At 43.8% G+C, this 72,089-nt stretch overlaps 1 pseudogene; it reads left to right on the top strand.

The window, feature by feature from the left end:
• Window positions 1-21,756: 21,756 nt before the first annotated feature.
• On the top strand, window positions 21,757-57,826 carry LOC115155088 (biotin--protein ligase-like; annotated as a pseudogene).
• The last annotated feature ends 14,263 nt before the right edge of the window (window positions 57,827-72,089 follow it).

The following is a 72,089-nucleotide window of genomic DNA, read 5'->3' as shown; positions in this document are numbered from 1 at the left end:
CTATGGATCAGATGAATGTATTTAGTATTTTAAAATACTAAAATAAAATATAAAATCTTCTCTCAACTGCTAACAGTACATACCTGACAGGGTGCTGGAATCCATGGGCACCTTTGGTCATCTGTCTGGTTCTTGATGACACATTCCCTTGGCCAAACTAAAGAGGACAAGTAGGCATGATCATTTTCAACTCAAATTAACAGACCTATATAATAAAAAAATATAGCATTGCCAAGAACCTGTGACAGTTAAGTATTAGATCATCTTGTTTACTAGGCTACAGGTTTCTTGTGCTGATAGGTTGGATGAAATTGAATTACTTCATAATTTAATTGTAGGCCTTAAGCAGTTACAGAGAAGGGAATGTCCTTACTTTATCTAGAAGTCCAGTTTCTCTGTGACAAGGAATCCATGGTCTCCATATTACCGGATAACTGTAAATGTTGAAAATAATTTATTGAAGAGGTTTTTACTTCCATATTCCAAGTAGGTTAAGTAGGCTAAAGATACATTTCATACCTTTGAAGTGGCTCTTCAGTCTCCACGTATCGTCTCATGCAACTCATTGGTTTGGCTTTCATAGTGAGTGACGGCAGCTGCATATCCAGACCAAGAGGGAGCATCTTCTGTCCTCGACTGACCCACTACCTGCGAACTCCGAGACTGAGAGGCATACGGTCAGGTATGCTGTTTATCAAGGCTTTCTCATCTTGACCATTCACTTGAATAAACAAAAGTGGAGTTGTGTGGGGGAGTCTTTGAGATCTGTCTTCAGCTGTCAAGTTGCAGGTCCCCTTCCTCCACTGGTCCCTAAAGATATGGAAATTGAAGCTTTTCAAATGTTGATCATGAAAAGTTAGTTATTCAGATATAAAAGCAATCATTTTCTGTTGTTCTCTTTTTCATTATGTTGTTTAACTTTTAGGCCCTGGCTGTCTCTGCATTTATTTTATAGGCCTATCCTATAGTTCTTGGTAAGTGTACAGGTAATATGCATTTGTACTGGGCACAATTAGATGGAATGGATTAGAATTAGTTTCATTCTCATTTAAGGAAAGCAATTGTATTATAATTGTATAGCATTTGGTGAGTTGAGGAACAGTTATATGCAAACAGCCTCTCACATTGTGTATTTTCTCCTAATAGATATTTGAATTTTTCTTTCCCTGATAAAGTTGCAAATCATCTCACTCTCGTTTTCAATTTCAATTCAATTTAAGGGGCTTTTTTGGCATGTGAAACATATGTTTACATTTCCAAAGCAAGTGAAATAGATATTAAACAAAAGTGAAATAAACAATAAATAAAAAAATTACAGTAAAAATTACACTCACAAAAGTTCCAGAAGAATAAAGACATTTCAAATGTCATATTATGTGCAAATAGTTAAAGTAAAAAAGAGAAAATTAATAAACTTAAAAATGGGTTGTATTTACAATGGTGTTTGTTCTTCACTGGTTGCCCTTAACTTGTGGCAACAGGTCACAAATCTTGCTGATGTGATGGCACAGTGTGGTATTTCACCGAATAGATATGTGAGTTTATCAAAATTGGGTTTGTTTTCTAATTCTTTGTGGGTCTGTGTAATCTGAGGGAAATATGTGTTTCTAATACGGTCATACATTTGGCAGGAGATTAGGAAGTGCAGCTCACTTTCCACCTCACTTTGTGGGCAGCGTGCACACAGCCTGTCATCTTTTGAGAGCCAGGTCTGCCTACGGCAGCTTTTCTCAATAGCAAGGCTATGCTCACTGAGTCTGTACATAGTCAAAGCTTTCCTTAAGTTTGGGTCAGTCACAGTGGTCAGGTATTCTGCCACTGTGTACTCTTTGTTTAGGGCCAAAAATGTGTCAAGTAATTATCTTTTTGTTTTCTCACGGTTTGGTTGGGTCTAATTGTGTTGCTGTCCTGGGGATCTTTGGGGTCTGTTTGTGTTTGTGAACAGAGCCCCAGGACCAGCTTGCTTAGAGGACTCTTATCCAGGCTCATCAGGCTAGTTTGAGAAACAGACGCCTCACAAGTCTTCAACTGGCAGCTTCATTAAATAGCACCCGCAAAACACCAGTCTCAACGTCAACAGTGAAGAGGAGACTCTGGGATGCTGGCCTTCTAGGCAGGTGTCTGTTTCTCAAACTAGACACTCTAATGTACTTGTCCTCTTGCTCAGTTGTGCACCGGGGCCTCCCACTCCTCTTTCTATTCTGGTTAGAGACAGTTTGCGTTGTTCTGTGAAGGGAGTAGTACACATCGTTGTACGAGATCTTCAGTTTCTTGGCAATTTCTCGCATAGAATAGCCTTCATTTCTCAGAACAAGAATAGACTGACGAGTTTCAGAAGAAAGGTCTTGTAACGTCTACTTCCAGCTCATACTCTCAAACACGTAGATCCCCTGAACGCAGCTCACTTTTCAGCCCACTTTCCCGCTCACACTCTCAAACACATAGATCCCCTGAACGCAGCTGATTCTCCAGATCTCTGAATTCTGATCACCTGTTCACACACCTGTATGTCATTATCACACACTATTTAGTTCAGTTCTTTGCATCCCATCATTGTGAGGTATTGTTTGTTTTGTGACACACCTCTATTCCGAGCTCTGTTTTTCCCGTGATTTAATCCTCTCATGTATGATAGGTTTGGCCTGCCTCACTAACTACGCCTTTTGCCTATTCCCTGCCTGTACTTTAGCCTATCGAATTTCCTGTTATCAACCTATTGCCTGATCTCCCGGATGATGTTACTAGCCTTTTCCCTGCCTGTACTGTTGCCTATTTGGACCCCCTGTGTATGACCTTCTGCCTGTCCCTGGACCCAGCTACCTGCCTCCTCCTGTGGTCCTTTGCAAATAAACACTTGCTGCACCCTGTGCTTGAAACCAGCCCTCTGTCTCCCATCGTGTTCATTACAGGTCTTTGTTTCTGGCCATTTTGAGCCTGTAATCAAACCCACAAATGCTGATGCTCCAGATACTCAACTAGTCTAAAGAAGTCCAGTTTTATTGATTCTTTAATCAGCACTACAGTTTTTAGCTGTGCTAACATAATTGCAAAAAGGTTTTCTAATGATCAATTAGCCTTTTAAAATTATAAACTTGGATTAGCTAACACAACGTGCCATTGGAACACAGGAGTGATGGTTGCTGATAATGGGCCTCTGTACGCCTATGTAGATATTCCATAAAAAAAATCAGCCATTTCCAGCTACAATAGTCATTTACAACATTAACTATGTCTACATTGTATTTCTGATCCATTTGATGTTATTTTAATGGACAAAAAATGTGCTTTTCTTTCAAAAACAAGGACATTTCTAAGTGACCCCAAACTTTTGAACGGTAGTGTATATGCGACCAAACATATCTGTTTGGTAAAGAAGAGTATTATATGACTACCCGCTAGGTAAAAACTGGTTGAATCAATGCGGTTTCCACTTCATTTCTACCCAAATGAGGACGTTGAATCAAAAAACTGTGGAAAACTGATTGGATTTGCGAAAAGTCGTCAACCTAATGGAATTTTGTTATTTTGTCACCTAACTTTTAACCTAAATCCAATGACTAGTAATGGCGTTTATTCAAGTGAATGGTAAGACCGCACTCAACGAGCTGTATAAGGCCATAAGCAAACAAGAAAATACTTATCCAGAAGCATCACTTCTAGTGGCCAGGGACTTTAATGCAGGCAAACTTAAATCCATTTGCCAAATTTCTACCAGCATGTCACATGTGCAAAAAAAGGTTAAAACAAACTTTAGACCACCTTTACTCCACACACAGAGATGCATACAAAGCTTTTCCTCGCCCTCCAAATGGCAAATCTGAGCATAATTCTATCCTCCTGATTCCTGCTTACAAGCAAAAACTAAAGCAGGAAGTACCAATGACTCGCTCAATACGGAAGTGGTCAGATGACGCAGATGCTACGCTACAGGACTGTTTTGCTAGCACAGACTGGAATATGTTCCGGGATTCATCTAATGGCATTGAGAAGTAAACCACCTCAGTCACCGGCTTCATCAATAAGCGCATTGAAGACGTCGTCCCCACCGTGACCGTACGTACATATCCCAACCAGAAGACATGGATTACAGGGAACATCTGCACCTCTTTCAAGGAGCGGGACACTAATCCGGATGCTTATAAGAAATCCTGCTGTGCCCTCATAAGAACCCACGACTGCGTGGCCAAACACGTCTCCAACACCATCATTAAGTTTGCTGACGACACAGCAGTGGCAGGCCTGATCACAGACAGCGATGAGACAGCCTATAGGGAGGACGTCAGAGACCTGGCAGTGTGGTGCCAGGACAACATCCTCTCCCTCAATGTGAGCAAGACAAAGGAGCTGATCGTGGACTTCAGGAAAAAGTGGGAAGAACAGGCCCCCATTAACATTGACGGGGCTGTAGTGGGGCGGGTCGAGAGTTTCAAGTTCCTTGGTGTCCACATCACCAACAAACTATCATGGTCCAAACACACCAAGACAGTCGTGAAGAGGGCACGACAACACCTTTTCCCCCTCAGGAGACTGAAAAGATTTGGCATGGGTCCCCAGATCCTCAAGAAGTTCTACAGCTGTACCATCGAGAGCATCCTGACCGGTTGCATCACCGCCTGGTTTGGCAACTGCTCGGCATCTGCCTGTAAGGTGCCACAGAGGGTAGTGCGTATGGCCCAGAACATCACTGGGGCCAAGCTTCCTACCATCCAGGACCTATATACTAGGCGGTGTCAGAGGAAGGCCCCAAAAAATTGTTAAAGACTCCAGTCACCCAAGTCATAGACTGTCCTCTCTGCTACCGCACGGCAAGCAGTACCGGAGCGCCAAGTCTAGGACCAAAAGGCTCCTTAACAGCTTCTACCCCCAAGCCATAAGACTGCTGAACAATTAATCAAATGGCCACCCGGACTATTTACATTGACACGCCCTCCCTCTCTTTGTTTTTACACTGCCTCTACTTGCTGTTTATTAACTATGCATAGTCACTTTACCCCTACCTACATGTACAAAATAACTAACCTGGTACCCCCGCACATTGACTCGGTACCGGCACCCCCTGTATATAGCCTCGTTATTTTTATTGTGTTACGTTTGATTTTGATTTTACTATTTTTACATTGTTGGTTAAGGGCTTGTAAGTAAGCATTTCATGGTCAGGTCTACACAAGTTGTATTCACAGCATAAAAATAAAATACAATTTGAATAGATTTTCTGTTGATTTCACATTAATTGAAAACTCAACCAAATGTCACTCAAAACAACACGTTTAACTGGGGCTCCCGAGTGGCGCAGCGGTCTAAAGCACTGCATCTCAGTGCTAGATGCGTCACTACAGATCCTGGGTTGATCCTGGGCTGTATCACATCTGGCCGTGATTGGGAGTCCCATAGGGCGGTGCACAATTGGCCCAGCGTTGTTAGGGTTTGGCCGGGGTAGGCCGTCATTGTAAGCAAGAATTTGTTCTTAACTGACTTGCCTAGTTAAATAAAGGTTAAATAGAAAATAAAAACTTTTGTCTGTGCAGTGGGTAAGAAAAAACATCAATACACTAGTTTTATATTGCAGTGAATAGGTCCCAACTGTGTGGCACAGTTAGGCTATATCACCCCTAGACACTGAAGTCTACAATACAGCCATTAACTGTATTGAAGGTGGATGTGTGCGTGTGCGTGACTGAGAGGATGCATGCTGATATGTCTGTGCCTTCGAGAGTTCGGGAGGGGGCTCTCTTGTGCTGAGTTGACAGAGGTTTGGAACCTGAGAGGAGCCACTTTGTCTCTCCTTCCGAGTGTTTCCCTCCGCTCCATTGTTCCTCATGTCTGGGTGGGACTGCACCGGACAGTGAAACCCCACTCTGTGTTCAATGGGGCTTTTCTCCTTAAAATGCTCCAAGAAAGAGAAAGCCTCTGGCCTCTTTGAAGTCATGCTTTAAAAAGGAAGTATTGAATATTGGTTGTTTCACTTTAAAAAGCACAAGAAAGACGATTTCGACACCCACCATCTCAGATTGTTCTGAAATTGTTTATGTAGTTAGAAACAGATAAGATAAGCATTTCTGCAACATTATTTTGTTGAAATATTTGATCTCTGAGAAATTAAGCTACACTGAATAAAAATAAACACAACATACAACAATTTCAAAGATTTCACTGAGTTACAGTTTAAATAAATTCATTAGGCCCTAATCTATGGATTTCACATGACTGGTAATACAGATACCTTCTAAAAAAGGTAGGGGTATGGATCAGAACCAATCAGTATCTGGTGTGACCACCATTTGCCTCATGCAGCACGATACATCTCCTTTGCATAGACTTGATCAGGCTGTTGATTTTGGCCTGTGGAATGTTGTCCCAGTCCTCTTCAATAACTGTGCAAAGTTGCTGAATATTGGCGGGAGCTGGAACACGCTGTCGTACATATCGATCCAGAGCATCCCAAACATGCTCAATGGGTGACATATATGGTGAGTATGTAGGCCTCTAAAACGGCTTATGGTAGAGAAATTAACATTAAATTATCTGGAAGCAGCTCAGGTGGACATTCCTGCAGTCAGCATGCCAATTGCACGCTCCCTCAACTTGAGACATCTGAGGCATTGTATTGAGTGATAAAACTGCACATTTTAGAGTGGCCTTTTATTGTCCCCTGCATAAGGGGCACCTGTGTAATGATCATGCTGTTTAATCAGCTTCTTGATATGCCACACCTGTCAGGTGGATGGATTATCTTGGCAATGGAGAAAAGCTTACTAACAGGGATGTAAACAAATTTGTGCACAACATTTGTGAGAAATTAAATTTTTGTGCGTATGGAACATTTCTGGGATCTTTTATTTCCGCTCATGAAACATGGGACCAACTCTTTACATGTTGCGTTTATATTTTCGTTCAATATAATTGATTGCACCCAAATTGTCCATTTCAATTTATAGGAATGATATAATAAAACCTCTTAACATTTTTTTACATTTACATTTCAGTCATTTAGCAGAAACTCTTATCATTTCATTTTTATTTATTTTTTTCGTACTGGCCCCCCGTGGGAATCGAACCCACAACCCTGGCGTTGCAAACACCATGCTCTACCAACTGAGCCACAGGGAAGCCAACAATGATGAAGATGCGAGGAATCCAAATAAATGATCAAACGCCACCCATACTGTGTTCAACCGTGTTGGATCTTGCCCAGCCATCTTGTTTCAAGAGGACTAGAATGGAAGTAAGTCCCAGACCTTATTGTGTGTTGTCCTCAATGATTTTACTAATGTGCATGTATGGCTTTTCCAAGTTTTATGTGTGCTTGTTTTTTTTAGAATGGTTGAATTAATAAACTAAATCCAAACCCCACACCAAGCCCACCCCCAATGGCCAGTATACAGTATAAGTTCCCTGTGTTTGACAAGATGTATGAAGTTGCAACTATTGTTTATTCATTTTGGTGATATTTTCCCCATCCCATCCTGTTCAAAGAAATTAGCCATTGAAGTTGCTTGCATTTTCTTCATTAATTAAGTGAAAGTACCAGGTTCTACCCCCTTGATGTTGCTGTTCTTGATACTGCCCTTTTATCCATTTTGCTGGTCTGTTGTGTTTTAACTTTTGTTAGAAAACCAATACATTTGGCTCACGATGAAAATAAATGGTGTGGTCATCCTCACAATTCAAGCCAGTCCTCCATGAAAGCAATTCCGTTTGTCCTTCTCTTAGGCTTAATCTGTGTCCAGGAAACCAGCCATAGGTGTGTTTGGTGAACAAGCAAACTATTAGGCTCCAGAAGTTCTGTATTTTTTTGTTGTTGTGGGGGGTAGATCAGCTTAATATTGCCGATAGATTGAAGCTTCCATCAATGTAATTGTCTCCATAATTTCCTTAACCCATATTTTTTTGGTAAAAATATACAGTTGAAGTCAGAGGTTTACATGCACCTTAGCCAAATACATTTAAATTCAGTTTTTCACAATTCCTGACATTTAATCCTAGTAAAAATGCCCTGCCTTAGGTCAGTTAGGATCACCACTATTTGAATGTGAAATGTCAGAATAATAGCAGAGAATGATTTATTTCAGCTTTTATTTCTTTCAACACATTCCCAGTGGGTCAGAAGTTTACATACACTCAATTAGTATTTGGTAGCATTGCCTTTAAATTGTTTAACTTGGGTCAAACGTTTCGGGTAGCCTTCCACAAGCTTCCCACAATAAGTTGGGTGAATTTTGGCCCATTCCTCCTGACAGAGCTGGTGTAACTGAGTCGGGTTTGTAGGCCTCCTTGCTCGCACATGCTTTTTCAGTTCTGCCCACACATTTTCTATAGGATTGAGGTCAGGGCTTTGTGATGGCCACTCCAATACCTTGACTTTGTTGTCTTCAAGCCATTTTGCCACAACTCTGGAAGTGTGTTTGGGGTCATTGTCCATGTGGAAGACCCATTTGCGACCAAGCTTTAACTTCCTGACTGATGTCTTGAGATGTTGCTTCCATATATAAACATAATTTTCCTGCCTCATGATGCCATCTATTTTGTGAAGTTCACCAGTCCCTCCTGCAGCAAAGCACCCCCACAACATGATGCTGCCACCACTGTGCTTCACGGTTGTGATGGTGTTCTTCGGCTTGCAAGCTTCCCCCTTTCTCCTCCAAACATAACAATGGTCATTATGGCCAAACAGTTATATTTTGGTTTCATCAGACCAGAGGACATTTCTCCAAAAAGCATGATTGTTGTGTGCAGTTGCAAACCATAGTCAAACCAGTTTTGGAGCAGTGTCTTCTTTCTTGCTGAGCAGCCTTTCAGGTTATGTCGATATAGGACTCATTTTACTGTGGATATAGATACTTTTGTACCGTTTTCCTCCAGCATCTTCACAAGGTCCTTTGCTGTTGTTCTGGGATTGATTGTTTATAGTTGCGTACTATTGTTTGTACCAATGAACGTGGTACCTTCAGGCGTTTGAAATTGCTCCCAAGGATGAACCAGACATGTGGAGGTCTACAATTTGTTTTCTGAGGTCTTGGCTGATTTCTTTTGATTTTCCCATGATGTCAAGCAAAGAGACACTGAGTATGAAGGTAGGCCTTGAAATACATCCACAGGTACACCTCCAATTGACTCAAATGATGTCAATTAGCCTATCAGAAGCTTCTAAAGCCATGACATTTTCCAAGCTGTTTAAAGGCACAGTCAACTTAGTGTATGTAAACTTCTGACCCACTGGTATTGCGATACGGTGAATTATAAGTCCTAACCGACTTGCCAAAACTATAGTTTGTTAACAAGAAATTTGTGGAGTGGTTGAAAAACGAGTTTTAATGACAACAACCTAAGTGTATGTGAACTTCCGACTTCAACTGTATACAGTACCAGTCAAAACTTTGGACACACCTTCTCATTCCAGGGTTTTTATTTAGTTTTACTATTCTATATATTGTAGAATAATAGTGAAGACATCAGAACAATGAAATAACACATTTGGAATCATGTAGTAACCAAAAAAAGTGTTAAACAAATACAAAATATTTGATATTTGATATTCTTCAAAGTAGCCACCTTTTGCCTTGATGACAGTTTTGCACACTCTTGGCATTCTCTCAACCAGCTTCATGAGGTAGTCACCTGGAATACAATTCAATAAACAGGTTTGCCTTGTTAAAAGTTAATTTGTGAAATTTCTTTCCTTAATGCGTTTGAGCCAAACAGTTGTGTTGTGACAAGGTAGGGGTAGTATGCAGAAGATAGCCCTATTTGGTAAAATACCAGGTCCATATTATGGCAAGAACATCTCAAATAAGCAGAGAAACAACAGTACATCATTACTTTAAGACATGAAGGTCAGTCAATCTGGAAAACTTCAAGAACTTTGAAAGTTTCTTCAAGTGCATTCGAAAAAAACATCAAGCACTATGATGAAACTGGCTCTCATGAGAACAACCACAGGAAAGGAAGACCCAGAGTTACCTCTGCTGCAGAGGATACGTTCATTAGAGTTAACTGCACCTCAGATTGCAGCCCAAATAAATGCTTCACAGAGTTCAAGTAACAGACACATCTCAACATCAACTGTTCAGAGGAGACTGCGTGAATCAGGCCTTCATGGTCGAATTGCTGCAAAGAAACCACTACTAAAGGACACCAATAATAAGAAGAGACTTGATTGGGACAAGAAACACGAGCAATGGACATTAGACCTGTGGAAATCTGTCCTTTGGTCTGATGAGTCCAAATTTGAGATTTTTGGTTCCAACTGCCATGATTTATTTAGAATTCAGGTTACACTTAACCAGCATGGCTACCACAGCATTCTGCAGCGATACGCCATCCCATCTGGTTTGCGCTTGTTGGGACTATCATTTGTTTTTCAACAGGACAATAACCCAACACACCTCCAGGCTGTGTAAGGGCTATTTGAAGGAGAGTGATGGAGTGCTGCATCAGATGACCTGGCCTCCACAATCACCCGACCTCAACCCAATTGAGATGTTTGGAATGAGTTGGACCTTAGAGTGAAGGAAAAACACCCAACAAGTGCTCTGCAAATGTGGGAACTCTTTCAAGAGTGTTGGTAAGCATTCCAGGTGAAGCTGGTTGAGAGAATGCCAAGAGTGTGCAAAGCTGTCATCAAGGCAAAGGGTGGCTAGTTTGAAGAATATAAATATATTTTGATTTGTTTATCATATTTTGGCTTACTACATGATTCCATATGTGTTGTGGAATGTATAAAATAATACAAATAAAGAAAAACCCTTGAATGAGTAGGTGTGTCCAAACATAATTTCCACGATGAACTAATAATTATGCGTAATAATTTAGGCAGTTCATGTGAAGGATTGTTACCTACACCAGAATTGCAATTACAAAAATTACATTTTTTGCAAGCAATTATAATTTTAGCAAAGAATTATTGTTTTTCATCCTATATTGTCCCTAACATCCTTACCCCCCCCCACACACACACACACTCATACACACTCCCCACCCTTCCCCCACAAACAACCACAAGCTCAGATGTTCAACAGTTGTTTCATACCCGAGCCCAACTCAAGAAAGGACTTGATGTGCGAATGCATATACAGTTGTAGCTGTTTGAGAAGGCATGCAAAATTGAGCAAGAATGGGTTGTCCTACTGTAGCTGATGGAGCACAGATACAACCCCTTCCCCTTAAACACACACACACACCCACCCACCCACCCACCCACACATACATACATACATACACACACACACACACACACACACACACACACACACACACTGGTTTCTCATGGTCTGAGAGTCTTTAGGTTCCTTTTTCTGTTGGACCTTATATAGACAGGTGTGTGCCTTTCCAAATCATGTCCAATCAATAGAATTTACCACAGGTGGACTCCAATCAAGTCGTAGAAACATCTCAAGGATGATCAATGGAAACAGGATGCACCTGAGCTCAGTTTCGAGTCTCATAGTAAAGGGTCTGAATACTTATGTAAATAAGGTATTTCTGTTCTTTTTTTTATACATTTGCAAAAATGTAAAAAAAAACATTTGCTTTGTCATTATTGGTTATTGTGTGTAGATTGATGAGGGGAAAAATAAATTTTATCCATTTAGAATGAGGCTGTAACCTAACAAAATATGGAATAAGTCAAGGGGTCTTAATACTTTCCGAAGGCACTGTAAAACAGATAAGGACTTCTTAGTGTATGGGTCGCTCAGGTGGGTGTATAGGGTTGGGGACCGTTCCATCTTGATAGGACAATAAATACAAAAACAATATAATTTATTTAAATCTGCACAAAATTGAAAGCTCTCTCTGTCACAACTCCTGCTCGCAGATACACATGGGCTCTGGCATTTGCAACCATTTTCCTTTTTCACTCACTTAACTCCACACTTTTCCAAACACAAAAACGTACACCCCACCTTCCATCACAATACACTTGCACATACCCACATACTGTGCCTTCTGTGTCCTCTGTTAGCTGTGTTTTATCCCTACCATGTTGATTCCTACCTCATTTCCGGCTTTTGAGTAGTTTTATGTTCCAGTTCCTTATAAATGAAGATGGATTATTTCAATAATGATGCTTTCTTCTAATGCTGGCTTTATCTATTTATAAATACTATAAGTAGAAAGTTCAATACTAATTATTTTGACAACATTTCCTATCTTGAATGGTATACTGTATTTGTAGTTTATTTCTATTGTTAAATATGTTTGTATTATTACAATCCATACCATGGATAGTATTGGGTGTTCCATTATTCAACTCTATGGGAACTTTGTAATATTTAGAATAGCTATGGAGTAGTCTTGGTGTCTCGGAACAATTTGGTTATCAATATACAGTTTATCAACTACGAAACCTCACGTTTCCCTTTTAACCTATTCACCTTGAAGACTGGGTACAGAACTTTGCGCCGTTCTGCAATTTCCTTCGGGAACTGATAATTCATGCCTATTTTCGTGCCAGCGAGTCTTTTACCCAGGCTTTTAACCATTATTTTATATTTAAAAAATGCAAATTTTGCAACAATTTGGCACTCATATCTCTGTCTCAAAACGGTGTACACGTTCAAGTTTGATTTTGTCGACAGTATCGCCTGGGATCTATAGCGCTGTAAGAAATAATTATTTCACCACACTTTCAGGATCTTTACCCTAATTTTTCTTAAATACCAGTAAGTACTAGATTTTCTCTCAAAGATCTAGTCTGTATTTCAAGTAAGGCTTCTCTCAGAAACATCTTCTCCTTTTTAAGTTATTTAACATCCGTTTCAATCGTATTGACTATACCTTTTAGCTTGTTAGTTTCTTTCTCCATTGTCGCAGCTTTTTCTTCACTCATCTCGAGGCTCGCCTTCAACTCCTTTACAGCTTTACTGACTAGTTTATGCCCAGTTTATATCATTTATCAACTTTATTGGTTCTCCATGCTTTTCTCTCTGACATGTTTGGGTGTTGATTGTATTGGTGATATTGGTCGATACATTTCTGTAGCCTTATCATTTGTTTTGTGTTGTTATCCAGATTGAAGGTTATTGCCCACGAGTATGTGGAGTGAAGTGTTAATATTTAGTCAAACTTACAGATATTGAATATTATGTTTTTATCTTGAGGCATTTTGCACCGCTGTGTTCAGTCCACCATGACACCTCTCTCCACACACGGATACTTCTACTGCCAACGTTTGTCTAATGGTTTCAATGTTATGATATCTAAGGACTTTCAATAGTAAAAGTCCCAAACACACATTGTAAGTGTTTTGCAATGGTATTGTGTTGGGTTTAATGGTAAATGTCACTAATCACATAACATATAGAGAGAGATGTTTTCTAATAATTTTATTGAAAAACATGTGCCTTCAGTGCCTTCAGAACGAATTCATACCCCTTGACTTATTCTACATTTTGTTGCGTTACAACCTGAATTCAAAATGGATTAAATAGATGTTTGTCTCACCCATCTACACACAATACCCCATAAAAAATGTTTTTAGAAATGAAAAAGATGTTTATAGAAATGTTTACAAATGTATAAAAAAATGAAATACAGAAATATCTAATTTACATAACTAGTAAATATACTGCTCAAAAAAATAAAGGGAACACTAAAATAACACATCCTAGATCTGAATGAAAGAAATAATCTTATTAAATACTTTTTTCTTTACATAGTTGAATGTGCTGACAACAAAATCACACAAAAATAATCAATGGAAATCCAATTTATCAACCCATGGAGGTCTGGATTTGTAGTCACACTCAAAATTAAAGCGGAAAACCACACTACAGGCTGATCCAACTTTGATGTAATGTCCTTAAAACAAGTCAAAATGAGGCTCAGTAGTGTGTGTGGCCTCCACGTGCCTGTATGACCTCCCTACAACGCCTGGGCATGCTCCTGATGAGGTGACGGATGGTCTCCTGAGGGATCTCCTCCCAGACCTGGACAAAAGCATCCGCCAACTCCTGGACAGTCTGTGGTGCAACGTGGCGTTGGTGGATGGAGCGAGACATGATGTCCCAGATGTGCTCAATTGGACTCAGGTCTGGGGAACGGGCGGGACAGTCCATAGCATCAACGCCTTCCTCTTGCAGGAACTGCTGACACACTCCAGCCACATGAGGTCTAGCATTGTCTTGCATTAGGAGGAACCCAGGGCCAACCGCACCAGCATATGGTCTCACAATGGCAGTCAGACTTCCTCTGGCAAGCACATGGAGGGCTGTGCGGCCCCCCAAAGAAATGCCACCCCACACCATGACTGACCCACCGCCAAACCGGTCATGCTGGAGGATGTTGCAGGCAGCAGAACGTTCTCCACGGCGTCTCCAGACTCTGTCACGTCTGTCACATTTGCTCAGTGTGAACCTGCTTCATCTGTGAAGAGCACAGGGCGCCAGTGGCGAATTTGCCAATCTTGGTGTTCTCTGGCAAATGCCAAACGTCCTGCAAGGTGTTGGGCTGTAAGCACAACCCCCACCTGTGGACGTCGGGCCCTCATGGAGTCTGTTTCTGACCGTTTGAGCAGACACATGCACATTTGTGGCCTACTGGAGGTAATTTTGCAGGGCTCTGGCAGTGCTCCTCCTGCTCCTCCTTGCACAAAGGCGGAGGTAGCGGTCCTGCTGCTGGGTTGTTGCCCTCCTACGGCCTCCTCCACATCTCCTGATGTACTGGCCTGTCTCCTGGTAGCGCCTCCATGCTCTGGACACTACGCTGACAGACACAGCAAACCTTCTTGCCACAGCTCGCATTGATGTGCCATCCTGGATGAGCTGCACTACCTGAGCCACTTGTGTGGGTTGTAGACTCCGTCTCATGCTACCACTAGAGTGAAAGCACCGCCAGCATTCAAAAGTGACCAAAACATCAGCCAGGAAGCATAAGAACTGAGAAGTGGTCTGTGGTCACCACCTGTCAAACCACTCCTTTATTGGGGGTGTCTTGCTAATTGCCTATAATTTCCACCTGTTGTCTATTCCATTTGCACAACAGCATGTGTAATTTATTGTCAATCAGTGTTGCTTCCTAAGTGGACAGTTTGATTTCACAGAAGTGTGATTGACTTGGAGTTACATTGTGTTGTTTAAGTGTTCCCTTTATTTTTTTGAGCTGTGTACTTTGTAGAAGCCCCATTTGGAGCGATTACAGCTGTGAGTCTTTCTGGGTAAGTCTCTAAGAGCTTTGCACTCCTGGGTTGTGCAACTTTTGCCCATTATTCTTAAAAAATAATTTCAAGCACTGTCAAATTGGTTGTTGATCATTGCTAGACAACCATTTGCATGACTTACCATAGATTTTCAAGTCGATTTAAGTCAAAACTGTAACTCGGCCACTCAGGAACATTCACTGTTGTCTTGGTAAGCAACTCCAGTGTATATTTGGCCTTGTGTTTTAGGTTATTGTCCTGCTGAAAGGTGAATTTGTCTCCCAGTGTCTGTTGGAAAACAGACTGAACCAGATTTTCCTCTAGGATCTTTTTACCCCCCCCCCCCCCATAAAAAAAACTCCCTAGCATACCCATAACATGACTACTCAGTGATTTGTTGTGTTGGGTTTGCCCCAAACATAACACTTTATATTCATGACAAATGTCACAAGTTGCGAAGAAAACCTGCTGCCTCCACTATTGGAGCACCATTTCAACTTCAACATGTCAATATCATCAATACAACTATGCTTAGTCTAATACAGTGAAAACTAAAAGATACCAAAAACGAATTAGTCAAATCAACGTAAGCTAAAAAGGATGTGGCTGTCCATGGTTCTGATTTCTGTGTGTATGCGTGCGTTCGTTCGTGCAAGTAGAAAAAACATGTTGACTCACCCTACTTGTAGAGAAACGCCAATGCCATCCTCCTCTTGTTCATGTTGACAAAACAGTCTATGACTCTCATACAGTACAGGCTTTTAGTTTTTGTTGTCCTAGGCTACATGGCTAAAATGCTTGCTCGCTAGCCTAACTTCCATTCATGGGCAATGATAAGCCAGCTAGCTAACATTAGCCTACTACATCTAGCTACATATTGAACTTCCATCCTGTCAGGCCAGGGGCACAATGTATGAATTTATGGTTGGATCGTTATAATCATTGGCCAGTACATAGAATTCATTAAAAAGTCAAAATCCCTATCTCCGTCCATGGCTAATTTAGGAAAGGGACAATTTTAGCTAGCTAGCTAGCCACCATAGGACAACGACACAACGAGATGCAACAATATATAATTTTTCTGTCAATTACATTTTCCTTTTGATGTGATTGGTGTGAAGCCAAATCCAAACTGGCTTCCCTAGACACTTTATTTTGGTGTGCCAGGACCAACACTGATTGGCTATAATTGTTTACTTTTTATTAATCAAGGGAGGCCAAATTCTCGCTGGCTTACCTTGCATTCAATGCTACGGGCAGGCAGCAACAATATCATACTCTTTTTGACCATACAGCATCAGATAGATGGGCAAAGTATATAGAGAAAGAGGGGCGCTGTCTCGCTGGCTCGGATGCTTTCTCCGGTGAGATACATTCAGCCTCTTGTGAGTTGAAGGAACATTATGAAACACAGAGTGATGAAAGATAATTTATTACATTTTATTGGCCATTTTTGGGGGGAAGCCTGGCTTCCCTTGGCCTCCATGAATACACGCCAGTGAGGGACCTTACAGATAATTGTATGTTGTGGTACAGAGATGAGGTAGTCATTAAAAAAATAATGTTAAACAATATTATTGCACACCGAGTGAGTCCATGGGTTGTGCCATGGCGGAGATCTTTGTGGGCTATACTCGGCCTTGTCTCAGGATGTTAAGTTGGTGGTTGAAGGTATGCCTCTAGTGGTGTGGGGACTGTGCTTTGGCAAAGTGGGTGGGGTTATATCCTGACTGTTTGGCCCTGTCTGGGGGTATCATCGGACGGGGCCACAGTGTCCCCGAACCCTCCTGTCTCAGCCTCCAGTATTTATCCTGCAGTAGTTTATGTGTCGGGGGGCTAGGGTCAGTCTGTTATATCTGGAGTATTTCTCCTGTCTTATCCGGTGTCCTGTGTGAATTTAAGTATGCTCTCTCTAATTCTTTCTCTTTGTCTTTCTTTCTTTCTCTCTCTCGAAGGACCTGAGCCCTAGGACCATGCCTCAGGACTACCTGGCCTGATGACTCCTTGCTGCCCCCAGTCCACCTGGCCATGCTGCTGCTCCAGTTTCAACTGTTCTGCCTGCGGCTATGGAACCCTGACCTGGCTATGGAACCCTGACCGGACGTGCTACCTGTCCCAGACCTGCTGTTTTCAACTCGCTAGAAACAGCAGGAGCGGTAGATATACTCTGAATGATCGGCTATGAAAAGCCAACTGACATTTACTCCTGAGGCGCTGACTTGTTGCACCCTCGACAACCACTGTGATTATTATTATTTGACCCTGCTGGTCATCTATGAACATTTGAACATCTTGGCCATGTACTGTTATAATCTCCACCCGGCACAGCCAGAAGAGGACTGGCCACCTCTCATAGCCTGGTTCCTCTCTAGGTTTCTTCCTAGGTTCTGGCCTTTCTAGGGAGTTTTTCCTAGCCACCGTGCTTCTACACCTGCATTGCTTGCTGTTTGGGGTTTTAGGCTGGGTTTCTGTGCAGCACTTTGTGACATCAGCTGATGTAAGAAGGGCTTTATAAATACATTTGATTGATTGAATGATTGATTGATGCAACTTATTATGTAACTTGTTAAGCACATTTTGACTCCTGAATGTTAGGCTTGCCACAAAGGGGTTGAATACTACATTTCAGCTTTTCATTTTTTATTAATTTGTAAAAATGTCTACAAACATAATTCAACTTTGACATTATGGGGATTTGTGTGTAGGCCAGTGACACAAAATCTAAATTTGATCATGTTTTATTCAGGCTGTAACACAACAAAATGTAAAAAAGGTCAAGGGATGTGAATACTTTCTGAAGGCACTGTACAACTGCCATGCAATGGTTTATAATTATATTGTTTTATTAGTGTTAGTCACTAGCTAATTTCTCAATCACATTTTTGGACGTTTCATATGAGAATTGCACCATAGGGATACCCCTCTCAGAGCTGCCTCTTGTTGGACTATTCAAGGAGATTTGGGTTGAAGCATTAGGTTATAAGAGAAGGACAAACTGAATTGCTTTCCTGGAGGACTGTCTTGAATTGTGAGGATGACCACACCATTTATTTTCATCATGAGCAAAAGCTATTGGTTTTCTACCCAAAGTTGCAAAGACAATGTTGTGATACATTTGATTAACACAAGAGACCATCAAAATGGATAAAAGGGCATTAGCAGGAACAGAGGCATCTAGTGGGCAAAACCTGGTACTTTCACTTTTAAAAAACCCCACCAAATTCACTGAGAATACATTAGAGAATATGAATAAACAATACTCCAAGTCGCAGCTTCATACAACTTGTCAAACATAAAGAACTGATGCTGTATACTTCCCGTTGTGGTGGGCTTGATGTGGAATTTGAGGGGGGTGTGGGTGGCATTTGACCATTTATTTGGATTCCTCACACCTTAATCACTGATAAGGTAATAAGATGTTAAGATGTTTTTGTGCAAATCATACGTTGGGTACTATATTTCTTGAATATTATATGAATCCTATACATTATACTGGCCAATATATGTGCAATCAATTAGCTTAATTTAACTAAATATTGTTGCAGGAATGCTGATCTTATCTGTTTCTACCTACAGAAATGATTTCAGAACAATCTGAGATGGTGGGGGTCAGGGCTTGCTGAAATGAGGGCACACAAATTGGCCATGTCAAGTTATGGGATTCATATAATATTCAAGAAATATCCTACCCAATATTAAATTTGGACCAAACCCTTCTTAACAATGATTAATACATGATAAATCCAAATAAATGGTCAAAAGCCACCAACAACCCTTCACACCAAGCCCACCCCAACATCCAGTATACAGTATCAGTTCTCTGTTTGACAAGTAGTATGAAGCTGCGGTTTGGAGCATTGTTTATTCATACTATGTCATGTATTCTCAGTAAATCTGGGGATGGTGTTTTTCCCCTGTTCAGAGAAATTAGCCATTGAAGTAGCTTACATTTCCCCCCATAAATTAGCATGAAAGTACCAGATTTTGACCACCAGATGCTGCTGTTCCTGCTACTGCCATACCCTTTAATCCAATTTGCTCTCTTGTGTTTATTAAATGTATCACATTTTCTTTGCAGCTTTGGGTAGAAAGCCAATAGCTATTTGCTCATGATAAAAATGTATTGTATGGTCATCCTCACAATTCAAGCCAGTCCTCCATGAAAGCAATTCAATTTGTTTTCTCTTAGGCTTAATCTGTGTCCAGGAAACGGCCCCTATATGTGTGTGGATTATTCCCATTAAAAAAGTCTGGATTGTTTAATTCCTGGTAAACAAGCAAGCCATTAGGTTACAGCTGTTGCAATGGTTTCAATGTTGTGGTCTAAAAGTGTCTTCAATGGTAAAAGTCCTGAACACACACTTTATTGTGTTTGGTAATGGTATTGTGTTTGGTTTAATAGTAAATATCACTAATCACACAACATACAGTGCTTTCTGAAAGTATTCAGACTCCTTCACTTTTTCCACATTTTGTTACATTACAGCCTTATTCTAAAGTTGACAAAATAAATCTACACACAATGCCCAATAACGACACAACAAAAACAGGGTTTTAGACATTTTAGAAAATATATAACAAAAAATGTAGAAATGATTTCACATTTACATAAGTATTCAGACCCTTTGCTATGAGAATTGAAATTGAGTTCAGGTGCATCCTGTTTCCATTGATCATCCTTGAGATGTTTCTACAACTTGATTGGAGTCCACTGGTGACAGAGTGCATGTCAGAGCAAAAACCAAGCCATTAGGTTGAAGGAATTGTCCGTAGTGCTCCGAAACAGGATTGTTACAGGGAAAGGTACCAACAACTTTCTGCAGCATTGAAGGTCCCCAAGAACACAGTGGCCACCATCATTCTTAAATGGAAGACGTTTGGAACTACCGATACTCTTCCTAGAGCTGGCCTCCCAACCAAACTGAGCAATCGGGGGAGAAGAACCTTGGTCAGGGAGGTGACCAAGAACCCGATGCTCACTCTGACAGAGCTCCAGGACCTCAGATTAGGGTGAAGGTTCACCTTCCAACAGAACAACGACCCTAAGCACACAGCCAAGAAAATGCAGGAGTTGCTTCAGGAAAAGTCTCTGAATGTCCTTAAGTGGCCCAGCCAGAGCCTGGACTTGACCCCAATCGAACATCTCTGGAGAAACCTGAAAAAAGCTGTGTGGCAACGCTCCCCACCCAACCTTACAGAGCTTGAGAGGATCTGCAGAGAAGAATGGGAGAAACTCCCCATATCAGGTGTCCCAAGCTTGTAGTGTCATACCCAAGAAGACTCAAGGCTGTAATCCCTGCCGAAGGTGCTTCAACAAAGTACAGAGTAAAGGGTCTGAATACTTATGTAAATGTGATGTTTCAGATATTCCTGTTTTTGCTTTGTCGTTATGGAGTATTGTGTGTAGATTGATAAGGAAAATAAACAATTTAAAGTCAAGGGGTCTGAATACTTTATGAATGCACAGTATACATATGTTTTCTAATAATGCAATGGTTTATAATTGTATTATTTTATTAGGGTTGTCACAACAGTCACTAGCCCATTTCTCCATAAAATGTTTGGGCTTATTGGGAAAGTCTTCATATGAGAATTGCACAATAGGGATAGCCCTCTCAGAGAACTGTCATTACTCAAGGAGAGTTGGGTTGAAGCATTAGGTTGCTAAGAGAGGGACAAACTGAATTGCTTTCATGGAGGACTGGCTTGACTTGTAAGGATGACCACAATTTATTTTCACCATGAGCAAAAGCTGTTGGTTTTCTACCCAAAGTTGCAAAGAAAATATTGTGATCCATTTGATAAACACAGGAGGGTCGAGCAGTAGTAGAAAAAGCGGCATCTAGTAGGCGCAACCTGGTGCCTTCACACTAATTTATGGGGGGAAATGCAAGCTACTTCAATGGCTAATTTCTCTGAACAGGGGGAGAACCATCACCAAATTCACTGAGAATACATTACATGGTATGATTAAACAAAACTCCAAGGCTCAACTTCAAACTACTTGTCAAACAGAGAACTGATATTGTTTACTGGCTGTTGGGTTGGGCTTGGTGCGGGGTTTGGGGTTGGGGGGGTCCTTGGGGGGCCTTTGACCATTTTAATGTCTTAATCATTGTTGAGAAGGGGTTTTGGCAAAATCGGTTGTTGGGTACTATATTTATAGAATACTATATGAATCCTATAACTTCAAATAGACAATTTAGGTGCAATCAATTAGCTTAATTTCTATATATCTTTTAACAAAATAATGTTTCAGGAATGCTAGTCTTATCTGTTTCTAACTACAGAAACCAGTTCAGAACAATCTGAGATGGTGGGTGTCTTTCTTGGGCTTTTTGAGGTGGAAGGAGACTAAGGCATTTTTTGAAGACAATTTGTTTTAGGTCCTAAATGCAGTTACAGTTGTTGGCCAATGCTATCTTAGCACTTCACTTAATTATTGTCAATGCTAGGCTATATCCCAAAACATTATCCAAATAATTTTTCCAAATCTATTATGAAATTGTTTCACATTGTTTAAAACGGAGAGCGGGCCACATTTTGCAATTAAAATATTGCCCTTTGTGCCCATTTCCCCAGCAGTCTTGCTCAGAGAATCTGCTTTTAAAGAACTTTTGGAGATGGGAAAGTCAGAGAAGCACATCACTTCCCTCTCCCTGAAAAAACAGACTGAGATCATCCTTTCTGAGCATTCTCCCTGCGAGTGGGAGGTACTCTCAGAGAGAGGCGACACCCAGCTAACACAACGCAGGATCTCCGTTGCATTAGCGTAGCCTCTCCTGTAGCCTATCAACTATGTGTCGGTCTATCCCTGTTCTCTCCTCTCTGCACAGGCCATACAAACGCTTCACATCGCGTGGCCGCTGCCTCTCTAACCTGGTGGTCCCAGCGCGCACGACCCACGTGGAGTTCCAGGTCTCCGGCAGCCTCTGGAACTGCCAGTCTGCGGCCAACAAGCAGAGTTCATATCAGCCTATGCTACCCTCCAGTCCCTCGACTTCTTGGCGCTGACGGAAACATGGATTACCACAGAAAACACTGCTACTCCTACTGCTCTCTCCTCGTCTGACCACGTGTTCTCGCACACCCCGAGAGCATCTGGTCAGCGGGGTGGTGGCACTGGAATCCTCATCTCTCCCAAGTGGACATTCTCTCTTTCTCCCCTGACCCATCTGTCTATCTCCTCCTTTGAATTCCATGCTGTCACAATCACTAGCCCATTCAAGCTTAACATCCTTACCATTTATCGCCCTCCAGGTTCCCTTGGAGAGTTCATCAATGAGCTTGACGCCTTGATAAGTTCCTTTCCTGAGGATGGCTCACCCCTCACAGTTCTGGGGTGAGGGGTTTAACCTCCCTACGTCTACCTTTGACTCATTTCTCTCTGCCTCCTTCTTTCCACTCCTCTCCTCTTTTGACCTCACCCTCTCACCGTCCCCCCTACTCACAAGGCAGGCAATACGCTTGACCTCATCTTCACTAGATGCTGTTCTTCTACTAATCTCACTGCAACTCCCCTCCAAGTCTCCGATCACTACCTTGTATCCTTTTCCCTCTCGCTCTCCTCCAACACTACTCACTCTGCCCCTACTCAGATGGTATTGCGCCGTCGCAACCTTCGCTCTCTCTCTCCTGCTACTCTCTCCTCTTCCATCCTATCATCTCTTCCCTCTGCTCAATCCTTCTCCAACCAATCTCCTGATTCTGCCTCCTCAACCCTCCTCTCCTCCCTTTCTGCATTCTTTGACTCTCTATGTCCCCTATCCTCCCGACCGGCTCGGTCCTCCCCTCCTGCTCCGTGGCTTGACGACTCATTGCGAGCTCACAGAACAGGGCTCCGGGCAGCCGAGCGGAAATGGAGGAAAACTAGCCTCCCTGCGGACCTGGCATCTTTTCACTCCCTCCTCTCTACATTTTCCTCCTCTGTTTCTGCTGCTAAAGCCACTTTCTACCACTCTAACTTCCAAGCATCTGCCTCTAACCCTAGGAAGCTCTTTGCCACCTTCTCCTCCCTCCTGAATCCTCCTCCCCCTCCCCCCCTCCTCCCTCTCTGCGGATGACTTCGTCAACCATTTTGAAAAGAAGGTCGATGACATTCGATCCTCGTTTGTTAAGTCAAACGACACCGCTGGTCCTGCTCACACTGCCCTACCCTATGCTTTGACCTCTTTCTCCCCTCTCTCTCCAGATGAAATCTTGCGTCTTGTGACGGCCGGCCGCCCAACAACCTGCCCGCTTGACCCTATCCCCTCCTCTCTTCTCCAGACCATTTCCGGAGACCTTCTCCCTTACCTCACCTCGCTCATCAACTCATCCTTGACCGCTGGCTACGTCCCTTCCGTCTTCAAGAGAGCGAGAGTTGCACCCCTTCTCAAAAAACCTACACTCGATCCCTCCGATGTCAACAACTACAGACCAGTATCCCTTCTTTCTTTTCTCTCCAAAACTCTTGAACGTGCCGTCCTTGGCCAGCTCTCCTGCTATCTCTCTCAGAATGACCTCGATCCAAATCAGTCAGGTTTCAAGGATGGTCATTCAACTGAGACTGCTCTTCTCTGTGTCACGGAGGCTCTCCGCACTGCTAAAGCTAACTCTCTCTCCTCTGCTCTCATCCTTCTAGACCTATCTGCTGCCTTTGATACTGTGAACCATCAGATCCTCCTCTCCACCCTCTCCGAGTTGGGTATCTCCGGCGCGGCTCACTCTTGGATTGCGTCCTACCTGACAGGTCGCTTCTACCATGTGGCATGGCGAGAATCCGTCTCCGCACCACGTGCTCTCACCACTGGTGTCCCCCAGGGCTCAGTTCTAGGCCCTCTCCTATTCTCGCTATACACCAAGTCACTTGGCTCTGTCATATCCTCACATGGTCTCTCCTATCATTGCTACGCAGACGACACACAATTAATCTTCTCCTTTCCCCCTTCTGATAACCAGGTGGCGAATCGCATCTCTGCATGTCTGGCAGACATATCAGTGTGGATGACGGATCACCACCTCAAGCTGAACCTCGGCAAGACGGAGCTGCTCTTCCTCCCGGGGAAGGACTGCCCTTTCCATGATCTCGCCATCACGGTGGACAACTCCATTGTGTCCTCCTCCCAGAGTGCTAAGAGCCTCGGCGTGACCCTGGACAACACCCTGTCGTTCTCCGCTAGGTGACCCGATCCTGTAGGTTCATGCTATACAACATTCGCAGAGTACGACCCTGCCTTACACAGAAAGCGGCGCAGGTCCTAATCCAGGCACTTGTCATCTCCCGTCTGGATTACTGCAACTCCCTGTTGGCGGGGCTCCCTGCCTGTGCCATTAAACCCCTACAACTCATCCAGAACGCCGCAGCCCGTCCGCTCCTCCGCACACTCCACTGGCTTCCAGTTGAAGCTCGCATCTGCTACAAGACCATGGTGATTGCCTACGGAGCTGTGAGGGGAACGGCACCTCCGTACCTTCAGGCTCTGATCAGGCCATACACCCAAACAAGGGCACTGCGTTCATCCACCTCTGGCCTGCTGGCCCCCATACCTCTGCGGAAGCACAGTTCACGCTCAGCCCAGTCAAAACTGTTCGCTGCTCTGGCACCCCAATGGTGGAACAAGCTCCCTCACGACGCCAGGACAGCGGAGTCAATCACCACCTTCCGTAGACACCTGAAACCCCACCTCTTTAAGGAATAACTGGGATAGGATATAGTAATCCTTCTAACCCCCCCCCAAAAAAAATATATAGATGTACTATTGTAAAGTGGTTGTTCCACTGGATATCTTAAGGTGAATGCGCCAATTTGTAAGTCGCTCTGGATAAGAGCGTCTGCTAAATGACGTAAATGTAAATGTAAATGTAAGGGCAGCCTGCTCCCACCACTGGAGGTTCATAGGGCGTTAGTGGAGAGACGAGGCTCAGAGCCCATACGAGGAGCCAGCCCTGGGGTGGACAGCGGGGACTCCCTGGGTAACAACCACCAGCACATGGAAGGCCAAGGCCACCACTTCTACCTGTCCAGCTGCCACGAGTGCCTGGAGCTGGAGAACAGCACCATACTCTCCATCAAGTACACCTTGGTTGACAATATCTCCGACCTTCCTGACGACTAGGCCATGTGCACGGACAGCGAGGAGGATGAGGCAGAGGGCTTCCTTGGTCAGAGCCGATGGGTCAACGTTTAGCGGGAAGCCCCCCAATGTGCTGGTGTACACGGGCGGCTTCCAGGAGAGGTTTCAGATGGTGCGTTTGCATCCTGTCCCAGCAGGCCCTCAGTGAACCCTGGCTGGAGAGTTCCAACCGGCTAGTACTGGCCTCGGACAAACCCCTCACCCCCCAGCTCCAGGCCCGCTTCCTGGCATACTTGGAGCAGGGTGGCAGGGTCCTGGGGCTCTCCTCCACCCTCTGCCCCACGTGAGCTGAATCAGGCCCCTCCCCCCAGCCCCGTCTGTCTCCTCGCCACCTCTGAGGTACGTACTCTGCCTGACTCCTCCTCTGCTACCTTTCCGTTACAGCTTAGGCATCTCCCAACCAGGGCCGTGTTCTGTAGTCACAAGGTTTTTGGAATGTGCAGATATCTATTCAGAAATCTATTGTGTAGAACAGACATGCCTCTCTGACATATAGAGTAAGGAGTCATGACTGCTCTATTCATGACATTTCTATTTGCATCAGTCAGTGTGTTGCATATGGTGTATGAATCCAACTGAATGTGACTCAGGCTTCCCTACCATATATTTGATCAGTCACAAATTATAGGTATTTTTCATTGGCCTGTGATGTGAAAAAGGCTAGCTAGCTTGCCCCACAAAATCCAGACAACTGGGTCTGGAAGCCATCAACTCTCTTGTCTGTTAGAGGTCTTACATGACTCCCATCCTCAAGTTGGATAAAAAACCCTTCTACTGCTTTACCAATGTTTACTCATCAGTCTCTCAGCTAGAACTGTCATGAGGCTGACTGCTTTCTGCTGATCAAAGGTCTGTTCCAGCTCTACTGTTTGTGTTCTTGTGGAGCCCTGCTCTCACTTGTTTTGACTGGCCCTCTGGACACATAAACCTGCTCTATATTGTACATAGATTTGCATCTATTAAGAATCAAAATGGTTTCTACATGTTCAGACCTGTCTGGAGTAGGGCTGCCACAATAAACATTTAACTAGACAATTATGGTTGTGTGTGTGTGTGCATGCGTGCGTGCAAGTGTGCACGTGTATGTGTGTGCGTCCGCCAACGTGTTTGCGTATATGAGGACGTGTGTGTGGGTGGCTGGATGGATGGACGGATTGTGTGTGTGTGTGGGTGGCTGGATGGATGGACGGATTGTGTGTGTGTGTGTGTGTGGGTGGCTGGATGGATGGATGGACGGATTGTGTGTGTGTGTGTGTGTGTGTGTGTGTGTGTGTGTGTGTGTGTGTGTGTGTGTGTGTGTGTGTGTGTGTGTGTGGCTGGATGGATGGATGGATGGACGGATTGTGTGTGTGTGGGTGTGGGTGGCTGGATGGATGGATGGATGGACGGATTGTGTGTGTGTGTGTGTGTGTGTGGGTGGCTGGCTGGATGGATGGATGGATGGATGGATGGACAGATTGTGTGTGTGTGGGTGGCTGGATGGATGGACAGATTGTTTGTGTGTGCGTGTGTGGGTGGCTGGATAGATGGACGGATTGTGTGTGTGTGTGTGTGTGTGTGTGGGTGTGGGTGGCTGGATGGACAGATTGTGTGTGTGTGTGTGTGTGTGTGTGTGGCTGGGTGGACGGATTGTGTGTGTGTGTGTGTGTGGGTGGCTGGATGGATGGATGGACGGATTGTGTGTGTGTGTGTGTGTGTGTGTGGGTGGGTGGGTGGGTGGCTGGCTGGACGGATTGTGTGTGTGTGTGTGTGTGGGTGGCTGGATGGATGGATGGATGGACAGATTGTGTGTGTGTGTGTGTGTGTGTGTGTGTGTGTGTGTGTGTGTGTGGGTGGGTGGGTGGGTGGGTGGGTGGGTGGGTGGGTGGCTGGCTGGACGGATTGTGTGTGTGTGTGTGTGGGTGGCTGGCTGGATGGATGGATGGACGGATTGTGTGTATGTGGGTGTGTGTGTGTGTGTGGGGGTGGCTGGATGGATGGATGGATGGATGGATGGACGGATTGTGTGTGTGTGCGTGTGTGGGTGGCTGGATGGATGGACGGATTGTGTGTGTGTGTGTGCGTGTGCGCGTGCGCGTATGCGTGTGCGTGTGTGCGCGTGCACGTGTGCGTGTGTGTGTGTGTTTGGGTGGCTGGATGGATGGATGGACGGATTGTGTGTGTGTGTGGGTGGCTGGATGGATGGATGGATTGTGTGTGTGTGGCCAGGAAAAGATCTGACATGGACGGAAGTCATAGCTCACACTCACAACACCTTGGTCAGTGCACAATGCAATTTCTCTATGTGAAATTAGTGAATTGACGGTTTAAAAAGTGATACCAGTCTGATGTGTACAACCAGTCACTGCCTGGCCGGCTGAAGCTTACTCCTTCCAGTCAACTTGCGCCTGGCAGGCTGAGGCTTTATTCCTCTATTGCGTTTGATGATGAGGCCTCTGGCTCTTTCATTGATATTCTAATAGGCCCACTGGCACAGTGCTTTGCTCTGCTGTGGTATGTGGGGAATTTGCACTGGGAATAATCAGTGTTTGAGATGGATTTACTCACCCATCTCAGAGGGATCTCCAAGCGCCCAGCCAGGCTAATGCATCTGATTGGCCTGACGGGCCTATGAGAGCAGGAAGTGAAATACCTCAGGACCACACACAGTGAGGCTGTTTCTGGAGGCTTCAGTCTCAGCAGTTATGGGTAATGTAGTATAAAACCCACAAGGGCTCTAGAGTCTAGAGTAGGTCTGTCAGATAGGCAGATATGCTGAAATGCCGCACTTGAATTGGGAAAGGATTGCGAAAATGTAATTATTTAAGCCAGGGTCTCAAGACTGCAGCCCAGATGTAATGGTATGCTACTCTGTTGTACCCATTACTCTGAAGATTTCTTGGCAGGGGGATACAAATAACAGCAGAAGTTTCCCTATGCACCCTGCAGCCTGTGGTGAAGTAACTATCCACTAGGTGGCAGCAAATCTCTATTTTGCTCTTTATGAATAGTACAGCCCCATAATTTTTGTTGTGGTGATGCATCTTAGCAAAGAGCAAATCATTCAGTCAGTTCGTTTAATGTTGTTGAGTATTCATTGTGTACACTTACTGAAAAATGTATTAAAGAACTTGTACGTCCAAATCAAAATCCCTTTGCCCTTGATTTATGAGCCCCAAAACCAATACATTAGCCCTTGATGTCAAATAAAGACCTCAAAACATACCATGGACAGGAGAGGCGCGTCACACTGTTGCCCTCCACCTGGCAGATCACCACTGATGGGCCCACTTGAACGACTTTGACAAGTTAAGTGACTTATTTATCCGTCCACTTGGCCTTAGTTGGCCTCCTTGTACCCGACAACCTAGAAAAGGCCCAAACTGTAGTATTATTATGACTGTTGGGTGTGTTTGGACTGGGCTGTGACCTCTTCACCCCACTGCCCTGGCCACTTTGTTACAACAAACACCAGGATGATGAAAGCGAGGGCATGTGGGACTGCTTCCAGATTGTTCTTGAAAAATGGAAGGTGCTATGTGGGGGGGGGGGAGCCGGTGAGGCTGTTGGATAGAGTTTTCTCTGTGCACTGTGTCTTGACTAAAGAGAGGGGATGGACTGTGTGCATCTGGCAGTGCAAGCTCTGGAATTTGTAGTGCTGGTACTGGTGGAATCATTATTACCCAGGCTCCCTTGCTCTACCTCATCACATGACATGGGTTTGGTAAGTTCCCCACGCAGACAGGTTTCATCAGGAGAGCATTTTATCCCCCATTTCACTCTGCTGCTCGCTTCATCACCTCTCTCTCTCTTTCTCTCTCCTCGCTCACTCACTTATTCCTCCTTCAGATAGATATTTTCTAGTCCGTATAAGTATAACCTACTTGTTCTGAGGAAGCAGCAGACACTGTCAGTGCTTTCAATTGAGAAACACACTGAGCCCCCTCGTCCTTATCCCTGTAAGCCCAAAGATATCAGACTTGTTAACAGTGGCCCAACAAGTCTCCAGGGACCACTCTCTCCTTTATGATTGGCATAAAGCAGATAATTGAGGCATGCAGATAAGCGACTCTAATTGATTAACCATCACTGTATTCGCTAAATATGGATTTGGGCTAATTAGGCCATCATCCCTGTCCTCTCTCGTTGCCAAGGGGGTGCTAATCATATACGTTTGGGCAGCAGATGGTGCCTTAAAATCACCTAATTTGGGGAGATAAAAGGGGCACAACGTATCCTTTTTACAGAAATGTCGTCTCTCCTCTTTATATAATGGCCCCTGTGGGGTGGCCACCCGCCAAAACTCATGAGTGGTGGTTCTTCTGAATGATCAACTTTGTATTTCTGCTACTCCCCTCCATACACACCACTGCTACCTCCATACCCCTCAACATTCCCACTTCAACTCAAGACAAGAGGCAAGTGAAGTTGCCCCCCCTTCTTCCCTGAACACTTGTTGAAAAGTGTTAGTAGATAAAAGAATCGTGACAGCTCATGCTCTCATCTTCTCTAGCTCAATACCTTTAAATGAAGTGGCCAATTTACTCTCCCCTCACACAACTCGATTCTCGTCGTTAAAATAAGTGTTACTTCTCTATTGGAAGAATGCTAGCTAGGTTTCTCTCTGTTTGGGCTGCAGAGACAGAGGCCATGATGGACTGGACGGTGTGTAATGGTGTTAGTCATTGTTGGGGATCCCTGCGGGCGACGTCTCTCCAGTGTTAGATTAAATAAAGCAGTTACCAACGAGTGGCAGTGGTGCGGTTTGGTTTTGTAGACAGTGAGGCTCTATGGGGTATACCAAGTCAATAGATACAAGGCAATCTGTTTGCCCATGGCTAAAACTAACACTAGAATCAAGGCCTTGGTAGCAGCACAATCTTATGCATTATGACTCAGCATTTATTTATAATTCAACTGTTTCTTTTAATTCACACAATTCACTTTGCTGTTTTTGGCTGGGAAGGAATTATATAGCCTGCAGTGAATGCAAGGGAAATATTCTCTGTCTGCGTAGTGTCCATATACAGTATCATAGTAAATGAGGATCATGTCAAATCTCTCTGTGGAGAAGGGGTTCCCACTGACATCTTGAGCAACATGTTTAGTGTTACACATGGTTTTAAAACACAGGAGAGATGTTTTCTGGCGGGAGTCATAAAGTGTGTGACCCTTCTGATGGATGGGAAGTGACTGGAACAGAATGTTTCACCACTCTGGGGACCAGCGCCTAATTCAGCCATGTAATTGATTATCCACAGCCGTTGATTATCTAATTTAAGACTGGCTTCAGCTCGGCTTTTTAACTCTATTCATAATTCATGTTGATTGTCATTGATAAAGATGGCGTCATAGGTGTCAGTATGTTTGTGGAGACCCCTTCAAATTAGTGGATTCTGCTATTTCAGCCACACCCGTTGCTGACAGGTGTATAACATCGAGCACACAGCCATATCTATAGATAAACATTAGCAGTAGAATAGCCTTATGGAAGAGCTCAGTGACTTTCAACGTGGCACTGTCATAGGTTGCCACCTTTCTAACACGTTAGTTAGTTACATTTCTACCCTGCTAGAGCTGCCTCGGTCAACTGTAAGCAGTGTTGTTGTGAAGTGGAAACGTCTAGGAGCAACAATGGCTCAGCCGCTAACTGGTAGGCCACATAAGCTCACAGAACTGGACTGCAGAGTGCTGAAGCACGTAGCGTGTAAAAATCGCCTGTCCTCGGTTGCAAAGCTCACTACCAAGTTTCAAACTGCCTCTGGATGCAACGTCAGCCCAAGAACTGTTTGTCGGGAGCTTCATGAAATGGGTTTCCATGGTCGAGCAGCCACACACAAGCCTAAGATTACCATGCGCAATGCCAAGCGTCGGCTGGAATGCCAAGCTTGCCGACATTGGACTCTGGAGCAGTGGAAATGTGTTCTCTGGAGTGATGAATCACGCTTCACCATCTGGCAGTCCGATGGACAAATATGAGTTTGGCAGAAGCCAGGAGAACACTACCTGCCCCAATGCATAGTGCTAACTGTAAAGTAGGAATAATTGTCTGGGTCTGTTTTTCATGGTTCGGGCTCAGCTCCTTAGTTCCAGTGAAAGGAAATCTTAACACTACAGCATACAATGACATTGTAGACGATTCTGTGCTTCCAACTTTGTGGCAACAGTTTGGAGAAGGCCCTTTCCTGTTTCAGCATGACGATCCTCCCATGCACAAAGCGAGGTCCATACAGAAATGCTTTGTCGAGGGGCCTCCCGTGTGGCGCAGCGGTCTAAGGCACTGCATTGCAGTGTTGAGGCGTTCGCTTCCGGGTTAAGTCAGTTGAATGGTGTTTCCTCTGACGTATTGGTGCATCTGGCTTCCGGGTTAAGTGGGCGGGTGTTAAGAAGCAGTGCAGCTTGGCAGGTCATGTTTTTAAGAACGCATGACTCGACCTTCGCTTCTCCCGAGGTCGTTGGGGAGTTGCAGCGATGGGACAAGATCGCAATTCTATATCACAAAATTGGGGAGAAATAAAATAAAAAATGGTATTTCGAGATCTGTATGGAAGAAGTTCACTAGCCTGCACAGAGCCCTGACCTCAACCGCATCGTACACCTTTGAGATGAATTGGAACGCCGACTGCGAGCCAGGCCTAATCGCCCAACATCATTGCCCGACTTCACTAATGCTCTTGTGGCTGAATGGAAGCAAGTCCCCGCAGTAATGGTCCAACATTAAGTGGAAAGTCTTCCCAGAAGAGTGGAGGCTGTTATAGCAGCAAAGGGGGGACCAACTCCATATTAATGCCCATGATTTTGGAATGAGATGTTCAACGAGCAGATGTCCACATACTTCTGGTAATGTAGTGAATGTTTTCATGGAAGGATGGGAGCCATATGATATGACGAAATATGACCATATCACTGTAACTCATGAATGAAATTAAAACCTAGGATTCCTTTAGTTACTCATCACACAGGCCTTTTCTTCTCTTCCTCTGTGTCTCCAGGAGCGCAGGACCAGCTTCCTGAATTGGCTGCACACCCAGGTGGATAAGGAGAGGCTGCTCAAGTCCTCCAAGGCCTCCAGCGAAGTGAACCCCAGTGTGGAGCTCCAGGCTGGGCCCCCCCCCCCTGCAGGCCGAGGGGACCCTGGCCCTGGTCACGGACCCCCCCAGAGTTCCAGAACTGCGAGCAATTCAGCCTGCATACCTATAGCCAGCCCCTGGAGACCCTCACGGTGGGGTGCACAACACTCTACACACAGGTCACCCCCACCACCATGGACCTGCTAGAGGAGTAAGTTAATGTTAATTGCACCTTGCTCTGGGATAGGGAGGGAGGGGGGTAGCCGGTCAGTAAGGGCCAAATTCTAACCTAAGACTTACTCCAACTTGAAGTTTCACAGAACTCTCCTTTGACGTCAATGCATGATTTACGCAGAAGTACAAGTTGGCTGCACTCATATCTCCAGTTAGCATCCGGGGCTTAGCAGGTGTGGGTGGTACATTTTCTGTTTACAAGCGTTGTTAAATGAACATTGACACATACAATGACAAACGCACTATGTTACCCTTGTCAGCGTTGCGCCACGAGGTGATTCGGGGTTTAGTATTGGTGTCTAAATGAAAGTGAAGTTGTCAGACACCAGTGTGGCGAGAGCAGCGCCTGCACCATTACAGGGGATCAGGAGAGAGTGATAGAGTGATAAAAAGAGAGAGATAAAGCAAATGCGATGGAGAGAGAGAGAGGGAGAGAGAGAGAGTGGTTGGTCCACCAACCATGCTGTGGGTTGGCGGGCAGTCTGCTGGGCTGGAACTAATTTAATGGCTGAGTGACCTCACTGTAGCAGAGGCAGACTGCACCTAATAGAGGTCTTTGTCTACATCCCTACATCTCACTGGGAACTTGCCAGTCAACAGGCGGGATCCTAGCAACAGGTGGAAGCTATTAGAGCTGTCATAAAGTTTGAAAAATGGATTCTGGACCTGCGCTGAAGTGATTGGAACTGACAGTGTTGTCATTAAGGTTGTAAGGTAACGAAAGAGGGGGAAAGACGAGGGCACGTGAAAAAAAACTGGTCTCCAGTTTTGAGTTTTGATTTCTCTCCCTCTGATTTTTCAGCGTTTTAATTTCCAGATGGTCCCCAGTCTTGATTAAGTGGTATTATTCTAGAGGAAAGCCTCTTGATGGATTGCTTTTCTTTGTTTTAGCCTATCCCTCAAGCGTATGGAGTTCTGTCAAGTGTATGGAGTTCTGTCTATTACTGGAAATTATAGGATGACTGTGAGGGGACTGCCATTGTTTACCTGGACCGCACTTGCTCCTGGATTGTGTTCATTATTAAGCACCAAATGGAAGAAAATACTCCAAACAGAGTGAAACAGGGGGTATTATCTATACTTGTCCAATAATAAACTCTCGTTTTCATCTTCCATTGCAAAACACTTTTTCAACGCTGTGGCCTAATGAACACAGCCCTTGTAATGTCAAACCATATAGGCACCTGGCCGCCTACCCAGTATTGAGTGTATTTTGGCATTATGATATGGACTGGTAGTGATAGTGAAACTACAGTAGGTATCAAGTATGTGTGACTCTCAGTCATACTCAGTAGGTCTTTATTTAGTCTGTGCAACATGCTTTTCTCAATGAATTTGCTGGCCTGTGCTCTTAAATGTGGGGCCTGTTTTTGTGCAGGTGGTAGTGGAATATTGTACGACTGATCCATGACAGTTTAGGAGCTACTCAAGTTTAGCTTGCAGTTTTCTTTGGATGTCCACCAGGACACTGGATTTAATAAGTGTTTCTTTTATTATAAAGTGTTTATTTAATTCAAAAGGGGGACTATTTTCGATGCAGGGAGGGTAAGTGCAGAAGTTATTCGTCCATAGAGCAGATTTCTTTTTTTTCCCTGTTATAAACCAAAGAAAGACAGGAAGTAAAAATAGGCTGAATAATTCATGGATATAATTGAACTGGCATAAAACAGCAATTAGCTGCACATTCCTATGTAAATGCTTTTTTTATGGTGGTGTAGTCGTCAGTGTTGGCAAGGAAATGTAATTTCAAATTACTTACCGCAGGCAAGAAATGTTCTGACCAATGTATTACTCAAGCAACAACAAAACATGTTCGTTTTTTTACCTTATTTTTCTACAGAATGATGCCATTGTTGTATGCATATCTTTTAGTATACAATAAAAATTCTCACAATTTTTTGCACCTCTTCCTCATCAACTGAAGTTTAATTTAATGAACGGCTATATTCTATGTATAATTTCCAGGTAAACTTTACAGGCCATTTGCACATTTTAAAACATTCTTGATCATGTTTTAGGTCACAAATAAATTGCTAAAATATTACATTTTTTATATAAATATACTCCCCAAAACGCAGCTTTTATTATAGATTAATCAGTTCTTCAACTCAATGGTTGAGATTTTCTTTTATTGGGGGGATAAATAGTGGGCCATTGAAGGGGAGATTAATGAAAGGGGAATTTGTGTGGGGGGGGGTAAAGTGCCTGGATCATTGGCTGAGGGAGCTGATGAAGATAGGGGGTTGGTATTGGGTGGTTGGGGTGGACTATATTGACGGCCAGGCCGGGTCTGAGCTCAGGGAGGAGGCGGTATGTTTGTCCAGAGTATTAGCGCTTTGTCTGGCCAGGAGCAGCTAATAATAGGCTGAACCGAAGACAGAGGATAGTGTTCTCACAAGGTCACAACCAAGCTGGAAGCCAGTAGGCAGGTTACACACCTACTAACCCCACCGCTACACACTCACTAACCACACCACAACACACTCACTAATCCCTCCACCACACACTCACTAACACCTCCGCTACACACTCACTAACCCCTCCACTATACACTCACTAACCCCACCGCTACACACTCACTAACCCCACCGCTACACACTGACTAACCCCATCGCTACACACTCACTAACTCCACCGTCATACGCTCACTAACTCCACCGCTACACACTAACTAAACCCTCTATTACACACTCACTAACCCCTCCACTACACACTAACTAACCCCTCCACTACACACTCACTAACCCCACCGCTATACACTCACTAACCCCTCCACTACACACTCACTAACCCCACCGCTATACACTCACTAACCCCATCGCTACACACTAACTAACTCTTCCGCTATACACTTACTAACCCCACCGCTACACACTCACTAACCCCTCCACTACACACTCACTAACCCCACCGCTATACACTCAATATCCCCTCCACTACACACTAACTAACCCCTCCACTACACACTCACTAACCCCACCGCTATACACTCACTAACCCCTCCACTACACACTCACTAACCCCACCGCTATACACTCACTAACCCCTCCACTATACACTCACTAACCCCACCGCAACACACTCACTAACCCCACCGCTACACACTAACAAACCCCTCCACTACACACTTACTAACCCCACCGCTATACACTCACTAACCCCTCTACTACACACTAACAAACCCCTCCACTACACACTCACTAACCCCACCTCTACACACTCACCAATCCCTCCTCTACACCCTCACTAAACCCACCGCTACACACTCACTAACCCCACCTATACACACTCACTAACCCCTCCGCTACACACTCACTAATCCCTCCGCTACACACTCACTAACCCCACCTATACACTCACTAACCCCACCGCAACACACTCACTAACCCCACCGCTACACACTCACTAATCCCTCCGCTACACACTAACTAACCCCACCGCTATACACTCACTAACCCCACCGCTACACACTCACTAACCCCTCCACTACACACTAACTAACCCCTCCACTACACACTCACTGCATTTTTTTAAACATTTTTTACATTTTTAGTCATTTAGCAGACGCTCTTATCCAGAGCGACTTACAGTAGTGAATGCATACATTTCATAAAAAATTTTTCCGTACTGGTCCCCCGTGGGAACCCCACCGCAACACACTCACTAACCCCACTGCAACACACTCACTAACCCCACCACTACACACTCACTAACCCCACCGCTATACACTCACTAACCCCTCCACTACACACTAACAAACCCCTCCACTACACACTCACTAACCCCACCACTACAAACTCATTAATCCCATCTCTACACACTCACTAACTCCACCGCTATACACTCACTTACTCCACCTCTACACACTCACTAAACCCTCTACTACACACTAACTAACCCCTCCACTACACACTAATTATACCACCGCTATACACTCACTAACCCCTCCGCTACACACTCACTAACCCCTCCGCTACACACTTACTAACCCCACTTCTACACACTCACCAACCCCTCCGCTACACACTCACTAACCCCACCTCTACACACTCACTAACCCCACCTCTACACACTCACTAACCCCACCGCTACACACTCACTAACCCCGTCGCTAAACACTCACTAACCCCACCGCTATACACTCACTAACCCCTCCGCTATACACTCACTAACCCCTCCACTACACACTCACTAATCCCACCGCAACACACTCACTAACCCTCCGCTACACTCTCACTAACCGCTCCTCTACACGCTCACTAACCCCACCTCTACACACTCACTAACCCCTCCACTACACACTAACAAACCCCTCCACTATACACTCACTAACCCCACCGCTATACACTCACTAACCCCACCGCAACACACTCACTAACCCCGCCGCTGCACACTCACTAACCCTACTTCTACACACTCACTAACCCCGTCGCTACACACTCACTAACTCCACCGTTATACACTCACTAACCCCACCTCTACACACTCACTAACCCCACCTCTACACACTCACTAACCCCACTGCTACACACTCACTAACCCCACCGCAACACACTCACTAACCGCTCCTCTACACGCTCACTAACCCCACCTCTACACACTCACTAACCCCTCCACTACACACTAACAAACCCCTCCACTATACACTCACTAACCCCACCGCTATACACTCACTAACCCCACCGCAACACACTCACTAACCCCACCGCTACACACTCACTAATCCCTCCGCTACACACTCACTAACCCCACTGCTACACACTCACTAACCCCACCGCTATACACTCACTAACCCCACCGCTACACACTCAATAACCCCTCCACTACACACTAACTAACCCCTCCACTACACACTCACTACACTTTTTTTTAAATTTTTTAAATTTTTAGTCATTTAGCAGACACTCTTATCCAGAGCGACTTACAGTAGTGAATGCATACATTTCATACATTTTTTTTCCCGTATTGGTCCCCCGTGGGAACCCCACCGCAACACACTCACTAACCCCACCGCAACACACTCACTAACCCCACTGCAACACACTCACTAATCCCACCACTACACACTCACTAACCCCACCGCTACACACTCACTAACCCCTCCACTACACACTCACTAACCCCTCCACTATAAACTCACTAACCCCACCTCTACACACTCACTAACCCCACCACTACACACTCACTAACCCCACCGCTATACACTCACTAACCCCACCTCTACACACTCAATAACCCCTCTACTACACACTCAATAACCCCTCCACTACACACTCATTAATCCCATCTCTACACACTCACTAACCCCACCGCTATACACTCACTTACTCCACCTCTACACACTCACTAAACCCTCTACTACACACTAACTAACCCCTCCACTACACACTAATTAACCCCACCGCTATACACTCACTAACCCCTCCGCTACACACTCACTAACCCCACTTCTACACACTCACCAACCCCTCCGCTACACACTCACTAACCCCACCGCTACACACTCACTAACCCTCTGCTACACTCTCACTAACCCCACCTCCACACACTCACTAACCACACCGCTACACACTCACTAACCCCGTCGCTACACACTCACTAACTCCACCGTTATACACTCACTAACCCCACCTCTACACACTCACTAACCCCTCCGCTACACACTCATTAATCCCTCCGCTACACACTCACTAACCCCACCGCTACACACTCATTAATCCCTCCACTACACACTCACTAACCCCACCGCTATACACTCACTCTCCCCACCGCTACACACTCACTAATCCCTCTGCTACACACTCACTATCCCCACTGCTACACACTCACTAACCCCACCGCTATACACTCACTAACCCCACCGCAACACACTCACTAACCCCACCTCTACACACTCACTAACCCCACCTCTACACGCTCACTAACCCCACCACTACACACTCACTAACCCCTCTGCCACACACTCACTAACCCCACCGCTACACACTCACTAATCCCTCCGCTACACACTCACTAACCCCACCTCTACACACTCACTAACCCCTCCGCTACACACTCACTAACCCCACCTATACACACTCACTAACCCCACCTATACACACTCACTAACCCCACCTATACACACTCACTAACCCCACTGCTACACACTCACTAACCCCACCTCTACACACTCACTAACCCCTCCACTACACACTAACTAACCCCTCCACTACACACTCACTACATTATTATTATTTTTTTTACATTTTTAGTCATTTAGCAGACGCTCTTATCCAGAGCGACTTACAGTAGTGAATGCACACATTTCATACATTTTTTTTCCGTACTAGTCCCCCGTGGGAACCCCATCGCTACACACTCACTAAATCTTCCGCTATACACTCACTAACCCCACCGCAACACACTCACTAACCTCTCCACTACACACTAACAAACCCCTCCACTATACACTCACTAACCCCATCGCTACACACTCACTAACCCCTCCACTATACACTCACTAACCCCACTGTTATACACTCACTAACCCCTCCGCTACACACTCACTAACCCCACCGCTACACATTCACTAACCCCTCCGCTACACACTCACTAACCCCACCTCTACACACTCACTAACCCCATCGCTATACACTCACTAACCCCACCTCTACCCGCTCACTAACCCCACCGTTATACACTCACTAACCCCTCCGCTACACACTCACTAACCCCACCGCTACACATTCACTAGCCCCTCCGCTACACACTCACTAACCCCACCTCTACACACTCACTAACCCCATCGCTATACACTCACTAACCCCACCTCTACACGCTCACTAACCCCACCTCTACACACTCACTAACCCCGTCGCTATACACTCACTAACCCCACCTCTACACACTCACTAACCCCTCCGCTACACACTCACTAACCCCACCTCTACACACTCACTAACCCCATCGCTATACACTCACTAACCCCACCGTTATACACTCACTAACCCCACCGTTATACACTCACTAACCCCACCGCTACACACTCACTAACCCCTCCGCTACACACTCACTAACCCCACCTCTACACACTCACTAACCCCATCGCTATACACTCACTAACCCCACCGTTATACACTCACTAACCCCACCGTTATACACTCACTAACCCCACCGCTACACACTCAATTACCCCTCCACTACACACTCACTAACCCCTCCGCTACACACTCACTAACTCCATCACTTCACACTCACTAACCCCACCTCTACACACTCACTAACCCCACTGCTATACACTCACTAACCCCACCTCTACCCGCTCACTAACCCCACCGCTACACCCTCACTAACCTCTCCGCTACACACTCACTAACTCCATCACTTCACACTCACTAACCCTACCGCTACACACCAACTAACCCCTCCGTTACACCCTCACTAACCCCACCTCTACACACTCACTAACTCCATCACTTCACACTCACTAACCCCACCGCTACACACTCACTAACCCCTCCGTTACACACTCACTAACCCTGGCTGCTGCCCACTCACACTTATTTTATCTCATGATTTTAGACATCAGACCAAAAGCCTTTGAAACATTTTATAAGGATGCTGATATCTTGCACATATCTTTGCTTCTTGTCGCATTTTAGTCATCTTTATTATTGCATTGTATGATGTGTGGTATTTTGGCCACATTCAAGCAGACTGTGACAACTAGTTAGTATTGTTTGATAGTCAGAATAATTTCTCGATGGTGGTGTGTGGCATCAAAACAGATTGGTAGCAACCCCTCACCCAGACAGACATCTCCCTCGAGGTGCGCTGGGGAGGCGCATTCTGCATCTGATAGCCGTTTAAAGAGCCTGTTTTGTTAAGGCCAATTGGCTGCCAGGCTGGTTGTTAACGGCGTGGAAGTGTTTATTTGTGAACAAGGTGGGAATAAGACCCAATGGTGTTCCTGAACACTACTCCACTGGGCCCAGAGAGACATAATGATGCTTTTCCTGCTCTGGTGAACCAGATCCTAGCCCCTGGAGCGCCACACTTACTTTTGTCCGGCGGTCTCTCCTTCCATTTCTCTCTCTATCCCAGGCCAGGCAGCAGGCCCGTACAGAAAACCCAAGGGCCCACTTTTCCTCTCCTCTAACTTCTTCTCTTTTTCTAACTAAACAAAGTTTGGCCCTGGTGAGAGGAACAAGTGATGGATGTAAAATACAAACAGAATATTTCCTCTGAAAATGTTCTCAGTCTTGTATAATGTGGTTTATCATTTATCATACTTCTCAGTTAGTTTTGTTTGAGCGAGAAAAAATATTTGATCCTTCATTACCAGCAACAGCATATGCTTGACTTTCTGAATTTGAGATACTTTCTAAAAAGAAAGACTTGAAAGATGTCCACCAGCAGTGTAATTTAGCAGTGAAAACCCACCATGTATTTGGTTTGAGTTGCAGGGACATAAACAGGACCCTGTTTAGCTAATGGGAGCAAAACACCTTCCTCCTCTGGAAGTGGGAATAAGACAAACACGGCGAACAAGGGGCTCTTCTGGTTAAAGCGGCCCAGTTGTTGGGCCAAAGCCCCGGCAATCACTGTTTGTTTTGACAGGGAATCCAAAATCCAAACCGACACTGTATGGAATTAAGGTCCTGTTTCCTGTGAAAAATACGAACCTTGTGCAGTGAAAAACGAGAGAGCGAGAGTGAGAGAGAAAGAGAGAGAAAATTGACGCCCCATAACTGCAGCAGCAGGTTTGTACATAAAAATAAAATTGGTCCAATTGACCTTGCATGCTCTACCTGCAATTATCTAAAATTGTAAGCAGATGCCTAAAGTCCTCATTTCATATTCTGGTGAACATCTGGCACGGCAGGCTGGCGTTAAAGTTTACATCTCTAATGAGTCGGCATTCTAAGGAGATGGAATCTGCAGGTTAGGCTAGAGGAGAGGGCATTGCAGAGCACAGGCTTCAGATAAGAGTTCAAGTGGAGAAGGAGAGAGAGAGAGACACACACACACACACACTTGCACAAGTGGGAAAAACACCCTCCGGAACACATGAACAAGACACGGAGGAGTTAACATTATGAACATATTTTGTTGTCAGAAATGAAATAGGTATCATCATCAGGGAGCAGAAAAATATGGGCTCAACACTTTATGTGATAAAGGTTCTACCTATGTCATGAAAACACAAGCTCAAAGGAAAGACAAACATCCTCTCCGAGACATACAGTGCCTTGAAAAAGTTTTCACAATGCCTTGACATGTTCCATATTTTGTTGTTACAGCCTAAATTTCAAATGGATTCCAATTTTCTTTAGTGGCCTACACACAATACCCCATAACGTCAAAGTGGAATTATGTTTTTAGAAATGTTTACAAATTAATAAAAAATGAAAAGCTAACATGTCTTGAGCCAATAAGTATTCAACCTCTTTGTTATTGGAAGCATAAATAAGTTCAGGAGTAAAAATGTGCTTAACAAGTCATATAATACGTTGCATGGACTCACTCTGTGTGCAATAATAGTGTTTAACATGATTTTTGAATGACAACCTCATCTCTGCACCCCACACATACAATTATCTGTATGGTCCCTTAGTCAACCACAAATACCAGACCTTTTGGTAGATGGGTAAAAATAAAAAAGCAGACATTCAATATCCCTTTGAGCAAGGTGAAGTTATTAATTACACTTTGGATGGTGTACCAGTCTCTACAAAGATACAGACGTCCTTCCTAACTCAGTTGCTGGAGAGGAAGGAAACTGCTCAGGGATTTCACCATGAGGCCAATGGTGACTTTAAAACAGTTACATAGTTTAATGGCTTTGATAGGGATGGGTCAACAACATTGTATTCACTCCACAATACTAACCTAATTGACAGAGTGAAAAGAAGGAATATTCCCTTAACATGCATCCTGTTTGCAACAAGGCACTAAAGTAATACTGCAAAAAATATGGCAAAGCAGTTAACTTTATGCCCTGAATACAAACCGTTATGTTTGGGGCAAGTCCAATATAACACATTACTGAGTACCACTCTCCATATTTTCAAGCATAGTGGTGGCTGCATCATGTTATGGGTATGCTTGTAATCATTAAGGACTGGGGAGTTTTTCAGGATAAAAAATAAATGTAATGGAGCTTAGTACAGGCAAAATCCTAGAGGAAACCCTGGTTCAGTCTGCTTTCCACCAGACATTGTGAGTTGAATTCACCTTTCCGCAGGTAAATAACCTAAAACACAAGGCCAAATATACACTGGAGTTGCTTACAAAGAAGAAAGTCAATGTTCTTGAGTGGCTGAGTTACAGTTTTAACTTAAATAATGGGCAAATGTTGCACAATCCAGGTGTGGAAAGCTCTTAGAGACTTACCCAGAAAGTCTCACAGCTGTTATCGCTGCCAAAGGTGCTTCTACAAAGTACTCAGGGGTGTGAATACGTATATAAATACGATTTTTCTGTATTTAATTTTCAATACATTTGAAAAAATATATATAAACATGTTTTCACTTTGTCATTATGGGGTATGGTGTGTAGATGGGTGAGGAAAAAAACCTATTTAATCAATTTTGAATTCAGGCTGTAACGCAACAAAATGTGGAATAAGTCAAGGGGTATGAATACTTTCTGAAGGCACTGTAGGTCCTAAAACAAAGACATCACAGAAAAGCACTAACTCTAAAGAGAGACATCAAGTAGCGTTCCTCCATATGTTCTAAATAGTGGGGTTTCCGACTGAAGCTCTATTAGGGCCATTAAAGGTTCAGTCTAGCCTGGTCCAGCAAAGTCAGGGAAAAGAGGGCATCCCGCCCATGTCTGCCCTCAGTAATGGACGACGCCTCCCATTGAACCCCTCCAAGGGTGCTATTTGAAAATGATAATTTGCTCCGCTCTTTGACGAAACAGGATTAGCTCAATTAATCACATTTCCAGATTAGTTTTTCCTCTCCTATCGACCATCACTTTTTGCCGGCGGATGATCAATGCAAACTTGCTTATACTAACCATGGCAAATCCAGTTGTGGAAATGAGCATCGACAGCAGAAATAATCTCTTAATTTGAGATAATTTGATCTGGGGGATTGGATGGGAGAGTTATTTGGGGGGGAAATGGCTTTCAGTAAAATATCCTCCAATAAACTACTTATATCACTCTGCCTGATGAGTTATATTTGAATTAAAGTAGTATTATCGGAAAAGAAAATCCAGTCAAATCAAACAATTTTGACATTGTCTGAAAGTTACTGTAATGATTTATGTAACAGGGAGGCAGTCATCCATGTCAGTGTGGTCAAAAATGGGTTGCTCTTTATTTTCCAACACCACAACAGCCATTCCTTGTGAGTCTTCATCTGGTGTTTGAGAAGAACCAAGAGAGCAAAGCTTCAACCCTAGGTCTACTGAGGGCTAAAATCCACTTTCTGTCTGCTGTGTGTGATGTGTTAAGTATAACCCCCCACCCCCCACTGGTGTACCACACAACCCCGCAACCCCCGCAGCTAAATGTGTAGAGTTGCAGGAAAACATCAACATTTTCTCTCAGCCTCATGGCAAAAAGTGTAGAATAGCATGAGATTAGCTATTAAACTGCAAATTCTGCTTTGCCCCATGACAAAATGTCTAAAATTGCAGGAAGTTAGCTGTTTTAAAAAAACACATTGTTTTCCTGCTTAAACCTTGCAGGGAGCCCTTGCCAAAATGGGGTACACCCCTGCCAACCCCCCGTTCTCCTCCATACTGGGCCTTTACGCTAATCCGGGATACACACACACACCCTGTCTATGTGTCAGTCTAGTGGGGTGTGAGTTACCACTCCTCCCCACTTGTCCCACAGATGACTTGGCTGGTGGCTATTTATCCTCTGACCCCTTGGCCCTGGGTAAGTGACCCCTTTGGCTCAGCCCCCCCCAGCCACACAAAAGCCTGGCCGGACTTAAAACTTAAAAGGACCCTGCTCTTCTGCTGGGAGAGTTGGTCCCCTCTTTCATCCCCAGACGTGCTACTTTGTAATGTCTTTGTTCTGGGCTTGTAATGTCTTTGTTCTGGCCGGGCCCGGTCAGCGGTGATGAAATGGATGCTCCTGCTGGATGTAGTTGGTGATTGAGTAGTAGGGGTTACTACTGCTACAGTGTTTGCACTCAGTCTCTCTTTCACTCTACCTGTCTCTTGCTCTCTCTTTCTCTCTCACCCTCTCTCTTGCTCTTTACCCCTATTTCTCCCTCTTTCTTTATCTTAATCCTTTTTGCCTTTCCTCTCCCTACTTGAAGGTATTGCTCTTCCAGGTTTAACAGTAGTGGACCTGTAACTGTTCGCCTGAGGTCTTAAGACTTCAGTTCCCTCTGGTTAAAGGTCACAGCGTTGTTTTGCATCCAACAGGTTAAAGTGTATAGAGTGGGTTGGAGGGGGAGAGAGAGAGGTAGAGAGATGGCGAGGAAAGAGTATGTGTGGGTGCACGGTGCAGGTTGAGGAGGGAGTCCCTGCACATGTGGCTGCTGCTGTTCCCAATCAGGGCCATGCTGCTGATTTGAGGAGACCAACCTAGAGCAACACAGCTGTTTTGTGATACAGGCCCAGGCTCAGGGAGAAGCAGGCCATATCGTTGGGCCACCATCAGCAACCCAGATATATTGGAGGGAGGCGTGCAAACCGTCTTGCTTAAGACATGCAAGAATTTATTTCATATTATCAATACTGTTTTTTGTCCGAGTCGCATGTTTGTTGGATCACGGGGACGTTGCATTCTTATTGCAGCAGTACAATGGCCTTGTGGTTAGAGCAGCGTTTCCCAAACCAGGTGTCGTGACTCCATGTGGGGTCACCTAATTTGAAAATGGGGAATGGTGTCGCGAGAGAAGCTATATTTTTCTGTTGGTTCAAAGAACCGGGGTAACGTCCGATAGCCGCTAGATGTGGTTGTAATAAACAGAGCGGTTTCTGTTTTCTTCCTACAAATGAGGCTTTATCTTTTAAATGGTTTAAGATACAAGATATTATGACCCCATCACTGAAAGATAAGACTCTCAAGAACATGTATGTGTCTTCTGTTTCCCTCTGCAATGCCAACAAGCTGCGAAGGACTCATTAGAACAGAGTGGACAAGACCAGGCATTAAATCAGACTGGGGGCAGATTACACAGAAGATTATACAAAATTCTTGCCTGATGATCTTCTGAACTTCCCAATGCCTTTCTGATGCATTTCAGTCACTTCAAACCATTATTCATTAGGACTAAAGTACTGTCAGACTGATTTGTAATAGACTGTCATGGACCAAATTAAAAAAGTTGACATTGGCCTTTGTTTACATCACTTTTTTTACATGGTGGGGTCGTGATTTTCTTTGTATAAAAATGGAGTCGCGGGCCAAAAAAGTTTGGGAACCCCTGGGTTGGAGTGTCCGCCATGCGATTGGAAGCTTCGGAATGCAATCCCCAGCCGAGTCATACCAAAGACTGTAAAAATGGGACCCGATGCTTCTCTGCTTGGCACTCAGTATTAAGGAGACAGATTGGGGGTAAGGCCCTGTCCAGAGGGTGTACATGTACATCACGCTACAGAAACAGGAGATGGGCTCCTGCTCCTATGAGCCGCTCCGGCTCGCACAAGCATAGGCTTGTGTAAGGCTACTTACAGTGCCTTCAGAAAGTATGCACACAAGTCACATAATAAGTTGCATGGACTCACTCTGTCTGCAATAATAGTGTTCAACATGATTTTTTTATGACGACCTCATCTCTGTACCCCACTCATACAATTTTCTGTAAGGTCCCTCAGTCGAGCAGTGCATTTCAACCACAGATTCAACCACAAAGACCAGGGAGGTTTTCTAATGGCTCACAAAGAAGGGCAACTATTGGTAGATGGGTAAAAACACAAAAGGCAGACATTGAATATCCATTTGAGCATGGACAAGTTATAAATTACACTTTGGATGGTGTATCAATACACCCAGTCACTACAACGATACAGGCGTCCTTCCTAACTCAGTTGCCAGCAAGGAAGGAAACCGCTCAGGGATTTCACCATGAGGCCAATGGTGACTTTAAAACAGTTACATGGCTGTGATAAGATAAAACTGAGGATGGATCAACAACATTGTAGTTACTCCACAACACTAACCTAATTCACAGAGTGAAAAGAAGGAAGCCTGTACAGAATAAAAATATTCCAGAACATGCAATCTGTTTGCCAATCAAATAAAATAAAAATGTATTGGTCACATACACATGGTTAGCAGATGTTAATGCGAGTGTAGCGAAATGCTTGTGCTTCTAGTTCCGACCGTGCAGTAATATCTAACAAGTAATCTAACAATTTCACAACAACAACATCACTTTTAATATTTTGACGTACGGTGGTGGCTTCATCATGATTAAATGTTTATTTTATTTTTAATTTCACCTTTATTTAACCAGGTAGGCCAGTTGAGAACAAGTTTTCATTTACAACTGCGACCTGGCCAAGATAAAGCAAAGCAGTGTGACACAAACAACACAGAGTTACACATGGGATAAACAAACGTACAGTCAATAACACAATAGAAAAATCTATATACAGTGTGTGCAAATGTAGTAAGATTAGGAGGTAAGGCAATAAATAGGCCATAGTGGCAAAATAATTACAATTTAGCGTTAACATTGGAGTGATAGATGTGCAGAAGATGAATGTGCAAGTAGAGATACTGGGGTGCAAAGGAGCAAAATAATAAATAACAATATGGCGCTGAGGTAGGTGGGTGGGCTATTTATAGATGGGCTATGTACAGGTGCAATGATTGGTAAGCTGCTCTGACAGCTGATGCTTAAAGTTAGTGAGGGAGATATAAGACTCCAGTTTCAGTGAATTTTGCAATTCATTCCAGTCATTGGCAGCAGAGAACTGGAAGGAAAGACGACCAAAGGAGGAGTTAGCTTTGGGGATGACCAGTGAGATATACCTGCTGGAGTGTGTGCTATGAGTGGGTGCTGATATGGTGACCAGTGAGCTGAGATAAGGCGTGGCTTTACCTAGCAAAGACTTATAGATGACCTGGACCAGTGGGTTTGGCGACGAATATGAAGTGAGGGCCAGCCAACGAGAGCATACAGGTCGCAGTTGTCATGCTCTGATCTTTTTCACCTGTTCCTGTGATTGTCTCCACCCCCTCCATTTTCCCCAGTGTATTTATCCCTGTATTTCCTGTCTCTCTGTGCCAGTTAGTCTTGTATATTAGTCAAGTCAACCAGCGTGTTTTTCCCATACTCCCTGCCTGACTCTGGACTACTTTCCCGCCTGCGTGATCATCCTGTCTGCCCTGACCTTGATTCTGCCTGCTCTTCGGTACCTTTTGGACTCTGTACTGGTTTTGACCCTTTTGCCTGTCTACGACCATTCTCTTGCCTTACCCTATTGGCCTCCTGTGTCTGCATCTGGGCCTCGCCTTGTGTCATGATAGCAGTGGTGGGTGGTAAATGGGGCTTTGGTGACAAAATGGATGGCACTGTGATAGACTACATCCAATTTGCTGAGTAGAGTGTTGGAGGCTATTTTGTAAATGTCATCGCCGAAGTCAAGGACTGGTAGGATAGTCAGTTTCACAAGGGTATGTTTGACAGCATGAGTGAAGGATGCTTTGTTGGATTTAATTTTGGATTGGAGATGCTTAATGTGAGTCTGGAAGGAGAGTTTACAGTCTAACCAGACACCTAGGTATTTGTAGTTGTCCACATATTCTAAGTCAGAACCGTCCATAGTAGTGATGCTAGACGGGCGGGCGGGTGCAGGAAGCGATCGGTTGAAGAGCATGCATTTAGTTTTACTTGCATTTAAGAGCGGTTGGTGGCCACGGAAGGAGTGTTGTATGGCATTGAAGCTCGTCTGGAGGTTTGTTAACACAGTGTCCAAAGAGGGGCCAGAAGTATACAGAATGGTGTATAGGTGGTTAAGAGAATCATAAGCAGCAAAAGCGACATCATTTTTGTATACAGAGAAAAGAGTCGGCCCGAGAATTAAACCCTGTGGCACCCCCATAGAGACTGCCAGAGGTCCGGACAACAGGCCCTCCGATTTGGCACACTGGGTATGCTTATGGGTATGCTTATCATCTGAGTTTTTGGGGGATAAAAAGAAACGGAATAGAGCTAAGCACAGGCAAAATCCTAGAGGAAAACCTGGTTCAGTCAGCTTTCCAGCAGACACTGGGAGACAAATTCACCTTTCAGCAGGACAGTAACCTTAAACACAAGGCCAAATATACACTGGATTTGCTTACCAAGCATGTTGAATGTTCTTGAGTGGCCTAGTTACAGTTTTGACATAAATCGTCTTGAAAATCTATGCCAACACTTGAAAATGGCTGCGTGGCAATGATCAACAACCAACTTGACAGAGCTTGAAACATTTTTTAAGAATAATGTGCAAATATTGTACAATCTAGGTGAGGAAAGCTCTTAGAGACTTACCCAGAAAGACTCACAGCTGTAATCGCTGCCATATTGACTAACATGTATTGGGTGTGAATACTTGTGTAAATAAAATATGTACTTATTTCATTTTAAAAACATTTGCAAAAATGTCTAAAAACATGCTTTCACATGTTATTATGGGGTATTGTGCGTAGATGGGTGAAATTTTGTTTTGGGGAATTCAGGCTGTAACACACCAAATGTAGAATAAGTTAAGGGGTATGATTTTTTTCTGAAGGCACTGTACTTACACTTGCATGAGGAGTTTTTATATTTCTTATTGGAGCAGTATACTGGCATGAGGAGTTTTTATATTTCTTATTGGATCAGTACACTGGCATAGTGTAACGATCGTCTGGAAGAGGGGACCAAGATGCAGCATGGCGAGTGTTCATATTGAATTTTAATAATACAAAACACTTGAACATAAGACACAAACGAACGCCAACAGTTCTGTCGGTGCAAACCACACAACAGAAACAACTACCCACAAAACCCCAAATGAAACAGGCTGCCTAAGTATGATTCCTAATCAGAGACAACAATAGACAGCTGCCTCTGATTAGGAACCCTACTCGGCCCAAAACAAAGAAATACAAAAACATAGAAAAAGGAACATAGAATGCCCACCCAATGTAACACCCTGGCCTAACAAAATAAAGAACAAAAAAAACCCTCTCTATGGCCAGGGCGTTACACATAGGGAGTTTTTATATTTCTTATTGGAGCAGTATACTGGCATAGGGAGTTTTTATATTTCTTATTAGAGCAGTATACTGGCATGGGGAGTTTTTATATTTCTTATTGGAGCAGTATACTGGCATGGGGAGTTTTTATATTTCTTATTGGAGCAGTATACTGGCATGGGGAGTTTTTATATTTCTTATTGGAGCGGTATACTGGCATGGGGAGTTTTTATATTTCTTATTAGAGCAGTATACTGGCATGGGGAGTTTTTATATTTCTTATTGGAGCGGTATACTGGCATGGGGAGTTTTTATATTTCTTATTGGAGCGGTATACTGGCATGGGGAGTTTTTATATTTCTTATTGGAGCAGTATACTGGCATGGGGAGTTTTTATATTTCTTATTGGAGCAGTATACTGGCATGGGGAGTTTTTATATTTCTTATTGGAGCAGTATACTGGCATGGGGAGTTTTTATATTTCTTATTGGAGCAGTATACTGGCATGGGGAGTTTTTATATTTCTTATTGGAGCGGTATACTGGCATGGGGAGTTTTTATATTTCTTATTGGAGCAGTATACTGGCATGGGGAGTTTTTATATTTCTTATTGGAGCGGTATACTGGCATGGGGAGTTTTTATATTTCTTATTGGAGCGGTATACTGGCATAGGGAGTTTTTATATTTCTTATTGGAGCGGTATACTGGCATGGGGAGTTTTTATATTTCTTATTGGAGCAGTATACTGGCATGGGGAGTTTTTATATTTCTTATTGGAGCAGTATACTGGCATGGGGAGTTTTTATATTTCTTATTGGAGCAGTATACTGGCATGGGGAGTTTTTATATTTCTTATTGGAGCAGTATACTGGCATGGGGAGTTTTTATATTTCTTATTGGAGCAGTATACTGGCATGGGGAGTTTTTATATTTCTTATTGGAGCGGTATACTGGCATGGGGAGTTTTTATATTTCTTATTGGAGCGGTATACTGGCATGGGGAGTTTTTATATTTCTTATTGGAGCGGTATACTGGCATGGGGAGTTTTTATATTGTCACGACTCCTACCGAGGGTGGCTCCTCTCCCTGTTCGGGTGGCGCTCGGCGGTCAACGGCGTACTAGCTGCCACTGATCCCTTTTTCCTTTTCTGTTTGTTTTGTCTAATTAGTTTCACCTGTTTTGGTTTAGGCTTATTAGTTGGGCTATTTAAGCCAGTAGGCCCGCCTGCTCTGTGTGCGGGCTTAATTATTCCTTCCACTGTGTTGTGTGTGTTGGATAAGTGTACTTTGGGCATTTTGTGTTTTGTGTGCCCGGCATTTTGGCGTATACGTTTGTGCGTAATAAAACGCTGCATTGAACTTTTCTGCCTCCTGCACCCACTACTCCGCACCCACTACGCCCAGACTGTTACATATATTTCTTATTGGAGCAGTATACTGGCATGGGGAGTTTTTATATTTCTTATTGGAGCGGTACAGACACCACCATCCAAATGATCTGAAGTACTTGTTGCTTCCCTTCAGTATAGACCATGAGGTTTCTCATCTAAAACAGTGTGAATTAACTCCTTGTCTTTTGTCTCCCACTTCATTTTCTCTCCTCTGCTCTTATTCTGTTCAGGGAGAGGAGAGTTTCCTTGTCCATTTGTTCCACTTGCAGGTGAAAGCCCGCCATTGTAGCCGTCTAATTGCTAATTGTGGGCCTTTTCTCTCCCTCTTTGTGGACGTTATTGAGAATTTTTCTAATGCGTTTGGGCTTTTCTCTGAGCCAGCGGCAACGACGCTCCGTGGATGTGCTTTCAAAATGAGATGAACTTTCTAGAGGAATGCATTAGCCCCCCAAGCTTTACAGCCCTGGACTGGCTGAGCTGGCTCTTCACTCAAGCACACACACACACACACACATACACTCACATGCACTTGCTTCTATGCACTCATATACATGTACACGCACAAACACCCATACCCCCACCAACTCCTTTATTGACAACCTCCCATTGAGCATATAAGAGCATTACCATGTTTAGGAGTGAGATGTTTTGTGTGATCCGTTGCTGATCTCATATTTGCGTTGCAGAAATTAATTTGATGCTGGTTTGCAATGCTAAGCTGGCCCAGGGAGAGAAGGGGGAACTGATTTCAGAGGGGACAAAGCCCCTGAAAAATAGACATTTTGGGGGGGGGGGAATACCCTCCTCCCAGAAACAGCTCATTTTGGTTCCCAGCTTTGGGACAATGCAGCTTTTCTTTCTCCACTCTCTGTGGCTAGGCTGTGGACTGACTCTATAGTGGAAACTGGACCAGTCTGGGACTCACTGCTGGGCTGGAAGAGACAGACTGCAAGTGGCTCTCCCTTTCTTTCTTTCTTTCTTTCTTTCTTTCTTTCTGTCTCTCTCTCTGGCACTCTCTCACTCCGGTTCCAAATTCTATCACTCACCACAGTAACCTTACTACTGTTTTTTAAAAAGCTGCTTTTGAGACATTGGACTAATAAGGACGCTGGAGCAAGCAACTGACTTGCACTTATTTTACCCATTACCAAAGCATATGAATCCGTGGTCCACGATTTGGGCGAATATTGCCAATTGTGAAGGTAGACTTCCATATGGATATTGCAATACACTTCAGCTAGAGCTAAACCTTAGTGTACATTTTATGTCACACTTACTAACTTAAAAAGTGCATTGAGTATTCATCCCAGTGTTTTTTTCATGAGGTGCTTCAAACTTACTACACTTGGAGGCATCTTCTCACATTACCAGTAGTACATCTCCTCTTTTTTCACCCACTTCCCACTGCATCTCAGTCCACTGCATCTCAGTCCATTACCTTCCTGCTTGGCTGTAAACAACGTAAAATCACATACGCTCACACACACACCTCTAACACACACAAATTGAAGCGCACGTGCACACCCACATGCTGCCCACACCCCCAGCTGTATCAGACACTTATTGGTGGACAACGCTATTCTGGCAGCTTGGTGAGAAGGTCAGCGCCTGTCTTCCTAGCCTTGTTAAGGCACTGATGTTCTTATTAAAAGCTAATTCCTGGGGCTGATGGACTCCAAAGAGCTAGCCTGGCCCCCCATTCGCCTCCCCTCACGCCTTGATTGGCGAAGGGGCGGCCGTCGTCACGGAGCGGCACGCAGGGTTCTCCGGTGGTCCTGCCAAACTGCGCCAGTGCTCAATTAGGGCCCCTGCACGGTGCTGCGAGCCTGGCCACCTCCTAACTGGCCTCAGCCATGGGAAGGTCATGCTCCTGCTAACAGGGCTCACACACTGCTCACACACACACACACAGCTCAAACTGCAGCTACACACTGTCACGGGGAGCAGCCGGCTGCCACTCCTCGCCTGGTTGGGAGGTGTGTGTGTGTCTGTGTGAGGGAAGATTTTTAAAAGCAGTGTATGCCAGTATACAGGATCTCATGCCTTTTTTAACTAAACCATCCATGAAACTATTTTCTCATCACAGGTTCATGGCCAAGCATTACTCAACATCATCATCATTGATTAGCCTAAATTACATGCTACTTCTTTTATTTGTATTCCTTCACCATTTTATTCATCTTATTTTGTCAAATAAAGTACAGCAGAATAAAACATGTTTTCCTTGTGTCTAGAGATTTCTAAGGCTTGAGTTTTTTGACACAGTAACCGCCCAGGTTTTTTGTTTTTGTTGGTTTTTACTCGTAGAGCACGTGATGGCAGGTTTTTGGCCGTTGGGCCATTATACCACGTCCAATTTAATTACTACCAGTTTGAGAGGACACATTCTTACATCTGCAAAATCAGAATCTGGTTATTTTTGTACATTTTATTTTCTCTTATTTCTCTTTTTGGCTTCCACCAGTCTCCGCCATGCATCTCTCTGACACATTTGCAAAGATCAAGGGATTTGCAGCTAACAATAACATTATGAAATGACTCCAAGAAATATATCTCTTGTCTGCAGCTCAGTAGCTCCCCAACCCACTCAGGCTACCATTTTTCATCTGAGAGATTGGATTTATTTGGTTTTGATTAACCTTTTGAAAATGTGTTTTTAAAAATGTATTGTGATAATTCTACATTGCTGTACATCCAAGCACAATGAACAAGTCCCTACAATAAAGTGAGCCCTGGTAACATCCAGCCAGATATACCGTATGTTAGGTCCTAGATTGAGTCATCAGTGGTGGCAGTAGCCCCAACCGTCCCTTTGATAGACACTGTCCCTAAACAAGGCTCTTTAGATGGAAGGCTGTTTGGCCACAGAGTTTGGGAGGATTAACACGGGACTGTTCTAATCTGATTTGCTGTCACGGCCTCTTTGCATCAGAAAAGCCCACATTCCCCTTCTCTCTCATCTGCCCTGCCAGCTCCACAGTCTTTGAGAATGGGCCAGTAGATGAAGGGCTTCTTGGCTAAGACCTCTGGGTCAATTCATTTTCTCTGGAGATGACAGCTTGTTCAAATATTTCACTTCACGGTTATTGACAGTGTGTCGCATCCAACTGTCAAACGCTGTCTATTTTGGCAGTGTGGATTTGTTTGTGGTTTTCAAGGAGTACATTGGCCATGGGGTCTTGTCAGTCTTTGTGTACTTACTGTATAACAATGTTTAGTACAGAAAGACTCCAGAGTCATTCAAGCTAGGTGTGCTTACATTAATGTGCATTTTCTACACACTGCACAGTGTATACACACACACCATCCTTACATGGCAAAGACATCTTGCTGACCAAATGTTTAAGATAAGATTGTGTCCAGGACCTATGTGTGTGTCTAGCATTCGTGGTGTGGGTTTGGGGTGAAAGGAGAGGTGCAGAGTTAACACCTCTACTGGCTGAGTAGTTTATCTTTAACAGAGTGTGATTAATGCAGGGTGGCCATGCGGCGCGACACTAGTAGCCCAGGGCCTTCTAGAAAGGAAACATTAACTACCAGGTGCCTGCAGCCAAGCTACTTGAGAGAACGGAGGAAACATTCTAAAATGATTGATAAACAAAGTCCTCTTTTTACTCTCAATGGAAAGGCAGTTGCTTGTGTATTTGTGTTTGACTAGTAATCACACATGAAGTAGGCCTATGTTTTTGGTGAGTTGTTGAAGTAGACATACATCACACATAGGGAAGCAGACTACTTTGACTATGTGATTAATTAGCATTAGATCCCTTGATTGACACCTCGTTATTGTGTGTGTCGTGTGTGTATGTGTGTGTGTCACAGGGGTCAAGTGGACACTTGTTTTCTTTGGTGGGGGGATTGTTTGACTCGAGCACCTGGTGATAGGAAGGTCAGTGGTTCAACTCCAGTCCAGAGGGGCTAAGGGCTGGGCACTGATGGGATGGGGGGGGGTGTACATGTACGTGTGTATGTGAGAGAGAGTGATAGAAGGACCACTCGACTCAGCCCTTCCCCCTCAACTACCTAATACTTTGGGAAATGATTTCTCATAGCGACACCAATGAGTGAATGCAGAACTAATGTAGCTACTCAACTACCATTTCTCTTGGAGCTTTTCATTTACAGAGTGTTGCAATTGTATGAGTAATACTTGATCACTATAATCACTTATGTGAAGGCAACACTTTCCTCTTCAGACAATTCTTCTTCCTTCCCTCCTGTCCTCCCCAGGTCGATGCTCCAGCTGCCTGAGGAAATGGGGTTAATGGCTGTTGCTGCTCGACAGACCCAGGGTAGAGGGCAGTTTCCACCACAGCTCTATCTCTCTCTGTCTCAATGCACCTACATTGGTTAATTGTTGTACCTCGTCCCAATGAATAACCTAAATTGTTACATCATCTCCTCTCTCTCCCTCTTTGTGTTTTTGTTGTTGTATTTTCCGTGTGTGTCAGGCCGCGGGGGGAAAGCGTAGTCCTCTGGGATGTGCTATGTTCAGTGTGCAGGTGGCTGTGAGCTCCAGACTGGGCCAGAGGATCCCCTTCCTGCAGCACCTGGCTGTGCTGGCCGTGGTGGAGGTTGTACGCACCCTGCCCGGTTACCAGGTACAAACACTGCATACTGCTGCGTGGTACCACCATGCTATCTCCAAGCTACAGCCATAGACCCACCCTATCTCAATCCATGTCACTGAGCTTCAGCCTGTCATCACTATAATACCTTACTTACTACACTAATACATTTCCATTGGGAGCACTCCTTATCCTGAATAAAGGGCTCCAGGTTTCACACAGCTGTTCATAGCCAGTCAGGTGTCCCTCTTCTTATTGTTCTATTCAGCGCAATGCACTTCCCTCTCCAAATGGATGGTGTGTCCAACTCACTGATCAAAGGGTTTTGTGCTAGAACCCTCCTTTCTCCCCTTCTCATTAAACATTTATTTTACATGGTGTAAGGGCCCTATTTTGCTTCCAGGTGCTTGTGTTGTGTGTGTGTGTGAGAAAATATATGCACTGCAGTGTGGGAGTCTGATGAGAAACACTCTGGTGTCACACTGCCCAGTTGTTTATGGGCTCTGGCCAGTCAGCCAACATGTAGAACAGGCCAACGCATGGCACAGGATGTATTACCGGACGTGATAAAATAACAGCCAATGCTAACTTTGCCTAAATATTTATCTTAATCAAGACTAGAGGTCTTGGCTGAATATGCCATTTTTGGAGGTACTGTAGGCCTGTCAAAGCCATTGTAGAAATGTAGACGTGGGGCATGAGTTATGGGTAAATATAAACAGACATGGTGGCCGTTTTAGGTGATGTACTGCAGACGGGGCAGAACCTAACCTTCAAAGCCGGCCAGACTCAGAAGAGCTGCTCAGGTTGACAGATATACTGCATGGCATTTTGAACCCATGGAGACACTAGTACAGATTGGTTTTACAGACAGGCCCATGTAAAACTCAGATTTTTTTTCTATCTTTGTTTTAGCTTGTAGTATTAGATCTGCCGTTTGTATGTGTAGCATCATGTCTTACAAGTGAGTTTTGTTTTTAAATGGATACTGTATCATAATACTTGTACTTATGTACCTGTACAGTATATACTAGTAATCTATTGTACCTCTGAGTGCCATACATGTTTGTGTATCTCAGATTCAGTTTTGGTCTCTTTCTAGGACATTGACCGCAGAGTGAAGTGGCCTAATGACATTTACTACAGTAACCTGATGAAGCTTGGAAGAGTGCTGGTGACATCAACAGTCATGGGACCAACCTTCCATCTCCTCATTGGTCAGAATCCTGTTATATTTATGTTAATGCCAGTGCAGTGTAATAGATTACCTAGTCTAGCCTTAAATCATAATGTGGATTTAAGGCTAGATTATGTGGATGTTTATACCAGTGCTTGGATAAAAAGTCTTTAAACAATCTCCTTCTCCAGGCTGTGGCTTCAATGTGAGCAACAGCAACCCCACCATCTGTATCAACAACCTGGTGATGCAGCACAACCGAGAGCGTGGCACCAGCATGGAGGCCCTGTGCTCAGCACAGCTCATAGGTCGCACCCTCACCTCTCTGGAGCAGCTCATCTCTGCCTTCCAGGAGAGGGGTAAGAGGCCGTCCTGCCGCTCTACTACAAGAGATGGGTGCACAGGTAAACAAGCTGCAACACCCCTACTGTAATCTGTGGTACACTCCACTCCACCTCAGTGGGTTTGGTTTCATGAATTCTTCACATAAAGTAAACATTTTCATTGGTCCTGATATTTATTTGAGGGCATTGTGTAACAGAGCAATTCTGCTAAAAGAGAACGAGAATGCACCGGTATTCTGCATGCTATCTGTAAAATATGCAGCTGCTGATCATGATATTAATTGTCATTCTAGAGGAAATTAATCCCACATCTCGCCACAGTCACAACAATAAATATCTCCTAATCTCCAGACGTAACGTAACATGTCCACATGTAAACATGGGGTTGTGTTTACACTACATTGACCTTGATGTGCCCTCTGCCCTGTCTCAGTGGGACCCAGGTGTGTCTGTGGAGCGAGGACGGCCCCCATGCCGACGTGGTGGGCCTCGACGACAAAGGCTTCCTGTAGGTGCGCTCTGAGGAGCAGGGTTTGGTCTCCATGCAGCCTAATGGCAACTCCTTCTACATGCTGAGGAACCTGGTGGCCACCAAGCAATGCTAGGACCCTGTAAGGACCCCTATGGAGTATGCCCACCTGGTTGCCTGAAGGGCATTTTAGCCAGTGGCATCATGAAAGAAGATTAGCCAGCTCCTTCGTAGCTTGAGTCGGAGATACACTAACTAATCTGCTAGGTAAAATTACTACTTACATTTTTTTATTGTTTTTTACTTGATAGAATAAGTAATTTACTCTATCAATGATTTATCTGCAAGTAAAAATACTAATTTTCTCTTATTTTACTTGATAGATTGGCTGAAGCTTATTTGGAGCCTAAAGCAACTGAATCCTTTTTTTATACCATCCCATAGTATTTAGGAAGCTTTATTTAAGTCAGTCTGAAGTTGGCCTGTTTAGTGTAGTGTGGTGGTAGTGGAATTACTTGAGTAGTTCATATTACACTATCAAATTATAGTTGGCAGTTACAGGATTTCTAAAATACAGTCGTTTATGAAGAATACAACATTTGTTATTCACCAAATTCACTTATATTATGCTATACAATAGCATGATTTAAGTATTATTTAACAGTTATCTTGTTCAAAGGTTGTAAAATCAAATTATCAACACTGATTATTTCCTTTTATAATGTAGTGTCGTGTCTTTGGCTATGCCGGATTAAGTGATATGACATGCTAACTTATAAAATTATTTCTCTGTAATTGATATTACCTGATTAAGCTAATCATGTAAATGTAATTAACTAGAAAGTCGGGGCACCACAGAAGAACGTTTATAGAGCTGTTATCCTCTGAATAAACTCTTAAAATACTTAGTAATATTTTACATCGATAGCAGTCAATCTTAACCCGTATGTTGTTTCAGTCTCATCATGAAAGTTGTAATTCTTGGTTATCTGCACGAACCGTCTTTACTAAAATCATCCATACATCAATTGTCTTAAAATCATTTATTTACTACACTAAGTAATTAACAGAAAACATACAAACAGTAATTATCGTCACCAATGATGGGTAGAGGAATGTGCCCTACTGGCTAACAAGCATGGCTGGTCTGTTAGACAATGGGTCATAAAACGGTAAGCTGAGAAGTTACACAGAGTTCATTAATATTAACAATTGCCAATTGAAGGCTCACTCATTCGGGAACCTTTGCAATCAATATATATTTACGCTCATGTGTCGTCGGGATTCTTGTTGGAGAGTTTTGTTCTGATGGAGAGTTTGTCAGCGTTCTCTCTCTCTCTCGGTTAGAATGGATCTGTCAGAGCGACATTCATGAATGTCGTCATAGAATGGATGTGGTTGGTCTTCGCGTTCGATGATATAATTTACTTAGCTGCAGACTAATAATTAATATCAAAGACTTGTTCTTATTCTGTCGATATCGATAGTCTAAAAGTTAACCACGTGGTATGGTTCACTTTCAGTAGAATACTTGGCTGGTCAAACCTCTGGGCCAAACTCACGATGGAGTGGAGGCCTGGTCTGTAGAAATGTAAATCAGGGGGTGTTTTATAGGGCCCAGAGAACAGGCTTGTCAAATGATGCCTGGTCCTGTATGTGTCCCTGGGGGCGTGCCTATGACTGAGCTAGACTTGGTAACAGAAATATAATTCTATCACATTAACATCAGTACATAGCATCTCAATGTATTACAAATAGCTTTATCCTTAATAATACATTGTATACAACCATGTGGATTCAGTCTCATCGCTGAGGCTATCATGTAGACCGTTTTAGGGTAATATGGCTATATTGTCTCTTCTGAGTATCACAAAATTGTACCAAGCGGATCAGTTCGTAGCTGGAGTCTTCATCAATCTTCCATATCTTCTCCAGAACACACATGTCGCTAGGTTCTCCAATTCTATGAGTTGGAAGAATTTCCTTTGTCTCTCTATGAAACATGTTGTAGTAGATTCTCCTCTTGGAATTTTTACAACCCTGGGTTGGGGGGGAAGGTAGGTTGGGTGATGGTACAAAGGGGAGGGGGTCAACTGTCCTTCCTGTACCCAAGGAGGCCAACGTCATGACATACCCCCCCTGGTGGTTTGGATCTTGTTTATCCTGCAAGTTACAAATCAACATAAAATCATGACCACGTGATGTCCCATTGGTAGATCATCGTTGCAGTCCTCTCTGGTGGTTGAACTTGGTAGGCTCTCTGAAAGCGGAGCCGTCCACCACAAGGATGGGCAGTTGATGTCCGGTTAGTGGTCGCCGTTGCGGTCTCCTCTAGTGGTGTACCTTGGTAGGTTCCCTGGAAGCTGCAAAGTACCCCAGGGAGGGCCAGGGGATGTCCTGGTTGTTGATCGCCGTTGCGGTCCCCCCCTCTGGTGGTTTACCTTGGTAGTCTCTCTGACAGCGGCATGCCGCCCCAAGGATAGGTTGTGGGTGTCCGGATTTGGGGTCGCCGTTCCGGACCCGTCGTCCAGACTGGAAGATCTGGGCAGTAACTTAGGCAGATGTTAACAACGCACACACACTCATGAAATATATATGATTACATTCATTCCCCAATGAGCGGCGTTGTGGCACTAAGGGATGGTTGTATGGGGACTTTGTTTATGGCTCTATCACTTCCTATGCATCAAAGGAACTGAACCGAAAAGGAATGAAAGCATAAACAAAACAAAAAAAAATACAAAATATAGTTCTCACACAAAAAAAAATCATCTAATTGGACTGTATTCTATATACGTCCAATGTTCTGGCAAAATGATTATCATGGCATTGTCTCTAATGCCATATCTAGGGTTTTTCCTACTTGGTGTGTTGCTTAGGCGCTATCCTAAGTTGATAACTATATGATAAGTCTACAGCTGTAATGCACTAGTTTTGGGCAGTCTACAGGGATGACCTATGGACTTCTGGGAAGAAAACTGGTGAGTGCTGTAGAGTCAAAGGCCTAGAAGTAAATGTTCATCTTTACTAAGGCTGGTATATTGCTTGGGCCCTTAAGTGGTCCTAGCATAAATCCTAATTGGATGTTCCGTTGTGCATGTGCGCTTCTGCTTACACAAGCGCGCATGTCAAGGGAAGAAAACCAAGTATCCGGGCAGATTACAACTTGTTCAGAATGAGTCTGACGTAGTCAGGTAATTTTCAGGTCAATGCCTGGAGGTCAGTCAGAATTGGTGTCAAATGAGTCTGTAGTAGTTTTTCTACAAGTCACTGTTTCTTCCACTTTTGTAGTGGCGATAGGTATGAAGACTATTTCATAGCTATGTTATCCACGGAGGAGCTAACCTCACGACAGAAGTACTCTTTAAGTATTGGACCAGTCATACGTGGTGTGATCATGGTTCATGACTTCTAATAATTTTCCTCCTGAATGGAGGGTCCTATTTATTAGTGGCATGTGTGTTAACCATTGGAAGAGTGCACTGGAGATTCCCCTCCACGTGTTGCACTCTGAGTGACTCATATGTCGCTGTTGTCGATGGTAATTTGATTGGTTAAATCTCTAACCTTCTTACTGATTGTAGCTGGACTGACTGTTGCTAGTATTGGTACTGGTACTCAAGGGGACCAGTTATCCTATCGATTTATTCTGAAATATTATCTACCGGAACACGTGATTGGAGCATTTTACTAGTTGTAATTGTAGTTGAACCTACACATGGCAAAGAATGATTATTGATGCCATTTGTTTTGGAGGTGGACAAGTCCACTGGACTTCCTTTACGACCAGTGTGGTACACCTCAGTACTATCTTAGATGTGTTCTAAGATAATCCCCGTCTAGGGGCCTGTCTGCTCCTCACTGTTCTCATAGGAGAGTTTACAACTAGATTTGATTTATGCTCTGGCGGCCTCGTACGGTGTTGTCCGTAGTCTTGACCCCCCCACCGGCCTCGATGAGGCTCATCATGGGTCTGGGCTACTATTCCCCCCCTTTGTGCCTCAGGACCCCCCCACCAGCGGGTGGTGTTGGTGTCCGATGCGCAAACAAGAAGATCGGACCCTACGTACGAGTTTTCAGCGGCCGCGTTGTTATGAGAATGGCTGTAACCTTTCAACCAAATTTCCTGGTGTTTGTGCTTCAAAACGCTCAGTGGCTGTCGAGGCATGTCAGTCCCCACCGCGTCCGCGTGTGGCAACCTCTTCATTACCTGCGAACTGAGACGAGGATATCGGTCTGTGATATTGCAAAGTGTTTCACCAGTGGGAGTCATCGGGTCAGTTGCTGGACTGACGCCATTAGTGTCATTGTAAGGGGTGACAGTCCCCAACAAAGCGGAAGGTGTATCATCGGAAGCAGAGTATACTCTGCGCATCGATGTTTTTCTTGCTGGGACGGCCGCAGTGCTTGCGGAAGTGTCCAAAGGGCAAGAGAAGTGCATATCAACTATCGTATTGCACGACTGCAAGGAGGAGGGAAGTTGCTTATTCACAGAGACAGCTGGCTCGAAATCATGAAAAGAATGGTCAATCAGGTTGGCTGATGGAATGTGTCGAGATATCGTAATATCTCCTTGGATCGGATTCTGCACCAAGAGGTTTCTAAACGTCTTTTTCCCAAGGGGTGCTTTCGACAGATACCCCTCGTGAAGGACTGCGTTGCAGCTAGCGTTAGGGGAAGACAGTGTGGTCAGTGGAGAAGGCACTGTGGCCTGTGACCATACCTGGTTGGTTTTCCAATCCATCAATGGGAGTAACCGATCAATCAAGTCTGCTCCAAGTAGGAGGGTTACAGTTTCGAGGCTGGTAACATACACAGGGTGAACGAGCAATACGTCCTGGAAGTGTAGTTTCAGCATGACTCTCAATGTGAGAGGCGAGGTAGTCTGAGTGACCCCTCGAAGTTTAGTGTCGCATCGTTCCACTTTTAACCAACGTTTAGTTGGCTTCAAAGCCCTTTTTAGATCATCAAACAATGTTTGAGAGATGAGTGATATTGTCGCACCCGAATCAATTAGTGCATGACAAGCTAAGCAGTCCTCCAGGACTGTTTCCAGGTATGGCCGTTTAGATTCGTGGTTAGTGGACATATTCCCCACAAAGTGGAGTGGGCGTTCGCAACGACGTGATGTGCCATGTCTGTTCAAGGTGGAAGCAGATTGACTTTTCCGATTTTGAGTGGGCTTGGCTTTAACGAAGCGTTTGACCTTTTTCTTCGCAACTTTTGTATCAGAGTCTATAGACAAAGCCCGGGGGCTTGTTTCTTGATCAAGCGGGCCCTGGATAGGGTCTTGAATGAGAGCGGGAGAAATTTGAACTTTAACGTCCTTGCTATGGGTGTTAATTCCTGCGGACCTGGTGTCCGGTAATTCCCCGTCTAGTCCTTGTGACTTATCTTTTACCCTTTTCTCAAATTGTTCTCGCTTAAGTTCTTCCCGTAGTGGGACTTCTGGAGAACATTGGTCTACGTTTTGATCGTCCTTCAACCCTTTGTTACCCTTGTGCTCTGACACTTTTTGTGGGTTGGGTGCAGGAACGTAGCGAACGGGTCGATTGTAGCAGTAGTCATGTTGATGGCTACGTACTTTACAGTTATTTCGACCGCGGAGGTTATTGGAATCATGGTTTCGTGGTAGAAACTGTTGTTGTGCGTCATCTCTCGACGCTCCAATACCTGATAATGCACCCTCTAACTGGAGTGAGTGCTCCTGGTTAAACTTCAAAACTGAGTGATCAGGGCTCTTAGCGTTGTGAACTTTTGATGCCTCAAAAGCTGTGCCTGCAAGCTCTCTGAGTTGTAAGATAGGCAAGCCAACGTGGGCGGCAGGGCCCAAGTAGGTAATGAAGGTGGGATACATGTTCGACAGAAACATTTGTTTGAATGGTAAAAGCTCTTCCATTCCTGTTTCTGTGAGTAGGCCAAAGTAAGCTGAACGAAGCCTATGATAGTAAGCTTGTGGGTGTTCGTTCCGAGCTTGTTTGACGGTGTTAGCCAGTGAGCTATCGTGTTTGCGAGTCGCAGAACCACTGAATTCTAATTTCAAAGCTGTGGCAAGTTTAGTGTAGTCATTTAGCACGTGTTGCTGTTGTAGACGAATGAACCTTGTCACGTGTCTATTTGACGTTCGCTTCAACAGGTAAACCCTGTCAGAACCCGTAGCGTTCGGGTAGCCATCCAACGCGTCCTCTATGTCAGCTAGGAACGTCTCAGTATCGTTTGGCTGACCTGGAATGGGGTCAAAGGTGGGGAAATTCTTGACGAGTTTGTCAAGGTATTCCGCGCCAAGCGGGCGGAGAGGGTTGGCTTCATCCTGTGGAGAGATTGGGGCCGAAAGGCCAAGAGAGGAAGCCAAGCCTTGTTGTTGTTGGCCAAGAGGCGCCAGATTACTCAGTGCCGAAGGGCAAAGAGGAGAAGACTGAGGGACACATGAGGGAGGCAAGGTCTGAAACCTATTGTCTTCACTCCTGTGAGTACAGGGCTCCGGTTGCTTGGATGGGAAGTCGCGCTGTAGAGCGTGACCATTCTGGATTTCCTCCAGATGGTACCTAAGGGTGGAATTTTGCTGCATTGCAGAATCCACTTGAGCGCTTAGAGTACTGATTTTGGACACGTGAGTGTCACACCTGCTCCTTTCGGTCTCAAACTTATCTGTCATGGTTTGCAGATAGAGGTCTTGAGTACGGAGCGAGAGATTCAGTGATGAGATTTCCTCTGCTTGCTTAGAAATCAATATTTCCAACCTCATCACCTGAGTTCTCTCATCATTCATTTGGTCAGCGACTTCAATAAGTTCTGCTGATTTATCATCCAACTTTGTCATTGTGTTCATTAACTGATCGTCTTTGGTCTGCAGCGCTTTGAGGAGCACCGTGTTATTTTGAGTAACATTCAACAAAACAGCATGCATGTTGTCAAGTTGAGCGCTCCTGTTTGTAGATAACTCTTCAGATTTATCTAGTTTGGCGTGGACATCATCGTATTTAGTTTTGGCTAAATCGAGTTGTTCCTGTAGCCTATGATTTTGTTCCTGTAGAAAACGATTTTGTTGAAGAGCTTGTGCTTGTTCATCGTCATACGTTTTTGCAATTACATTTAATTGTTCAGTTTTCGAACGCAGTTCCATAGCTAGCAGAATTTTTCCCTTGTCTGCCTTGGTCATTGGTTTCCCGGTTCTCTCCCCCTGTCCCTTTATGTCTACCATTACCTGCTCGTGCTTCAGCTGTGCACTGCGGTATTGGACAGATGGCAATCTCGGATGGCAAGACATCAGAGCTAGACTGGAGAGAACCTTTACGAGGCCTGCGCCCGATGGTTGATTTTGGAAAACATTGTTGTCTGCTTTTCCACTAATGGCATAATTAGGGTTGTTATCGCTGCTGAGGTCAGAGATCAATCCATTTACGGGTGGAGGTTCACTAATTAGCGGGCGAGTGGGGACCACCCCCTCTGATAGCTTGCACATTATTAGAACATTTGAAAGGAAAAATGTTTTTCCTAATTTTCCAAAATTTGGTTTTGGAACGTGGGGAGCTGCAAAGACGATTTTAATCTATTTATAGACGTTAATGAACCATCAGTACTGTACAGTACTGTGGAAGTTGGGCGTGAATGAATTTGCAAAAGCAAATTGAATTAATCAATGCCAATGATTAGTCCTACCTGGGTAGGCTGTCTGGGTATTAAACTTGAATTACCTGAGAGTTTGCTTCATCCAGGTTAATATGCAAAGTTTAAGTTGTCTCATTTAATTGGAAGAACCTAGAAAGGTATGTTCGACAATTTAACTTATTAAATTGAATGAGACGATTGGTTCCTACAATCTCCATTGATTGGATATCATAAGTGTAAACCGTAGGTCAAATGTTGGGACCCTTCACCACTAGGGTACGCTCCTACCTGGGCTGAGCGTCAGTAAAGGGGTTTTACTGACTGTGCCTTGCTAAAGCAGATTTTACTGATTAATCTATTTATGATATATCAAACCTGTATAGGCTATCTGGGAATTGACTTTGAATTACCTGAGAGGTTGCTTCATCAAGGTTAATATGCGAAGTTTAAGTTGTCTCATTTAGTTGGAAGAACCTAGAAAGGTATGTTCGACAATTTAACTAAATAAATTGAATGAGGCAATGATACCCAAGCAATTCAGATTGCGGAGTTATCCTAACAGTAATGTAGTTGAAATGTTTAGGGTACATTCGCCACTATACTTTCCCTTAAGGCCGAAGCCACATGGGATTCACTCCCGTCAGTAATGGGTTTTACTGAAGGTGCCTTGCTAAAGCAGATTTTACTGATTAATCTATTTATGATATATCAAACCTGTATAGGCTATCTGGGAATTAACTTTGAATTACCTGAGAGGTTGCTTCATCAAGGTTAATATGCAAAGTTTAAGTTGTCTCATTCAGTTGGAAGAACCTAGAAAGGTATGTTCGACAATTTAACTAAATAAATTGAATGAGGCAATGATACCCAAGCAATTCAGATTGCGGAGTTATCATAACAGTAATGTGGTTTAAATGTTTAGGGTACATTCGCCACTATACTTTCCCTTAAGGCCGAAGCCACATGGGATTCACTCCCGTCAGTAATGGGTTTTACTGACTGTGCCTTGCTAAAGCAGATTTTACTGATTAATCTATTTATGATATATCAAACCTGTATAGGCTATCTGGGAATTAACTTTGAATTACCTGAGAGGTTGCTTCATCAAGGTTAATATGCAAAGTTTAAGTTGTCTCATTTAGTTGGAAGAACCTAGAAAGGTATGTTCGACAATTTAACTAAATAAATTGAATGAGGCAATGATACCCAAGCAATTCAGATTGCGGAGTTATCATAACAGTAATGTGGTTTAAATGTTTAGGGTACATTCGCCACTATACTTTCCCTTAAGGCCGAAGCCACATGGGATTCACTCCCGTCAGTAATGGGTTTTACTGAATGTGCCTTGCTAAAGCAGATTTTACTGATTAATCTATTTATGATATCTCAAACCTGTATAGGCTATCTGGGAATTAACTTTCAATTAACCTGAGAGCCTTGCTTCATCTAAGTTAAGTTTGGAAAAAGTTAATAATGTCTCATTATGGACGCCCAATCAATTTTGGATATTTTTTTTAAAAAAAGATCCACTTGAAAAGGTAAATCTGGCAATTTCACTTGTTAGTTAAATTGAATGAGACGTCATATCCCGTGCTCCACGTTTGAATTTCCCCTAGAGATGTACTGGCAATTCTTCACCACCAGGGTGCAGAATGATGAAATTTAAACGGAAGTACAAAGGTCGGACTTCCGTCGCGCTACGGAGGAATTTTAAACGTGGTACGGAGAGAGGAAATGTTCCCTCTCTGTTAGCTTGCCCGTAATGCTAAGCTATTGCTACTTGGTTCAGAAGTATCCTTCCAAGCACCAAAATAGGATCCTTTCACTTATGGAAAGGGTGGGTTTTCTAGTGACGTCTCACCTTAACCCCATTCAGCATATTCTGCTAGCGTTTATGCTGACCGGAGCGACATGGTACTAAAATACAGATACGTATACGGTCTGCCCACACTGTCCTAGTGCGGTAGGCAAATTATTCGGCTCGGTTACCGGACAGTTAACTTCTAAATTCTAACCTTACTCTAGAAGTTAATATTTACCGACAGAAATAGTACCGTTTGGCCTAACGGACTAAAACTGGAATTTATTCCTCACTGCTATCGATATAAGACCGGGGCTATTTTAAATAGCCTCTCTCAATGGAAAATGCACAATCACTTTGTTTAGATAGCAGGCTGTTTGTACAATTCTGTTTGCACAATTGATATATAGAATTTCACAGCAAAGTCCAATTCTATCTTAGATTCCTCGCACGGGGGCTCCATATATGTTATCAAAATGAGCCAACGTGCATTTTAGTTTGAGTCCTCACACGGGGGCACCACAGAAGAACGTTTATAGAGCTGTTATCCTCTGAATAAACTCTTAAAATACTTAGTAATATTTTACATCGATAGCAGTCAATCTTAACCCGTATGTTGTTTCAGTCTCATCATGAAAGTTGTAATTCTTGGTTATCTGCACGAACCCAGTCTTTACTAAAATCATCCATACATCAATTGTCTTAAAATCATTTATTTACTACACTAAGTAATTAACAGAAAACATACAAACAGTAATTATCGTCACCAATAATGGGTAGAGGAATGTGCCCTACTGGCTAACAAGCATGGCTGGTCTGTTAGACAATGGGTCATAAAACGGTAAGCTGAGAAGTTACACAGAGTTCATTAATATTAACAATTGCCAATTGAAGGCTCACTCATTCGGGAACCTTTGCAATCAATATATATTTACGCTCATGTGTCGTCGGGATTCTTGTTGGAGAGTTTTGTTCTGATGGAGAGTTTGTCAGCGTTCTCTCTCTCTCTCGGTTAGAATGGATCTGTCAGAGCGACATTCATGAATGTCGTCATAGAATGGATGTGGTTGGTCTTCGCGTTCGATGATATAATTTACTTAGCTGCAGACTAATAATTAATATCAAAGACTTGTTCTTATTCTGTCGATATCGATAGTCTAAAAGTTAACCACGTGGTATGGTTCACTTTCAGTAGAATACTTGGCTGGTCAAACCTCTGGGCCAAACTCACGATGGAGTGGAGGCCTGGTCTGTAGAAATGTAAATCAGGGGGTGTTTTATAGGGCCCAGAGAACAGGCTTGTCAAATGACGCCTGGTCCTGTATGTGTCCCTGGGGGCGTGCCTATGACTGAGCTAGACTTGGTTACAGAAATATAATTCTATCACATTAACATCAGTACATAGCATCTCAATGTATTACAAATAGCTTTATCCTTAATAATACATTGTATACAACCATGTGGATTCAGTCTCATCGCTGAGGCTATCATGTAGACCGTTTTAGGGTAATATGGCTATATTGTCTCTTCTGAGTATCACAAAATTGTACCAAGCGGATCAGTTCGTAGCTGGAGTCTTCATCAATCTTCCATATCTTCTCCAGAACACACATGTCGCTAGGTTCTCCAATTCTATGAGTTGGAAGAATTTCCTTTGTCTCTCTATGAAACATGTTGTAGTAGATTCTCCTCTTGGAATTTTTACAACCCTGGGTTGGGGGGGAAGGTAGGTTGGGTGATGGTACAAAGGGGAGGGGGTCAACTGTCCTTCCTATACCCAAAGAGGCCAACGTCATGACAGTAGTATTCCATGTAATATCTTTAGTTACAACACTCAAAAACGATTGAGAAGGTGCTAGCTGTCGACAACAGTATTTCTTTCCAGAGGTGTTGACGTGAGGGCTATTAACATGTTAAAACACGTCTTTAACGTGTCGCTTGGAAATGTACCAAATCTGATTTGCATAAAGACGTTATGATGCTATTGACATGGGAGGTCACACTTAGATGCAAATGCATTCACTAAGTGCAAACACATTGTGATAGACTGCCCGAAGGCTGACTCCTATCCCAACTGCTGGACTGTTAAGCATTGGTTTCTACTGAGCTACCGGCTAAATGAAGTCTGTTGCACTGAGTCATGTATTAACTTGTGTTATCATAGAACTTCATCAATTTGAGAACTATACGTTCATATTTACTTTAAGCCTTACGTTTGATGTTTTGGAGGGTAGATAGAGATTTTTTTTTACTCTTTAGGACAGGCTTCCTTTAAGTTTCAGAGACTATAATTGATACTCAATGTCTGACAAGATACATATTTGTAAGATAAAGAGGTGATCTGTACATTTGATAACACACACAATTGATGTAAAACATCAGCACTCTATAACTATGTAATTATGTGATAAAGGAATACTGGTTGCACTTAAAAGTTATTTGGTTACCTTTGAAGTGTCAATGATATAACTTGTCATTCCAATAAGAGCTACAGTATTATTCAAACACTATACTGAAATAAATTGATATACTGGACTTAGACTGGGATTTATCATTTTTCTGACTCTGACTTCTAATACAGTCTAGATTATGATACCTTGGGTATGGGTATGAGGGTATGAGGGTGTAGACACATTAATGAATACCCCTAGAGCGGAATTGGCTTTCAAGGCCGCTTCAAAATAATGCTGTTTGCAACAACGCAGTCTCCCATCTTAAGGCCTGTCGTTGGACAACAAAAAGTGGCCTCTCAAACGAAAGGAAGGAGGGTTCCTATTGCTCTCTTTGCTCTCCCTTTCCCTTCTCTATGCCCCTTGAGCTGTACTAAAGAGAAAAACACTGTTGATTGAGTCCAGCTTTGCCCAGCAGTGGCTGTGGAGTGGGAGAGGGAGGGGGAAGCAGATTCCCTCCGCCTCCCGGTGGGGGAGTGATGAGGTGTGTGAGAGCCCTTTGGTGCAGGTGGCCAGTAGGGATAGGGAATGGTTCGGGGGGGGGGGGGGGGTCTCTCTTCAACTGTATTGGGCTTATTCCAATGGTCCTAAATGACACTTCATTTGTCTTCAGCACCTCAGGCCTTGGGCTCATCTCTGCTAGATTAGGTGAAAATATGCATGCAACCTCCACAAACTGGACACAGCCCTCACCTCATTACAAGCTCATTCCCCCTTCTCAAGTTTTAGGAAATAAACCCAATATGGTTTCATCAAAGATTATGTAGGCTAACAGAGTGTGTATTCAATAGCAACATTGAGGTATTGACAGTGCCTGGTTGTATGAATACTGTGTTACTTATTGAGGAATCAACGTAGTCCTCTGAATGCTGATGAAAACAACTGGATTCCAATGTAGCGATTTTGATCAATGGAGATTTAGGTCTTAGCTGCACTGTGCTGATGTAGCTGATGACGTGTGCATGCATGTACACTGTAGTATCCACTATAAAGACATTCCTGAGTTTCTCAAGTCTAAAGTTCATTAAGTAAATAGCTTACCTCTGGATCCATAAATAGCGCCTCCTCAATATCCTATTAAACAATTTCAGTGGCAGGTCTCAAGGGTCAAAATTGATATATCCTGTTTAATATTGGCTGCATAATATCACATCTCAATCCAGCCTCCCCAGGGACACAGCAGAGCCCTTTAGCTCACCTTCAAATATCAGAGCTTTTCTTCAAGAAAAACGACACTCCGTTTTAAAGGGTAATAAGATAGCAATCCTTGGTGTCTTTTTACGCTAATTCTATATTCTGTAAGTTATAGAAAAACAGAACGAAGGATGGAATGAAGGATTTTCTGCTGAAGTTTTTAATACAAGCGTTCTGCCATGTGTACTGGTTAGATACGGAATGGTTGACTGACTAATCATATCCCATCGTGATTAAACCTGGACAAAGACTAGCAGTGAAAAAAAGCATATAGAGTGGACATACTGAATGTACATACACTGAAGGGGAAAACTAGTGAAAGGTGTATTGTCGTATTTCAATATTTGAATCTCTCTTTGAAACATGCAAATACCCAGTGGTTACTTGTAATGTTGTTTTTTGTGTGTTACTTTTTCTCATCTTTTTCCATGAGCACAAATTACACAATGGTTATTTTAGGTTGCTTTATAAATAGCTGGGAGCATAATTGATAGACACTGATTTTGCAAAACATTAGGAACACCTGCTCTTTGAATGACATAGACTGACCAGGTGAAAGTTATGATCCCTTATTGATGTCACTTGTTAAATCCACTTCAAATCAGTGTAGATGAAGGGGAGGAGACATGTTAAACAAGGATTTTTAAGCCTATATACAATTGAGACATGGATTGTGTATGTGTGCCATTCAGAAGGTGAATGAGCAGGAAAAAAGATTGAAGTGCCTTTGAACAAGGTATGGTAGTAGGTGCCAGGCACACCGGTTTGAGTGTGTCAAGAACTGCAACGCTGCTGGGTTTTTCACGTACAACAGTTTCCCTCCCGTGTGTATCAAGAATGGTCCAACATCCAAAGGACATCCAGCAAACTTGAGTCAACATGAGCATCCCTGTGGAACGCTTGACAGCTTGTAGAGTCCATGCCCCAACTGTTACAGGTTTAGTTTTTTCCAATTATGTTTTGAGGTTGGACTTTAGTATGTATAGCTCGTTAGCACGTAGGGCGCATCGATTGGTGTCACCTCGAGAGCTAGTATGTATTGCACCTGTGCTGGTTGCCATCTCGTTAATGGGAAGGTGCTTCACCTGTGCTGGCCCAGGTGTTATTTAAGAGTGGCTGGCCCAGTGCTCCAGTTGTGTTGATAGATGCGAAGGGTTAACACCTTTAGTTGGCTTTCCCTATTTGGATTTCTAGAAAAACAATCCTTTATCTGATTTAGTTTTGCTCCACCTTTTTGGTTTGCTTCCCGTCTTTAAGTTTGGTGTGGATTTTTCTTTTGTTTCCCTCTTCTTGGGCGAACTTAGTGGGCGCTCATGGTGGGTGTCTTTTAGGTTCCAGCTGTTGTTGTAAGTCTACTTTTAGTGGACGCCCCCATGAGTGTCTTTCAGAACCCCTCCTAAAACACCACCTGTTTCATTCTGGT

The sequence above is a fragment of the Salmo trutta genome, chromosome 19 (genome assembly GCF_901001165.1).
Source record: "Salmo trutta chromosome 19, fSalTru1.1, whole genome shotgun sequence".
Taxonomy (NCBI): domain Eukaryota; kingdom Metazoa; phylum Chordata; class Actinopteri; order Salmoniformes; family Salmonidae; genus Salmo; species Salmo trutta.
This window is presented reverse-complemented; position numbering and strand designations above follow the sequence as displayed.